At 45.3% G+C, this 72,089-nt stretch overlaps 1 protein-coding gene across 1 annotated transcript; it reads left to right on the top strand.

Moving 5' to 3' along the window:
* Positions 1-37,169: 37,169 nt before the first annotated feature.
* On the top strand, positions 37,170-68,049 carry BPIFB2 (BPI fold containing family B member 2). Its single transcript, XM_075347540.1, has 16 exons — positions 37,170-37,224; positions 39,672-39,803; positions 42,106-42,250; positions 45,461-45,565; positions 53,296-53,445; positions 55,393-55,453; positions 57,494-57,554; positions 57,748-57,839; positions 58,562-58,747; positions 60,005-60,058; positions 62,606-62,776; positions 63,338-63,405; positions 63,541-63,592; positions 66,951-67,014; positions 67,381-67,457; positions 67,895-68,049. The coding sequence occupies exons 2-16, from the start codon at positions 39,698-39,700 to the stop codon at positions 67,934-67,936; spliced, it is 1,434 nt and encodes a 477-aa protein (XP_075203655.1). The 5' UTR covers positions 37,170-37,224; positions 39,672-39,697; the 3' UTR covers positions 67,937-68,049.
* Positions 68,050-72,089: the final 4,040 nt, after the last annotated feature.

The following is a 72,089-nucleotide window of genomic DNA, read 5'->3' as shown; positions in this document are numbered from 1 at the left end:
AAAGGTTGCAGTTAAAGCATTAGAGCTGATGTGTTAGAGGACCACGGTAGGGTCAGAAGGTTAATAAAGTATTTAGGGTGGACTGTTGAGGAGAGCCATAAAATGAAATACTTAATTAACCTCTGGACATAGAACGTTGTGGGAAATATATCGATTTGCCTTACATAATTCAGGTTTCAGATCATATACATGACACAGATATAAAGATGGCCACCATTTCCTGTTATCCACACCTTGCTTAGAATGCAAGGAATGTCCAGATGAAAGAAGACCACCATATAAGGGAAGACCCTTGGTCAAGCTACAAGACATCACAGACCAAACCATCAGCATGGATGCACCAGATGACGTCCCTCCCATCGTCATGGTTTCATCCACTGGAGTCAGACCTGCCCATCAACAGCAACACGGATCTCCCCATTCGCTAGCCCATGAACTGTCTCACTAAATGGGCATATCTGAACTTGTGTACGCCCCTAGCCTATATCAGAGGACGCATGAGTCTCCTCAGTCTGTTTGGTGCCATTTTCTACTGTGACCAAGAAGAGACTTCATATCCGACTGTGTCTGGTGTGAATTCTTTTATGCATGCACTTGGCCCATATCAATTCGGCCAGGCAGTAGGCAACTAGTGATCTCTGGTTAAGAGTTCACCTTAACATATGTAGCAGCTCTCTGCAGTGATGAACATCCGGAATTTATTATTCAGGAATGTTTGTGTTGATACCTAAAACTGATGTCTTGGTGCACTATAGTTACTAATATTCTTTGTCATATCTTATTAATATGCTCAGCTACATGCATTCCTAGAATTCTATATTATATCTGTTCTATTCTGCCCTCACCTGTGCCAGCAAACAAGATGGCCGTCGCTGATTAACGCTGCAAAGGAGCACTGGTGCGCGCGCACTCTGGCCCGACCTCAGCACTCTGACTTCTGGGTATGATGTCATCGGGGGATCTTCCCGAACCCGGAAGTCATATCGAGTGCCTGGATCCAGAGTGAGCTATGCCCTCAGGTCATTCCAGTCACAGCATTACCCTATCAGCCTCTGCTCCACCTCGGCCGGCTCCTTATATATACCCTGCTCACACTGCAGCCGCTATGGTCTCCTGAAGCAGTAACAGAAACAAGTGTCGGGACTGGTCCCACACCTTGGATGGCAGACTTTCCCATCCAGCCCTTTTTTACTTATATACAGGTAGGCTTTGTTGATGTTAATTACCACCAATGTACTAGGGGTTGATATATTTCCCTATGTATTCATGTCTACATTGGTGGCTACTTCTAACACTTGGCCTCCTGTCTGATTTTTGACTATGGTAGGGGTCAGTCTCCCGTCCTCCTTGTGGGATTTTCCTCCTCCAATTGCCCCTTTTTCTGTTTTTTACATTTAACATTGATAAAAATTATTCACTGTTATATTCTCACTGTTTTGTAATGTTAGTGTTGCATTTTTGTACAATAAAAATGTATATACTTTTTTCAAACAGTGGTTTATTACTTATTATGTACTAGCATTGTATAGCCCTTTTAGCCTCTGTTGTTCAGTCCCTGTATACACTAGCATAGATAAAGAGATCTTTAGAAAAAGGGACTAGTCACAAGTAGAGATGAGCGGTGTTCACCAATCTCAAATTCGACCTGTTTTAGGCGATGTTCGAGTTGTTCGATTAGCTTCAAGTTTGACAGTTCGAGGTTATGTTCGATAATGGTTCGATCACCAAAAGCGTAACTGGCTTTTCACAGTAAGTGTAATGCGATCATTGTTTCTCTTGCACCCATTCAGGTCAATAGGGTGAGAAAAAAATCGCACTGCACTCGCGGTACACCAGTATACCGCAACAGCAGGGCGAAAATGTCAATAGCCAGCAACGGAGAAGAGAGAGAGAAATCCCTCCCCTCCTCAGCGCTGGCTCGCCCTTCCTCAGAGCCAGGCCCCTCCCGCAGCTGAGGTCCGCTCGCACAAACGGACCTCGGTCGTAGGGACACTCGCATGACACTCGGCTCTGCTGTACTGCCAGCGTGAGCCCAGTGTCATGCGAGGGGATCGCAGCCTAATATCCAACTTCAGTGTACAGTGTGCAGGGGCGGGGTTTAGAACAGTGCTGGTGAAATAATGCCGATCTCCTTTTTTTTTCCTAACCGCATGTACAGTGGGGTGGTGCAGGCTGTCAGCCAATCACACACACACTTGAGAGTGCATTTTTTGCACAAAAGCAAGGGCATGTGTCATTGACTGTGTACAGTTATGGCCAAAAGTTTTGAGAATGCTACAAATATTAATTTTTACAAAGTCTACTGCTTAAGTTTTTCTAATGGCAATTTGCATATACTCCAGAATGTCATCAAGAGTGATCAGCTTAACAGCAATTACTTGCAAAGTCAATATTGGCTAAGAAAATGAACTTTAACCCCCAAAACACATTTCAACAGCATTGCATTCCTGCCTTAAAAGGAGCAGCTAACATTGTTTTAGTGATTGTTCCATTACCACAGGTGTGGGTGTTGATGAGGACAGGGCTGGCGATCAATCAGTCATGATTAAGTAAGAATGACACCACTGGACACTTTAAAAGGAGGCTGGTGCTTGGTATCATTGTTTCTCTTCAGTTAACCATGGTTATCTCTAAAGAAACACGTGCAGCCATCATTGCTCTGCACAAAAAATGGCCTAACAGGGAAGAGTATCGCAGCTACAAAGATTGCACCTCAGTCAACAATCTATTGCATCATCAAGAACTTCAAGGAGAGAGCTTCCATTGTTGCCAAAAAGGCTCCAGGGCGCCCAAGAAGGACCAGCAAACACAAAGACCGTATCTTAAAAGTTTTTCAGCTGCGGGATCGGACTACCAGCAGTGCCGAGCTAGCTCAGCAATGGCAGCAGGCTGGTGTGAGTGCTTCTGCATGCACTGTGAGGCGGAGACTCTTTGAGCAAGGCCTGGTTTCAAGGACGGCAGCAAAGAAGCCACTTCTCTCCAGAAAAAACATCAGGGACCGACTGATATTCTGCAAAAGGTACAGGGAGTGGACTGCTGAGGACTGGGGTAAAGTCATTTTCTCAGATGGATCCCCTTTTCGATTGTTTGGGACATCTGGAAAACAGCTTATTAGGAGAAGAAGAGGTGAGCGCTACCACCAGTCTTGTCTCATGCCAACTGTTAAGCATCCTGAAACGATTCATGTGTGGGATTGCTTCTCAGCCAAGGGAATCGGTTCACTCACAGTCTTGCCTAAAAACACAGCCATGAATAAAGAATGGTACCAGAATGTCCTCCAAGAGCAACTTCTCCCAACTGTCCAAGAGCAGTTTGGCGCCCAACAATGCCTTTTCCAGCATGATGGAGCACCTTGCCATAAAGCAAAGGTGATCACTAAATGGCTCATGGAACAAAACATAGAGATTTTGGGTCCATGGCCTGGAAACTCCCCAGATCTTAATCCCATTGAGAACTTGTGGGCAATCATCAAGAGACGGGTGGACAAACAAAAACCAACAAATTCTGGCAAAATGCAAGCATTGCTTATGCAAGAATGGACAGCTATCAGTCAGGATTTGGTCCAGAAGTTTATTGAGAGCATGCCAGGGAGAATTGCAGAGGTCCTGAAGAAGAAGGGTCAACACTGCAAATATTGACTTGCTGCATTAACTCATTCTAACTGTCAATATAACCTTTTGGTACTCATAATATGATTGCAATTATATTTCTGTATGTGATGTAAACATCAGACAAACACAATTAAAAACCAGAGGGCAACAGATCATGTGAAAATATAATTTTGGTGTCATTCTCAAAACTTTTGGCCATGACTGTATGTCACATGTTCTTACCCTATAAGACCCGGACATTTTCCCCATCGCCGCCATTACCTCAGTGCTGCAGTTGTGTGTCAGTCACCGCTACTGCTGCTGTGGGCGCTATAAAGTTTAATAGAGTGATATGTTTAGGGAGTAGGGACTAGTTGTAATTTCAGCCCTTTGAGGGCTAGGTTAGAGCAGTTCCTAGCAATTTTTGCCAGGCAGGTCTGTGCCAGTGCTGTGCAAGTGTTTTTCACAGCATCTGGCCAAATCTAGCTCAGGCAATCCTTTTGGGGAGGTAGTGTAGCACTGCTGTGTAGAAAGTTACACCGCCTGTCTATCCAGTAGCCAATTATTTACTGCAGCTGTCCCAGGCAATCCCTTGGGCATAGATAGTAGCAGTGTCTGGTAGTCAGTGTTGTAGCCACGCTGTAAAGTAAGCTACACCATCTGTCTATCCAGTAGCCAATTTTTTACTGTATATCCAGTAGCCAATTTTTTATTGCATCTACCCATTAGCCAGTTTTTTACTGCAGCTACCCCAGGCAATCCCTTGGGCATAATAGCAGTGTCTGGTAGTAAGTGTTGTAACCACACTGTAAAATAAGCTACATCGTCTGTCTATCCAGTAGCCAATTTTTTACTGCAGCTACCCCCGCAATGCCTTCGGCATAGTAGCAGTGTCTGCTAGTCAGTGTTGTAGCCCAGTTGTAGCGTAAGCTACACCGCCTGTCTATCCAGTAGCCAATTTTTTACTGTCTATCCAGTAGCCAATTTTTACTGCAGCTACCCAGTAGCCAATTTTTTACTGCAGCTACCCCAGGCAATCCCTTGGTCATAGTAGCAGTGTCTGGTAGTCAGTGTTGTAGCCCCGCTGTAAAGTAAGCTACACTGTCTGTCTATCCAGTAGCCAATTTTTTACTGCAGCTACCCCATGCAATTGTGACACACTGGACTAGCCAGGTAGTCACAGGTAGGCCCTTACACAAACACCTCTCCCCTTTAATAAGGTGACAGCAGCCAAACTACAAAACCCTTGTCACCTTCCTCCGGGTTTGATGTTTACACCAGTAAGGGGCGGAGCCATGCGGTTGGCTCCACCCGCCGAGGAGTTCACAGGCCCAGAGGCGGGAAAAACTAGAGGTAGATGAGCTTTGACAGTGGAGTGGAGTGGAGTGAAGTTCAAGGGCAGCCCTGGGTCCAGGTCTGCCATACTCTAAAACAGGTGTCTGGGTTGGAGCCCAGTCACCTCTGGCAAGGAGGCAGACGGTGGTGGCCACCTGCAGGAGCTCGGATTACTGCCGGTGGAACCGTAAGGACCGGGGACGGGTGGTGGCCCGCTGGTACCAAACCGGGGAACCGATTGGAAACCGAAGCACCAGGAGGGGTACTCAGACCCAGTACGAGGCCCAGAAACAACTGGGTTGAGTCAAATCAACTGATTGAGGACTAGACTTTAGGCCCTTTCCCACCTAAGACCCGACTGAAGACTACAGTCCAACCATAAGGGTAGAAAGCCACCGCCCAGGCATAGAGACCAGACGGGCAAGCGTTTGCGGGCAAAAAGTGCTCTCCCGACACACACCAGGCTGGGGAGCGGACTACCATTGCTCAGGCATAGGAGTCATCATTTTCTACACAAGTGAGGTGCAGGAGAAAGGCGGACCACCAACCTGAAAAGGGGAAAAGCGTAGCCGGCTGTGGGCACCGTCCACCATCTTGTTTGGTTTACCAGAGACTCCATCGTGTTTGTAATAGTGAGTACAACAGTGCCTTTGGGCCGCGCACCGCACCGACACGCCAGCACCATCCATTCCTCCGCCTCAGCACCTCCCTTGGGCCCCCGGGACCATCATTCCCCCTACCCACGGAGGGGTCAACACCAAGCTGCGCAACACCGTCCCCGGGAGCCTAGTCAATGACAGCGGTGGTGTCCATCCATTCACCACAACCCATGGGTGGCGTCACGAACTCAAAGCCCCTAAAACCACCACGGCTCCGGCTGTGAACCTCCCCACCGAAGTCCCTACACGTAGCGCCAAACCCCTTTCAGAGCGACGTGACCCCCGGGGTCCGGAGGTGCTGGAGCCACCCACTAAACGAGCCCGGATCCGAGCGGCTCGCCAGGCAGCCGAGCGCGGGGAGGTACACAATCCCTTGGGCATAGTAGTAGTGTCTGCTAGTCAGTGTTGTAGCTCAGCTGTAAAGTAAGCTGCACCGCCTGTCTATCCAGTAGCCAATTTTTACTGTCTACCCAGTAGCCAATTTTTTACTGCAGCTACCCCAGCCATTCCCTTGGGCATAGTAGCAGTGTCTGCTAGTCAGTGTTGTAGCCCAGCTGTAAAGTAAGCTACACCGCCTGTCTATCCAGTAGCCAATTTTTTACTGTCTATCCAGTAGCCAACTTTTTACTGCAGCTACCCAGTAGGCAATTTTTTACTGCAGCTACCCCAGGCAATCCTTTGGGCATAGTAGCAGTGTCTGCTAGTCAGTGTTGTAGCCCCGCTGTACAGTGAGCTACACCGTCTGTCTATCCAGTAGCCAAGTTTTTACTGCAGCTACCCCAGGCAATCCCTTGGGCATAGTAGCAGTGTCTGCTAGTCAGTGTTGTAGCCCCGCTGTATAGTAAGCTACACCGTCTGTCTATCCAGTAGCCAATTTTTTACTGAAGCTACCCCAGGCAATCCCTTGGGCATAGTAGCAGTGTCTGCTAGTCAGCGTTGTAGCCCATCTGTAACGTAAGCTACACCGCCTGTCTATCCAGTAGCCAATTTTTTACTGTCCATCCAGTAGACAATTTTTTACTGCAGCTACACCAGGCAACCCCTTTGGCATAGTAGCAGTGTCTGCTAGTCAGTGTTGTAGCCCAGCTGTAAAGTAAGCTACACCGCCTATCTATCCAGTAGCTGATTTTTTACTGTCTATCCAGTAGCCATTTTTTTACTGCAGCTACCCCAGGCAATCCCTTGGGCATAGTAGCAGTGTCTGCTAGTCAGTGTTCTAGCCCAGCTGTAGAGTAAGCTACACCGCCTGTCTATCCAGAAGCCAATTTTTTACTGCAGCTACCCAGTAGCCACATTTTTACTGCAGCTACCCAGTAGCCACATTTTTACTAAAGCAACCCCAGGCACTCCCTTGGGCATAGTAGCAGTGTCTGGTAGTCAGTGTTGTAGCCTCACTGTAAAGTAAGCTACCCTGTCTGTCTATCCAGTAGCCAATCTTTTACTGAAGCTACCCCAGGCAATCCCTTGGGCATAGTAGCAGTGTCTGCTAGTCAGTGTTGTAGCCCAGCTGTAAAGTAAGCTGCACCGCCTGTCTATCCAGTAGCCAATTTTTTACTGTCTATCCCGTAGCCAATTTTTTACTGCAGCTACCCAGTAGCCAATTTATTACTGCAGCTACCCCAGGCAATCCCTTGGGCATAGTAGCAGTGTCTGGTAGTCAGTGTTGTAGCACTAATGTGAAGTAAGCTACACCGCCTGTCTATCCAGTAGCCAATTTTTTACTGCAGCTACCCCAGGCAATTCCTTGGGCATAGTAACAGTGTTTGGCCACTCAGCTCTGTTCGATTTCCATCCTAATTTTTTTTGACAACAACTGCAGAGTTGCCAATTTGTTCACATACAAAATGAGTGGCAAAAGGCCAGATGCTCGTGGAAAGGGGAACAGGTGTGTTGGAAAGGGAAAAAAAGTTTGTGTCCGTGGAGTAGCTGGTAAAGCAACAGTAACATCTACTGAAGAAAGACCATTGTACAGCCAAAGTAAGATGTCTACTTTTATCTGTGGACAATCTGATATGATCCCTTTCTTACGGACACGACCATCGCTACCAAATGTAGATGAGGCACAAAAAGAGCAGGTGCTTGAATGGATCGCAAGTGCTCCATCAAGTGGCCTCTCCTCCATCTCAACTTCCACATCCCAAATACTCCAGTCCTCTGAGGTGTCACCCCAATTGCACTTGCTTCCTACCAGCTCTCAAGGCTCCACCCGCCCTGCTGAGTATGGGGTAACAGAAATGGTTTAGTCTGCAGAGCTGTTCAGTCACACTATAGCCTGTGAATCAGAGGTCTGCTCCAAAGCTGCAATGAGTCCAGACAAGGAAATGATCTGCACTGATGCCCAGAAGCTTTGTGAGTCGGATTCAGGCCCAGATGAAGAAGGTTCTGAGCATAATGTAGACCCTCATTCCGAAACTGTAACTCCTCTTGGTGGAGACAATGAGGAACATGATGATGATGATGAGACTCAGTTACCTGATTGGAATGACAACTTGACTATTCGGTCAGGGCAGGAAGAGGTTGGTTCTGAGGACGAGGGGAGTGAGAACACACAGGGTGATGATGAGGTTGGAAATCCCACTTACTGTCAACCAACAGTCAGCCAGTCGATGAGGTCAGCAGAGGAGATGGAGGAGGATGCTACTGACGACAAGGTTAGGTTCCGCCTTCCTGGACAGAGACGGAGTACTGGAAGCACGTCAACAACTGCATCCTCAGCCACAACTCTGCCTCTGAGCACAAGTCGTGGTGGCTCTGCAGGTCGCATGGGCTCTAAGCCTTGCCTAGCCTGGGCCTTTTTTGACATCACAAAGGATCACCCAACTCATGTCATCTGTAGGATTTGTCGCCAATCTCTAAGTAGAGGCCAAAAACTCACTAGTTTGAGTACTTCGTCCATGAACCGCTACATGAATATGAAGCATAAGTCGCAGTGGGAAGCTCACTGTGCTACAATGCAGCCTAGCAGGGTGGGCCAACCACCGTCTGCCCCATCAAGTGCATCCGCGTGTTCATCATCCTCTGTGACAGTCACACATGCTTTTGGACGCAGGCCTTCCACCTCTTTACCCGCAACAGGCAGTGTGATTGGCAGGTCGTCAGTTGTTTTGGAAGTGGAAACAGCTGCTGGTGTTGCACTCTCTCAGTCATCGAGAGCACCACCTTTGGATGAAGGCAACATTATGTTTCGCATGTACCTTCCTCACAGACCAGTAGTTTGACAGGGACACCCTACTCATCGCTGTCTTAGCACAGCAGCCAGCCCTCGGTCCCTCAGATGTGGACAAGTAAAAGACCATTTCCTCCTAGCCATGACAAAGCTAAGAGGTTGAATTTCAGCATCTGCAAGCTGTTGGCTACAGAAATGCTGCCTTTCCGTCTGGTGGACACAGAAGATTTTCGAGAGCTTATGTCCATCGCAGTGCCCCAGTACCAGATGCCCAGTCGCCACTACTTCTCCAAGAAAGATGTGCCTGCGCTACACCAGCATGTCGCACACAACATCACCACTTTCTTGAGAAAGTCTGTGTGACAGGGTGCATTTCACCACAGATACTTGGACCAGTAAGCATGGACAGGGGCGTTACATGTCGCTAACTGGGCACTGGGTAACTATGGTGAGAGATGGAGAAGGGTCTGCTGTACAAGTCTTGCCACGTCCCCTCGAGTTGTACGTCAATCCTCTGTATGTAGAAGTTCCTCCACTGCTATTGCCTCCTCAACCTTGTCTCGGTCCTCCACTGTAACTGTGCACAAGGAATCCCGCACACCTCCTTACTATGCTGGCAGCAGAGCTCAACAGCATCAGGTGGTCTTTACTTTGAAATGTCTTGGAAATGTGAGTCACACAGCTGAGGAGTTGTGGTCAGCTCTGGAGACCGAGTTTCATCAATGGTTGTCTCTACTCAACCTGCAGCCATTGTGCGACAATGCTGCAAACCTGGATGCGGCCCTTTGCCGGGGCAATGTGACACACGTGCCTTGTATGGCTCACGTGTTGAATCTGGTTGTCCAGCAATTTTTAACCCACTATCCCGGCCTACATGGGCTTCTGCAGAGGGCACGGTCACTATGTGCTCACTTCCGCCGTTCACACCCCGCAGCTCAATGACTTGCATGTCTCCAGAAGTCTTTAGGCCTGCCGGTTCACTGGCTGAAATGCGATGTGCCGACACGCTGGAATTCGACTGGGCACATGTTGCAGTGACTGTGGCAGCACCGCCGAGCACTGGTGCAATACGTTATGACATATAGCCTGGGCCAACAAAATCTAGAGGTAGGGCAGATCACGCTGCTGGAGTGGTCTCAGATCAAGGACCTATGCACCCTTCTGCACAGTTTTGACATGGCGACGAAGATGTTTAGCGCTGCCATAGAAAGGGACGCACGTATGCAGGAGTATCAGCAGAAGCTGTTACACAATCTTAGATCTGCTTTTCCACTAAACACCAGTGATGCACAGAGTGAATCTCACAGGAGTATCTCCAAGTGAACATGTACCGCCCCAGGCTCAGCTGCAACCGAGCCGCTCGGATCCGGGCTCGCTGGTGGGTGGCTCGAGCGTCCCCGGACCCGGGGGCCCTGTAGTCACTCCGATCTGAAAGGGGCTGGCGTTTTGGGGGACGTAGGTTTACAGCCGGAGCCGTGGGTAAGTTCGTTATGCCACCCACGGGTTGTGGTAAAGGTGGACACCACCGCTGCGGTTACGGGGCACCCGGGGGAGATGTTGCGCAGCAAGATGGATGTTAACCCCTCCGTGGTTAGGGATGGTGGCCCCGGAACCCGTTGGGGGAGTAGTTGGGCGGTGCAGGGAGGTGCGCGGCCGGAGGGCACTGTTGTACTCACAGTTAGTAACGTACACAAGTCTCTGGTAAACCACGTTGATGGTGGTCGGTGCCCACAGCCGGCTGCGTCTGGTCCCACACCCGGTTGGTGGTCTCTGCCTTTCTCCTGCACCGTGTTATGTATTTGTGGGCTGCCTGCGCTTCAGCGTCGGAAATCCGCTTCCCGACTTTGTGGATGTCGGGAGATCCCTTTTGCCCGCAAACTCTGGCCCGTGGGATCTCTCTGCCTCTGCCGTGGCTTTCTATCCCCCTTGTTGGGGTGTTGTCTTCAGTCGGGACTTTGGGTGGGAAAGGACCTATAGTCCACACTGCAATCAGTTAATTAACTCAATCCAGTCGCTTCTGGACCTTGTTTCAGGGTCTGAGTACACCCCTTTTGTGCTCCGGTTTTCGAGTCGGTACCAAGGGTCGGTACCGGTGAGCCACTACCCTGTCCCAGTCCACCACGGTTCCACCGAGCCGTCTTCCCGGTTCATGCAGGCTGAGGCCACCGTATGCCTCCTAGCCAAAGGTGCCCAGGCTCCAACCCTGGCACCTGTCAGACTGCTGCAGACCTGGGCACAGACCTGCTTCCACTCTACTTCACTTCCACTAACAGACAGCTACTTTTCCCGCCTCAGGCTCTCTGGACTCCTCGGTGGGCGTGGCCAACCGCCTAGCTCCACCACCTTGTGTGCCCATCAAGCCCTGAGAGGGGTGACTAGGTTTTAATGGTTGGCTGATGACACCTTTTTAGGGGACAGGTGTTGTGCGGGGCTCTATCTGTGACTTCCTGGCTAGTCCAGGGCGTCACAAACATAGATGCCATGACTGTGCAACTGGAAGCTTGTTCATTTTGGGCTTCAATAATGACAAATGGCCTGAGCTCGCCACTTATGCCTTGGAGATCTTGTCGTGTCCCGCAGCCAGCATTTTCTTGGAACGTGTGTTCAGTGCTGCTGGTGGTATGCTGACAGATAAGCGCACGCGTATGGCCAGTGACAATGTGGACAGACTAACGTTCATCAAGATGAACAGGTCATGGATCCACAAGGACTTTTCTACCCCTGTGTCATCCTGTGGAGACTAAAGGCTTGTGGATTTTTAAATGTGCTTCATGACCATAACCATTTTAAGCTTGCAACTGTCGGACAATTGATGCCACTTAAGTGGTGTCTGTGCACAAATTTTTGGAAAAAATTGAGACTCTTGTTGCAGTCCTCTAGCTGTGTTTTACATGATTTTAGAAGGACATGACATGCCTATATCTGTGTCTCCTCCTCCTTTTACTCATCCAGCTCTTTTTTTTTCACCTGAGTATATGTACTTGTCACTTTTCCATGTGTTTGTTTTGTCTTCTGAGTAGTTTGTCACGTTTTGGACACCTTAAAAGGTGTTTTCTATGTGTTTTCTATGTGTTTGTATGTGTTTGTGTTTACCTGCCATTGTTTCCAATGGTGTTCGACGGTGTTCGAAAGTGTTCGACGAACGAACCCGAAGTTCGACGAACCGAACCAGAACACTAGAGTGGTGGCTCATCACTAGTCACAAGGGCGTTAGCTCTTGTGTTCATTACTTTCACTTAGCATGTTAGCACACCCACAGGGGATGGCCAGCAACAGGGCTGAAAACTCTACCAACAGTAAATAGTAGGAATCTAGAGAAAATAGAAGGCAATTAATATATAAACTTGAAATTATTAAACCTATAAAAATAACATCTGCACTGGCACCAACTATCTGAAAAGATGGTTAAAACTAGAGTTGAGCGTGGTTCGTGGTTCGTGGTTCTCCAGGTCGCGGTTCGAGTGATTTTGGGGGCTGTACTAGATCGAACTAGAACTCGAGCTTTTTGCTAAAGTTCGATAGTTCTAGTTACGTTCGAGAACGGTTCTAGCAGCAAAAAGCCAAGCTAATTACTAGCTGGCTTTCCGCTGTAATAGTGTAAGTCACTCTGTGACTCACACTATTCTGAAATTTCAGCGTGTAGTCTGCGGGAACAGCACGTTCAGATCACTGCTGCTGGGATAATGGCCATTTTTTTTTTTCTGCTCTTCCTTCCCTCCCTAAGCGCGCGTGTAGTGGGGCGGGCCAGCATGTCAGCCAATCCCAGACACACACACAGCTAAGTGGACTTTTAGCCAGAGAAGCAACGGCATGTGTGATAGGATGTCCATGTCACATGTCCCTGCATTATAAAAACGGACATTTTGTTCCAGCACGGCATTATCTGCCTTCTCCGTCTGGGTGCCAGTCACCGCAGGTGCAGCTCCTGTCGCCGATACTGCTGTGTACGCTCTACACACAGCGCTATACAGAATAGGGATAGAAGTTTCTTTCAGCCCTTGTAAGGGCTAATAACAGCAGGCTCAGAGCCATAGGTGACAGTCAGGTCCGTGGAAAGAGGTTTTAACAGCTACAGATAAGAGCGTCTGTGTAGCTAAGGTCAGGGAGTTCCTTGCTGCATTTCACCATTAGGCGGGATAGAAAGTGAGGCTTCCTTTCCTCTACACTGAACCCACAACCCGACCACTGTACCCTCCTGCCATTTGCACACTCAAGCTCATTGTTACTAAGCCATTATACTAGCAAACACTGAGTAAACTTAGTGGCATCCTAAAAGTGGCTGTTGGACTTCCATTAGTGTCCCACTAGTGCAAATCTATTTGCAGCACCTCTGCATTGCACACTCAAGCTCATTGTTACTAAGCCATTATACTAGCAAACACTGAGTAAACTTAGTGGCATCCTAAAAGTGGCTGTTGGACTTCCATTAGTGTCCCACTAGTGCAAATCTATTTGCAGCACCTCTGCATTGCACACTCAAGCTCATTGTTACTAAGCCATTATAATACCAAACACTGAGGAAACTTAGTGGCATCCTAAAAGTGGCTGTTGGACTTCCATTAGTGTCCCACTAGTGCAAATCTATTTGCAGCACCTCTGCATTGCACACTCAAGCTCATTGTTACTAAGCCATTATACTAGCAAACACTGAGTAAACTTAGTGGCATCCTAAAAGTGGCTGTTGGACTTCCATTAGTGTCCCACTAGTGCAAATCTATTTGCAGCACCTCTGCATTGCACACTCAAGCTCATTGTTACTAAGCCATTATAATACCAAACACTGAGGAAACTTAGTGGCATCCTAAAAGTGGCTGTTGTACTCCATTTGTGCCCCACTGGTGCCTAGCTATTTGCAGCAACTCTGCATTGCACACTCAAGCTCATTGTTACTAAGCCATTATACTAGCAAACACTGAGTAAACTTAGTGGCATCCTAAAAATGGCTGTTGTACTCCATTTGTGCCCCACTGGTGCCAAGCTATTTTCAGCACCTCTGCATTGCACACTCAAGCTCATTGTTACTAAGCCATTATACTAGCAAACACTGAGTAAACTTAGTGGCATCCTTAAAGTGGCTGTTGGACTTCCATTAGTGTCCCACAAGTGCAAATCTATTTGCAGCACCTCTGCATTGCACACTCAAGCTCATTGTTACTAAGCCATTATACTAGCAAACTGTGCTGCCATTTTAAGGGCCATAGTTTCATTGTACGGGATAGTTATTGTTGTTTATTCTGCTGTCAATAAAGGTAGACCACCGCTGCAATCTACACAACCTCTCAATTTTTACTACCACATTTTAGGTGGACATTCTTGTCGCAAGCAAAATGAGTGGCAAAATGACAAATGCTGGTGGAAAGGGGAACAGGCGTGTTGGAAAAGGAAAAAAAGGTTGTGTCCGTGGGGAAGGTGGCAAAGCTCCATTAACATCTGCTGAAGATAGGCCAACTTCCAGCAAAAGTAAGATGTCTACTACTTTCCGTGGACAATCGGATGTGCTCCCTTTTTTACGAACACGAACAACTGGAACAAAGGTAGATGTTGCCCAAAAAAAGAAAATGCTTGAATGGATCTTAAATGGTCCAACAAGTGCACTCTCCTCCACCTCAACTACCGCATCCAAAAAACACCAGTCCTCTGAGTTGTCATCCCAATCACACTTGCTTTCTCCCAGCTCTCAAGTCTCCATCCGCCCTGCACAGTATGGTGGAACAGAGATGGCTGAGTCTGCAGAGCTGTTCATTCACACTATAGCCTGGGAATCAGAGGTCTGCTCCCAAGCTACAGTGAGTACAGACCAGGAAATGGTCTGCAGTGATGCCCAGAACCTTTGTGACTCAGATTCAGGCCGTGATGACCAAGTTTCTGAGCATAATGTTGACCCTTATTCACAAACTCAAACACCTGTTGTAATAGACAATGAGGAACATACTGATGACGATGAGACGCAGATACCAGATTGGGATGACAACTTAAATATTCGGTCAGGGCAAGAAGAGGCTCGGTCTGAGGGTGAGGGGAGTGCAAACACAACAATTGATGAGGAAGTTCTAGATCCCACCTACTGTCAACCCACAGTCAGGCACTCGAGGAGGTCAACAGAGGCGGTGGAGGAGGAAGCAACTGATGACGAAGTTACCTTGCTCCTTCCTGGACAGAGGAGGAGTACTGATAGCACGTCTACAACTGCATCCTCAGCCACCACTCTGCCTCTGAGCACTAGTCGGGGTGGCTCAGCAGGTCGCATGCCCTCTAAGCCTTGCCTAGCCTGGTCCTTTTTTGACATAGTAAAAGATCGCCCAAATCATGCGATATGTAAAATTTGTCATGATTCTGTTAGTAGAGGGCAAAACCTCAGCAGTTTGACAACTTCTTCCATGAATCGTCACATGAATAAATATCATATGTCCCAGTGGGAAGCTCACCGTGCTGCAATGCGGCCTAGCTGAGCGGACCATCCACCGCCTGCCCCTTCCAGTGCATCCGCGCGCTCTTCATCTTCTAGGACTGTGGGGACAGCTGTCACACCTGGTTTTCCACGCACAACTTCCACCACTGTAACCGCAACAGGCAGTTTGCTTGGTAGGTCGTCAGTTGGTTTGGAAGGGGAAACAAGTGCGTGTGTACAGCTCTCTCAGACATCGATAGCACCAACGTTGGATGAAGGCAACATCATGTCTACGCCTGCACTTTCCTCACAAACCTGCATTTTTCCATGGACACCCTACTCACCACCGTCTACACACAGCAGCCAGATCTCTGTCCCTCACATGTGGACAAATAAAAGGCTATTTCCTGCAACCCATGACAAAGCTAAGAGGTTGACTTTATCCCTCTGTAAGCTCTTGGCTATCTAAATGCTGCCTTTCCACCTGGTGGACACACAGGATTTTAGAGACCTTATGTCTGTCGCTGTGCCCCAGTACCAGATGCCCAGTCGCCACTACTTCTCTAAGAAAGGTGTGCCTGCGCTACACCAGCATATCGCACACAACATCACTGCTTCCTTGAGAAACTCTGTGTGTGAACGGGTGCATTTCACCACAGATACTTGGACCAGTAAGCATGGACAGGGACATTACATGTCGCTGACTGGGCACTGGGTAACTATGGTGATAGATGGTGAAGGGTCTGCTGCACAAGTCTTGCCGTCCCCACGACTTGTGTGTCAATCCTCTGTCTGTCAAGTTCCTCCACTGCTTCTGGTTCCTCAACCTCGTCTGGGTCCTCCACCTCCGCCCCAAGCCTGCCTGGTCAGACCACCAGTGTTGTAACTGCGTAGAAGGAATCACGCACCCCTCATTACTATGCTAGCAGCAGAGCGCAACGGCATCAGGCGGTCTTTGTCTTGAAATGTCTTGGAACTAAGAGTCACACAGCGGCTGAGTTGTGGGCAGCTCTGGAGAGTTTGGTAAATGGTTGTCTCCACTCAACCTGCAGCCTGGTAAGGCCGTGTGCGACAATGCTGCAAACCTGGGTGCGGCCCTTCGCCTGGGCAAGGTCACACATGTGCCTTGTATGGCTCACGTGTTGAACCTTGTTGTCCAGCAATTTTTAACACACTATCCCAGCCTAGATGACCTTCTGAACAGGGCACGAAAACTGTCTGCTCACTTCCGCCGTTCAACCGCCGCAGCTGAGCGACTTGCATCGCTCCAGAAGTCTTTCGGCCTGCCGGTTCATCGCCTGAAATGCGATGTGCCGACACGCTGGAATTCGACTCTCCACATGTTACAGCGACTGTGGCAGCACCCCCGAGCCCTGGTGCAATACGTCATGATGTATAGCCTGGGCCAACGAGATGCAGAGGTGGGGCAGATCACCCTGATGGAGTGGTCTCAGATCAAGGACCTATGCACCCTTCTGCATAATTTCGACATGGCGACGAATATGTTTAGCGCTGACAATGCCATTATCAGCATGACAATTCCAGTCATTTACATGCTGGAGCACACGCTAAACACTGTTCGGACTCAGGGGGTGGGGCAACAGGAAGGGGAGGAACAGGAGGATTCATATGCGCAAGAGACAACAACATCACCAAGGTCCAGACTTTCATCATCACCAAGGCGGCAGGCATGGGACCATGGGGGACAGGGATCAACAAGGGCGCATGGTAGCAGGCGAAATGTCGAGGAAGGTGCAGGAGAACATGAAGAAATGGAGGACGAACTGTCCATGGACATGGAAGACTCAGCGGATGAGGGAGACCTTGGTTAAATTTCAGTTGAAAGAGGTTGGGGGGAGATGTCAGAGGAAGAAAGAACGGTTAGCACCTCTATGCCACAAACACAGTGTGGACTTGGTCCGCATGGCTGCGCCAGACACATGAGCGCGTTCTTGCTGCACTACCTTCAACATGACCCTCGTATTGTCAAAATTAGAAGTGATGATGAGTACTGGCTTGCCACACTATTAGATCCCCGGTACAAGTCCAAATTTTGTGACATAATTCCAGCCATAGAAAGGAACGCACGTATGCAGGAGTATCAGCAAAAGCTGTTACTCGATCTTAACTCGGCTTTTCCACCAAACACCCGTGGTGCACGGAGTGAATCTCCCAGTTGTAACTCGACAAACATGGGACGGTCTTGTCATCTTCAACAGTCTACCCGTACCAGTAGCACCGTATCTGGTGCTGGTAACAGCAATTTTATTGAATCTTTTCATAATTTTTTTAGACCATCCTTTGCAAGGCCACCAGAGACAACAAGTCTGACACATAGTCAACGGCTGGAGAGGATGATACAGGAGTATCTCCAAATGAACATTGATGCCATGACTTTGCAACTGGAGCCTTGCTCATTTTGGGCTTCAAATCTTGAAAAATGGCCAGAGCTATCCACTTACGCCTTGGAGATCTTGTCGTGTCCAGCTGCCAGCATTGTCTCTGAACGTGTCTTCAGTGCTGCTGGGTGTGTGCTGACAGATAAGCGCACGCGTCTGTCCAGTGACAATGTGGACAGACTAACGTTCATCAAAATGAACAAGTCATGGATCCACAAGGAATTTACTACCCCTGTGTCATCCTGGGGAGAGTAAATGCTTGTGGATTTTGAATGTGCTTGATGCAAATCTACCTGTGAAGTGTAGAACTAGGGCATAAGTGCTGCCACTGATGGGGTGTCTGAGTGGCCCAATTTTTGGAAAAAAGGGAGACTCCGCTTGGAGTAACCCTTGCTTGCAGTGTTTCTAAAAATGATCCAAGATGAACAGAGCTGAGATCAGCAAAGACTTTGCTACCTAACCCGGGGTCATCCTGGGAAGGGTTAAGGATGGCGTAATTTTGAATGTTGTTGATGCAAATCTACCTGTGAAGTGTACAACTAGGGCACAAGTGCTACCACTGATGGAGTGTCTGTGTGGCCCAATTTTTGGAAAAAAGGGAGACTCCACTTGGAGTAACCCTTGCTTGCAGTGTTTCTAAAAATGATCCAAGATGAACAGAGCTGGGATCATCAAAGACTTTGCTACCTACCCCGGGGTCATCCTGGGAAGGGTTAAGGATGGCGTATTTTTGAATGTGCTTGATGCAAATCTACCTGTGAAGTGTACAACTAGGCCACAAGTGCTGCCACAGATGGGGTGTGTGTGGCCCAATTTTTGGAAAAAAGGGAGACTCCGCTTGGAGTAACCCTTGCTTGCAGTGTTTCTAAAAATGATCCAAGATGAACAGAGCTGGGATCAGCAAAGACTTTGCTCCCTACCCCGGGGTCATCCTGGGAAGGGTTAAGGATGGCGTAATTTTGAATGTTGTTGATGCAAATCTACCTGTGAAGTGTACAACTAGGGCACAAGTGCTGCCACTGTTGGGATGTCTGTGTGGCCCAATTTTTGGAAAAAAGGGAGACTCCGCTTGGAGTAACCCTTGCTTGCAGTGTTTCTAAAAATGATCCAAGATGAACAGAGATGGGATCAGCAAAGACTTTGCTACCTACCCCGGGGTCATCCTGGGAAGGGTTAAGGATGGCGTATTTTTGAATGTGCTTGATGCAAATCTACCTGTGAAGTGTACAACTAGGGCACAAGTGCTGCCACTGATGGGGTGTCTATGTGGCCCAATTTTTGGAAAAAAAGGGAGACCCCGCTTGGAGTCACCTTGCGGTGTTTTAGACGATTTTAGAAGGGCATGCCATGCCTATATCTGTGTGTCGTCCTCTTTTTCCTTGTAACGCTGTTTTGTTTTCGCATGAGAATTTGTTCTTGTCACTTTCCCATGTGTTTGTGTTGTGTTGTGAGTTGTTTGTCACCTTTTGGACACCTTTGAGGGTGTTTTCTATGTGTTTTTATGTGTTTGTGATTGCCTCCGATTGTTTCCTATGCGGTTCGAGTGGTTCGCCGAACCGGTTCGCCGAACCGAACTCGAACGAGACCTCAGTTCGGCGAACCGAACTCGAGCCGAACCACACTCATCTCTATTTGAAGCCAACGCATTTCGGCAAAAAACTATGGCTTATTCACATATTAGTCATGACCGTGAATAAGGCTACATGAAGGAAGCACACAGACAACTGATGGACACCCGCTACTATAAAAACTTTAGTTCTGACCCTACACAGGACTACTACAAGGAACTTAACAAGTTGGCCTCTTGTCTGCCTGACATATCCATAAGAACTGATGAACTGATTCTGGTGAGTCCAAGAATAGGCACATTCTACATGCTTCCCAAAATTCACAAATCTGGATATCCAGGAAGACCCATCATTTCATGTGTGGGCACCCTCGATGGGTAGAGGGTATCCTTAAATTCTTGGTAAGGGATACAACCAGCTACATCCAAGACACTACTGACCTATTGAAAAAACTATCAGCAATAGGTCCCTTACCAGAGGGAACCATCCTTGCTACCATGGATGTGGAATCCTTGTACTCGAATATTCCACACCAGGATGGATTAAATGCTTGCAAAATGTTCCTGGAAAATACAGGAATTGATGCCGATTCTGTGGTGAAACTTACAAAATTCATTCTCACCCATAATTACTTTGCATTTGACAATAACAAATATCTACAGGAGACTGGGACTGCAATGGGAAGCAAAATGGCACCACAATATGCAAATCTTTTCATGGCCAAGCTTGAGAGTAACTTTTTATCCTCTTGTCCTATCAGGCCTCTAGCCTACTACCGTTACATTGTGATATTTTAATCATCTGGACAGAGACTAGGGAACAGCTGAAGACCTTCCATGAACACTTTAATCAGTTTCATCCCACCATCAACCTAACACTCAACTATTCCTGCACTGAAATCAACTTTTTGGACACCATCATTAAACTACGGAACAATGAAATAGAGACATCCCTGTACAAGAAGCCAATTGACCGTCCAACATACCTGAAATGGGACAGTTTTCATCCAAAACACATAAAAAACTCTATAGTATACAGTCAAGCTATCAGGTACAATTGGATATATCCCAACACTGCAGATAGAGACAATCACCTTGAGGGCCTCAGAAAGACCTTTTTGAATCAAGGCTACCACCCAAAAACAATTGAAAACCAGATTGCAAGAGCCACCAGAATATCAAGAAACCATCTCCTACATTATAAAACTAAAGAAGAAAACAACCGGGTACCTCTTGTAATCACCTACAATCCACATCTGGAGGTGTTAAGAGCAGCTGCACGGAAACTACAACCATTACTGCAAAAAGATGCCCGATTAAAATCTATTTTTCCAGACCCCCCACTTCTGTGTTTTAGGCAGCCCCCGAATCTAAGAAGCATCATTGTCAGAAGCTCCCTGTCCTCTCCCACACCAACAGGAACATTTCCCTGCAACCGGAAAAAATGTAAGACCTGTCCATTTATTTTGACAACGGACAAGATAAAGATTCCCAGATCACATCAGGACTACAAAATCCCAGGTATCTTTAGCTGCACCACAACTAATGTGGTATACTTGATTATAGGTACAAAATGACCAACAGGTGGTCTGTATGTAGGGGAGACAGGACAACAGCTCAGGACAAGGCTGAATTCTCACCGCCACACAATTAGAGAAAAAAATTATCTCTTTTTCCAGCCTTTTCTGACTAATTAAGACCCTCCCCAAACTTGTGAACAGCACTCATACTTGGTCAACATGGGAAAGACAAAGGAGCATTCCAAGGCCATCAGAGACAAGATCGTGGAGGGTCACAAGGCTGGCAAGGGGTGCAAAACCCTTTCCAAGGAGTTGGGCCTACCTGTCTCCATGTTGGGAGCATCATCCGGAAGTGGAAGGCTTATGGAACTACTGTTAGCCTTCCACGGCCTGGACAGCCTTTGAAAGTTTCCACCCGTGCCAAGGCCAGGCTTGTCCGAAGAGTCAAGGCTAACCCAAGGACAACAAGGAAGGAGCTCCGGGAAGATCTCATGGCAGTGGGGACATTGGTTTCAGTCAATACCATAAGTAACGTACTCCACCACAATGGTCTCCGTTCCAGACGAGCCCGTAAGGTACCTTTACTTTCAAAGCGTCATGTCAAGGCTCGTCTACAGTTTGCTCATGATCACTTGGAGGACTCTGAGACAGACGGGTTCAAGGTTCTCTGGTCTGATGAGACCAAGATCGAGATCTTTGGTGCCAACCACACACGTGACGTTTGGAGACTGGATGGCACTGCATACGACCCCAAGAATACCATCCCTACAGTCAAGCATGGTGGTGGCAGCATCATGCTGTGGGGCTGTTTCTCAGCCAAGGGGCCTGGCCATCTGGTCCGCATCCATGGGAAGATGGATAGCACGGCCTACCTGGAGATTTTGGCCAAGAACCTCCGCTCCTCCATCAAGGATCTTAAGATGGGTCGTCATTTCATCTTCCAACAAGACAACGACCCAAAGCACACAGCCAAGAAAACCAAGGCCTGGTTCAAGAGGGAAAAAATCAAGGTGTTGCAGTGGCCTAGTCAGTCTCCTGACCTTAACCCAATTGAAAACTTGTGGAAGGAGCTCAAGATTAAAGTCCACATGAGACACCCAAAGAACCTAGATAACTTGGAGAAGATCTGCATGGAGGAGTGGGCCAAGATAACTCCAGAGACCTGTGCCGGCCTGATCAGGTCTTATAAAAGACGATTATTAGCTGTAATTGCAAACAAGGGTTATTCCACAAAATATTAAACCTAGGGGTTGAATAATAATTGACCCACACTTTTATGTTTAAAATTTATAAAATTTAACTGAGCAACATAACTTGTTGGTTTGTAAGATTTATGCATCTGTTAATAAATCCTGCTCTTGTTTGAAGTTTGCAGGCTCTAACTTATTTGCATCTTATCAATACTGCTAAATCTGCAGGGGGTTGAATACTACTTGTAGGCACTGTATATATATATATATATATATATATGTGACGCCCTGGGCAAGCCAGGGGTCACAGGTCATCACACCACCACACCCTACATCCCAGTTAGGAACACCAAAGCTACTAAATTCCTTGTTGCCTTCCTCCAGGGGCTGATGTTCACACCAGGGGGTGGGCCAGGCGGTTGGCTCCGCCCACCGAGGAGTACACAGCCCTGGAGGCGGGAAGAACCAGGAGTTAAGCTAGGGGAGTGAAGTAGAAGGAAGTGGTAGAGGAGCTAAGTGAAAGTGAAGTAGTAGTGGAGAAAAGAAGAAAAGAGTGAAAGTGAGCGTAGAAAGCCCTGAAGTTGGTCCGGCTAAGTACAGGACAGTGTCAGCAAGGTTAGCAACAGCGGTGATTGTCTGGAGGGGGACTGCTCGGAGGTTGCTGGAAGGACCGCGGACGGGTAGTGGCCCGGTGGTCTGGAGCATTATACGAAGGACAGTCAGCACCAGGGCAGGGGCCTCTCGGACCCCGGCAAGGCTAGGAGTCGCCATAATTTGCCAAATCCGTCAGTGAAGGGGACGTCGATCCCCCAACAACCAAGTCCCGACTGAAGGCAAAGGTCCAACCATTAAGGAGGAACACCGCCACCGCCAGGGCACCAGTTCCTCGGGGCCAGCGTCTGCGGGCAAAGCAGGGCTCCTCCGGCCCATATCCAAGCCGGGGAGCGGGTTACCGGTGGGAACCCATCGCTACCAACACAGAAACACTAGGTGCAGGCCAACGGGACATCACCGTTACCTACTGGGAGAGCAAGTGCAGCCGTCCGTGGGAACCGTCTTTCCAGCCGTGTGGTTTACCTTAAAACTGTGTCAACGTCTCAGGCTGAGTGAGTACCACAGTGCCGCAAGGCACAGCGCTGCCCCTGCGTCCCTGCGCCCACCAAGGCCTGCATCTCCCATCCCATCACTGGGCCCCGGGATCACCAACCCCTACCCACGGAGGGGCAACACAACAACTGGCTGCTCCATACCACCCTTCCCGGGATCCCCATACAGAGCAGCGGTGGTGCCAATAAATCACCACTACCGTGGGTGGCGTCACGGACAATAAACCATCCCCACACCCAACAACCCCCTTTCACTCACGGGCGAGGAGCGCCGCTAGAGTCCCCGGGATCCGGCTCATCGCTCGAGCCACCGAGCAGCAGCAGGCCGCAGCAGCCGCGGCAGCCGGACCCGAGCAACAGTGGGAGAGCGCGGCGTCCCCTCCTCCGCCCGCGACATATATATATCACAACATCCATTGTGGCCTAGCCGAAACTGGATGCATTGGTGCCGAATGGAGAGGAGACCTAAGAAGCAAGTGGAGGACTGGTGGGGAGGTGGGACAGGTGAGAGGCTATGCACAGGTCCAAGGGTTTAAAAACATGTAAAGATATGAACAAATATAGTAAAAAAGATATGAACAAATATAGCACATTTTTTTCCAGTTAGTACCTTGGGTTGTTTGGTTTTCCTAGCCTAGCAATCATCCTTTGGGCTAATAATAATCTTTCATAGATGAGATGAAGGATGAAATGGTTCTGTGTTGAACAGATTCATGTTGATGAGATCCAAATTTTCATTCTTTAGAATGAAATAGAAATATAATACAGCTATCATGTTATCCAGTTGACATCAAACACATTTTGGGTAGCCCACTTAACTGAGAAGCCTTCTGCTTCAAACAACCCTAGAAATATGAAGAAGTCAAAGTACAACGAAGTATTATTTTGTGTTATGAGTAACATTACATAATAACAATATTTTATATACTGCAGATTGAAGACAGATACAACACAGATTAAATCCTGTAGAATTAACAGTACACACGTTCTGTTAGCACTTGAGATTACCAGAACCAATATTTATTTCGTGAATTACTTCCCACTGTAGACCTGCTTAATAAATAAACAGAGCTAATTTACTTATGGTGTAGAGAACTGGTACAGTATAATGTTCCCAAAGCCATGCTAATCCCTGAGCTAACAGGGTGGAGCAAAAAATGTTAGAATACAGGTCATACAGTGAATCTAGTCAGATTGATAGCTTAAAAATCCCAAATTATGATAGGGGACATCCCAATCGTTACACAGCATTTATAAATATTGGATGTTTCTAATGAGGCAAAGAAAGCTTATAAGGGCCCTCAATCTCCAATACCTGGCATGTATGTGACCTAAACCTTTGTAATATCACCAGTTATGCTCTGTTAAAGTAGATAATTTATTTAATAATTAGAATTCACCAGGTCCAGCAAATTAAAAAAATAATAGTTTTAAAGCAAATACAAAATGATGCAATTGCTGATGTTCCTAGTGCCCAAAAAGACATATATGACACTTTGAAGTCTTCTGGGGCTGTATCCAACCTATTTCAATCTCTTCAACACAAACAGAGGCATAGTAATGTCAAAGTGATCTTGTAGCGCCCCACGAGGCCAGTGGTCAACCTATTCATCGCTGGGCAGTTGCGGGTCGGGAAAGGCGCTGTCACGGGTGGCCTTGCCCGATTCCGTTGCCCCGAGGCATACAGGAAATGGTGGGGAAAGCGGGGTGTTGGGGAAAGTTTGTCGTGACGCCCCCTGTGGTATGCAGCCAGGGAGAAGCCGCCGCTGCAGAATTCCTCGCCGGGGCAGGTGTTATGGCAGCCAGGATGGTGTCGTTCCCCACAGGCGGAGCGGGCCCCAGGTGGATGATGAGGGGAGAGGATGGCGGCCGGCGCTGGTATGGACTAGCCGACACAGTCTCTGCGGGTTCAAGGTGTCTTTACTCACGACTTCAGCTGCCAGCCCGGTTGTACCGGTCACCGCCGTTATGGGCTCCGGTCAATCCCAAACAAGAAAAGGGCCACCACCGGTGTTTGAAGAGAGGAAGAGAGAGAATGTCCTGTTTCTAAGATGTCCCCACTATGCAGTTAGGTACCCTGGCTGAGCTCCCGCTCCAAGCCCCGGGCCTAGCAAAGTTTAAGAGTTCCAGTGATGTCTTGTCAGAACTATGGTCCCAATGGATCTGCTTATGTAAATGTGTTGCGCCTATATCTACCCCCAAGTGGAACCCTCCCCCCAGGTGGCTGGCTTAAGTGACCGGGGAAGTCCCATGATCATGATGGCCATCCCCCTGCCTACCCTGAGCCATCTCACCCTGTGTGAAGGCTCCTAAGCTGTATGTAGAGTGTGAATGTGGAACACTGGTGATTACCTCCCCCTCATCTGAGATGGATACCACACCCTAACTGAGGTGCAGTACCCTGTGGCTACCAGAGCCTCAGGGGCGCCACAATCTCACCATAGAAATGGATAGTAACCCAATAGTAATCAACGACCCTTATAGTAATATAGCACACTGAAAGACTTTTCATATTTGTTTGTTTTTATTTAAAAATAAAAAATATTCCTCTTAGTCATTTCTGATCAGCCACAGCATTTAGCTCAGATCAAACTGAGAGTGTCACTGTTAGAGGTAACATCGTCTTGCTGTGAACGAGACAAGAGATTTGTCAAATATTCCATTATGCCCTCTGCTTTTTCCCCACTTTACATTGAAGACTGTTCTTATCAAAATGTAATATTGTACGGGTGGTGAACTGTAAAGGGCACTTTACACGCTGCAATATCACTATCGATATCGCCAGGGAGGGTACCCGCCCCCGTCGGTTGTGCGTCATGGGCAAATCGCTGCCCGTGGCGCACAACAGTGCTAACACCCGTCACACATACTTACCTTCCCTGCGACGTCGCTGTGGCCGGCGAACCGCCTCCTTTCTAAGGGGGCGGTTTGTGCGGCGTCACATTGACATCACACGGCAGCCGTCCAATAGAAGTGGAGGGGCAGAGATGAGCGGGCGGAATATCCCGCCCACCTCCTTCCTTCCTCATTGCCGGTGGACGCAGGTAAGGAGATGTTCGTTGTTCCTGCGGTGTCACACATAGCGATGTGTGATGCCGCAGAAATGACGAACAACCCGCGGCATGCACCACCAACGATATTATGAAAAGGAGGGACGTGTCAACAATCAACGATTTTTGATGTTTTTGCGATCTTTGATCGTCGCTCGTAGCTGTCACACACTTCGATGTCGCTAACGACGCCGGATGTGCGTCATAAACACCGTGACCCTGACGATATATTGTTAGCGATGTCGCAGCGTGTAAAGCACTCTTAAGACCACTATTTTTGTTTATAGCCGATTGACCATCTATTTATTGTTGCCTGTCCTTGCAAGGACTGCCTGGTGGGGGCCTGCATAGATGTTATTGACTATGTAATGTACATATGTTCTGTTTTACTGTATAAATGTTTAAATGGAACCTTTCACCAGCTTTTTGCCCTATAAGCTGCGACCACCACCACTGGGCTATTATATATAGCATTCTAACAGGCTGTGTATAAGAGCCCAGGCCGCTGGGTATAACATAAAAAACACTTTAGAATAATCACCTAGAAGGTCGCTCCGATGCACAACGGTCGGAGGGGTGGCACCGCGGCTTCAGAATAAGGAAGAACAAGATGGCCGAATGGGGAGGTGCCGGTCCCAGAGAACAGCGCTGTCTCGGGCAGGGGGGTGACTGACCACGTCAGCGAAGGCTACCCGAGGCGCTCGGATCCGGGATCCTAGCTGGGGCTCGAGTGGCAGCTGGATCCGGGGCTCGTGCAGTGGCCCATCGCCCACAACAATAAAAGGAGGATGGTGCGGGGTAGCAGGGAGCAGTCTGTAGGAATGGACCGGATGGTACCGGTGTACTCACTGTGGTAAGAAATCACACAAAGTCCATGTGGTAAACCAAGGCCGGACGCCGGGAGCCTCTGGAGGGGTGTGCTTGGTCCCGCAAACGGGCTGACAGGGCAGGGGCCCTTCCTCCTGCACTTGTAGTTTCTTGTGTGTTGACTTAACCCGCATAAAATGGGAGAAATCTGCTCCCTGTGTTTTGTGCACTGTGGGACCCGTTGCCCGCAAAATTTGACCCGTGGGATCTCTGTGGGCTCTGGCGGACACCCTATCCCCCTCGTTGGGCTTACGTTTGGCTTTCTGGGCTACTCGTGGGACAAGATCTGGAACCTCCTCCCCTGCTGGCTAATCGGTAAGGTACTTGAAGCGATCCTTGCCCTGGGGTCCAGGTACCCCGACTGTGCATGGCCTCTGGACAGGATTCCCGCTGTCGGCACTGGCGGGCTACAACCCTACCCCAGTCCACTTTAGGTCTCCTGCGACCGGATGTCTGTTGCCTATGGCCCTGCTCTGCCGTCTACCACCTAGTTAGGTGGTCTGGTAGTCTAGGGGCTCCAACCCCTGACCACCACTTCACTCCTCTCACTTCCTCTGTCTAGACTGATCTGTTGTGTTCCCTCCCCTGACACCTCAGGACCCCTAGGTGGGCGTTCCCATCCACCTGTTCCCGCCCACTGGTGTGCCCCTATTGTCCCGGGGGGGTGACTAGGTTTTTGTGGCTGGTGTTACCTGTGTGTGGTATTGTGTTGGTATGCCAAGGAGGATGGAGTCCTGCACCAGAAGGATTTGTGCAGCCTCTGTGACAACCTGGTTTTGCCAGGGCATCACAACACCACCCCTCCGACCATTGTGCACTGGAGCCATCTTCTAGGTGAGTATTCTAAAGTGTTTTTCATGTTATACCCTGCAGCCTGGGCTCTTATATACAGCATGTTAGAATGCTGTATATAAGAGCCCAGTGGTGGTGGCTGCAGCTTATAGGGCAAAAAACTGGTGAGGTGACAGATTCCCTTTAACATTTTTAGGACCTCTGGATGCCTGGAAGACAGGTTATGGTCAGAAAGCGCTAGCTTCATGACAAAAAGTGGTGTCAATAATATATTGTTAGGGGGCGTGGCCTGCTTGCTAATGGCACCGGTCACCTAGCTGCTGAGCTCCAGCCACCTCGACTCCTAACCGGCTCACTGCGGCTCACCAGTGGCACCAATCTCTCTGCACACGGGGGGAAAGTGCTGCGGAGGTACCCAGGAACGTGGCATGCCAAGGGGAAAGTCCCAGAAGAAGCCGTCCCCGGCGAAAGTTACAGACTTCTTCTCCAGCACGGGAAGAGGGAAAATGGCAGCAGCATCCTCCTCCACAGCTTCCTCACGCTCATCCAGGAGGGGATCCACAGCAGGCCCAGACTTGGACACAGACGCTGCAGATATACCGCTTACCAAAGGTACCATGCAGAAACTGCTCAGTGCCCTCCGCTCATCACTGCAGCAGGATTGGAAAGATATGGTGGCTGAGCTGAGGGGAGATATCACTGCCATAGGCAGTCGCACAGCACACATTGAAACTAAAATGCAGGAGCTGACAAAGTCACACAATAGCCTCATTGATGCTAATGCAGCACTGGAGGAACAAGTGCAAAAGCTCCATACCAAGGTCTTGGATTTAGAGGACAGGTCCCGCAGAAACAACATAAGAATCAGAGGAATTCCAGAGGCCATACCAGACAGACAAGGGGCTGCAGAGCTTTCTAGGCTCCTTGCTGCAGGAGCTGCTCCCAGACCTGTCTGCAACTGATTTCCTGGTGGACAGAATACACAGAGTCCCTAAGCCTAAATCCCTCAGTGCTGATGCCCCCCGCGACACTTTGGCTCGCCTGCACTTTTACAAGACCAAAGAAGCCCTGCTGCAAGCCCTGAGAAGGAGGCCGCCTCTGTCTGAGCAATTCCAGCACCTGTCCATTTTTCCGGATCTGTCTGCAGGAACCCTGGCAAAAAGGAGGGAATTTGCCCCTTATACCAAAATTCTCAGGGATGAAGCTATATCCTATAGATGGGGTTTCCCTGTAAAGATCCTGCTTTTCCGTGCAGGAAACACCCACGTCTGCCATTCCCCACAACAGTTGGCAAAGCTCTTATCCTCATGAAACATGGCAAATCTCCCGGCCAGATCTCCAAGAGCCACAGGATCATCCCAAAGGGATAAAGTGAATGAAGATTGGTCCGTCGCGTGAGTTATGTGATATGTCTGAGTCGCGGCTGAGACTTAGTTGCTACTTTTAAGGTCCGCTGGTTCTGTTCAACCAGGACCCTGAGCCCCCATGGCGGTACATTTCCACCATACCGCAGGCCCCCTTTTTGGGCTTTTTTCTATGTGGACTGATGCTCCCTACATCAGTAATGTTAGTGATGTTAATGTTGTCAGTGTTACCTCTTTCCTGCCTAACCTTCCTTTCTCCCCCCGCAGCTCTAGGCAAGGGATTTTTTTTCATGTACAATGGTACTGAACTGTATGTCTATAAATGTTAGGGGCCTGAACTCGCTGGCCAAGAGATCCATGTTTTGGCGGGAAGTGGTTAAATCCAAATGTGACGTGATTTGTGGTCAAGAGTCTCATCTCCTCCAGGGGGACTCGCACAGGTTAAATAATGCTAAATTTCCTTTCATACTGCTGGCTTGTGGGAAAAAAAAAAGGCTGGAGTATTCATTTGTGTAAAAAATACTGTTGCGTTCACACTACATTCCCAACATTTAGACCCTGAAGGTAGATACGCCATTATTAATTGCTCCATAAATGGATCTAAGTATACTATTGCAACCCTTTACGCCCCCAACTCTGGTCAGATCAGCTTTCTGCGGAGGTTTCTTTCCAAGCTTTCATCTGTTACAGAGGGTAAGCAAATAATCTGCGGGGATTTTAACATGTTAATGTCCAGCACTCTGGATTGCTCCAATACTGCTGTAAAGAGGAAGGAAATGAGCACAATAATTTCAGAAAGGCATCTCCATGATATATGGAGATACCAACATGCAAATGAGAGGGACTACACATTCTTCTCACCTCGGTTCACCTCATACAGCAGATTGGACTACTTTCTGGTTGAAAGCTCACTTATTATGGATTGCTCAGATTCAAAAATTGGACTTATAGCTTGGTCGGACCATGCCCCCATATACCTGACAGTCCAGGAGCAAAGCCGCACGCCCGTTTTTACCCGGTGGCGCATGAATGACTCCCTCCTGGCCTGTAGACAAATCTCTGAGGAGTTGCAGGCCGACCTCGCAGAGTTTTTTAAATTTAATGACAACAAGGAGGTGACAGAGGAAACGCTATGGTCTGCACACAAGGCCTTTATTAGGGGGTCATTCATCAAAATTGCCACTAGGGAGAAAAGGAGGCGTCAGGCAACTTCCAAAGCTCTACTGTCCCACATAGCGCTTTTAGAAGCCCACAATAAATCTGCCCCAAACATGTCAACATCTGACGAACTCAGGAAACTAAGAACACAGCTCCGCCAATTGCTGATGGTAGACTATGAGAAAAATTTAAGATCCCTCAAACAGCGGTACTATATGATGGGTGACAGGGCGGGTGCCTTACTAGCCAGGAGGGTTAAAAAACGAGAAATGCAAAACAAAATTGAATACCTCGTGACGGGTTCTAATGCCACAATACGCAACCCAACGGAAATAGCCAATGCATTCGCTGATTTTTATCAGTCTCTCTACAACCTTAAAAATGACCCCAATGCCCCAAAGCCTACCCAATCGGCAATTAATTCCTTCTTAAACAATATTAATCTTCCTCGGTTATCTACAGTACATCTAGAGCAACTAAATTCCCCTTTCTCCCTGGAAGAGGTTCGCCAGGCGGTGATCACAGCCAAAAGAAATTCAGCTCCAGGCCCAGACGGCCTCACTAACTCCTATTATAGGCAATTCACTGAAACCCTGTCTCCTTTCCTCCTGAGACTTTTCTCCTCTTGGCGAGCCACAGCAGATATTTCACCAAATAATCTAGAGGCCATTATAACTACCCTGCCAAAGCCAGGAAAACCCCCTACATCACCAGGAAACTTCAGGCCAATATCCCTCCTAAACTGCGACTTAAAATTGTACGCCAAAATAATCTCAGCTAGAATACATAAAGTCCTTCCATCACTGATTTCCCCGGATGGATCAAGTGGGGTTTGTGGCGGGGAGGCAGGCGAAAGATGGGACGAGACGTATGCTGGACCTGATTGCGGTGGCTGAGGGGAGGAAAATCCCCAGTGTATTCCTGTCCTTGGATGCAGAGAAGGCGTTTGACAGGGTGCACTGGGGATATCTGAAATCTGTACTGGCCAAGTTTGGATTTGAAGGCCCCATACTTACCGCCATAATGGCACTATACTCTAACCCTAACGCCAAAGTTCTGGCATCCGGATTTATATCTCGGAGTTTTGAATTATCCAATGGGACACGCCAGGGGTGTCCGCTCTCCCCTATCATCTATGCCCTTGCTATAGAGCCTCTGGCGCAGACTATCCGTGAATGCCCTCGGATCTCGGGGATTCGAGTGGGGAGTACAAACCATGTGATTAGTCTATATGCGGATGATGTGATTTTATCCTGCACTAATGTAGAGGTGTCCCTAAAACACGTAATGGAGATCCTGTCCTCCTTCGCTCAAGTCTCGTATTACAAGCTTAATATTACCAAGTCCTTAATTTTTCCGCTCTTCCTGCCCGCCTCAACTAGAGCCACTCTTTCTCATCTTTACCCTTTCAAATGGGAAGACGAGGGTATCCCCTACCTGGGTATTATTCTGGCCCCGCTACACTCCGTGATCCGGAAAAATCTGCTGACCCTGCACACCTCACTGGATAGAGAACTTACTCGCCTTTCTCTTCTCCCGCTCTCTTGGGTGGCGAGAATGCAGACCTTTAAAATGATCTGCCTCCCAAAAATTATCTACTTACTTCGGTGCCTGCCCCTAACAATTCCGCAACGGTATCTCACCAAAATTCATTCGCTAATGAGTAAATTTATATGGGCTGGGAAAAAACCTAGAATAGCCCTGAGATGCATGCATGCCCCGTTAAGTGGTGGAGGAATGGGTATTCCTAATATTCTAACATACCACAGAGCCGCTATCCTGGAACCGGCTCGAGATTGGTGGAGGAATGATTCAGACTTAAGATGGTTACAGATTGAGTACACCTGGGCACAGGTCCACTCCCCTAAACAATTCATAGACTCCCTGCTCCTAACCCCTTCGCCCCCCGGCGATCTTCTACCCACCACAGCAGCTCTAAAGAAAGCTTGGTCCTTGTGGAGCAAGCCAGTGTCACATGCTTTAGGTCCCAGCATTCCCCTTAGATCGCTAGAAGCCTTCATTCCAAACTTGAATCTTGCCGCCTGGACACGTGGAGGTCCAATCACCCTAGCAGATCTCTATAGAGAAGGCGTCCTACTCCCGTACTCAGAAATGTGTGATAAATTTAACCTTCCCCGACACAGTCTATTCCAGTTTTTTCAAATACGTCACTTTCTTCAGTCCGCTCCTCATCTCCCGGCTCCCACGACAGCTGACCACGCCTCAATTAAAAAATTCTTTCAAAATAGCAAAATCAAAGGCCTTTCATATATCCATAATATGCTAAACTCCCCACAACCGGACAAACAATTGCCGTATATGCTCAAATGGGAAAAAGATCTAGCTTCTCCGCTTCCGCCGCAAGAATGGTTCGCGGCCTCAAAATGGATCCACAAGTTCTCTTCTTGTCTCAATCATATAGAGCAATTAAAAAAGGTTCATCTGAGGTGGTACAACTCCCCTACTAAACTGGCTTCTTTTTCCCCACATGTGTCACCACTGTGCTGGAGGGGCTGCAACCACAGGGGCACCTTATGTCATATGTGGTGGTTTTGCCCTAAGTTATCTAACTTCTGGCAGGAGGTGTTCAATCTAATCCATGAGGTTACTAGTCTCCGCCTTTCTCCAAACCCAACCTTAGCGGTGCTACACATTGGCTTAGATGGGATCCCGGATCTTTTAAAAAACATCATTTCTCACATTCTCATAGCTGGCAGGTACTGTGTGGCATACAAGTGGAGGTCGGTGAGCCCCCCTACAAAAAGAGATCTAATTGAGAGGATCAACCTACACTGGCTATACGAAACCAACTTGGCCCCCAACCTAGAGAAGAGAACGGTGAGACTTAAACAATGGCACCCGTGGGCCACTTCCCTTTATGCAACGGCCCTCCCCCAGATACCGACACCTACACCATAAATAAATTGATTATGCCTAAGAATGTCTTGTAGAGCTGCTTCCCCCACCCCCTCTCTTTCCCCCCTCCCTCCCTGCTCCTATGTTCAGGTTGTTGTTGTAAGGGGTATTTAATGTCCCAGATTGATATTCTGATAATGGCTCGAGGCTATTCCACCTCTTGCTACTCAATGCTCCTGTTCTTGATGTTGTTGTATGAGAAGTTTGTATTTTTCTGAAAACTCAATAAAAACCTTTATGATAAAAAAAAAAAAAATAATATATTGTTAGGCGGGTATAGAAGGAAGCTTTCATAAGAAGAAGGTTTACCACCATTTGGCTTGTGTTTGGCCTTCCCCCAAGAGGTGCTAAAGCTTACAACTGAAAGTCTCAAGAGTGGGTAGGCTGGAGTTTTGTCACCTAGAAAAGCAAGCTTGTGTTTCTGTTGTGACGCAGGGAAAAATAAAAGGCTTAACTGTGGAGTTGGTGGACCACAGGTTGGGGAACATGATGAGTAGGCTTTGGTGAAACTAAGGAGACAGATACCTGCCAAAGAGTGAAATCGGATTCACAATGTGTTGGGCAGCAAGGCTGCTTTGTCAAATGGGGCCTGGAAGTTAGGCCATAGAGCATATATAATGAGGTATTATTGTGACCACTAGTGGTATGGTGCTTATAATTTGAAATATCTAGGGATTGAGCCTACCAGTGTTCCTTTTTGCCTGCTATCTAAAACGGGCTTTACACACTACGATATATCTAACGAGATGTCGGCGGGGTCACATCGCAAGTGATGTACATCCGGCATCGTTAGTGATATCGTAGCATGTGACAGCTATGAATGAGCAAAAATACTCACCTTCTCGTTCATCGTTGACAAGTCGCTCATTTTCTAAAAATTGAACGTCCAAATGTATGTGTCAACAATACACTTGATGAGAGGGTCTGATTCCAAGGATCTGTATCCTTGAAAAGCAAATTCCTAAGGAAAAGTGAAAGAGATCTACTTAGAAGGGTCTTTATGATTGATTGTTGAAATATCTGTACTAGTTCCTGTCCTCTCTGCTTCTACTGCTAGGCGGTGCCACACCTTTGTTGCAAGTGACGTGACAACGTTGGTCCTGATCTATTTTTGGTACTTTTAGTACCACTGGATCAAAGTTGTTTTCCTGAGTTCCCCCATTTTCTGACCTTGGCTTGAATTTTGATCATCCACTTGTTTTCTGATTTCTCTTTAACATGACCTCATAGCATTCCCTGCACGGTGACCCTTCTTGCCCCTGGTACACTCCTTAGCCCTCTCGGTGAGATTGGTGTTAGATTGAATGGCTGTATATGTATACCCACAGATACATATACAGTCATGGCCAAAAGTGTTGGCAACCTTGAAATTCTTCCAGAAAATAAAATATTTCCCTCAGGAAATTAATAATACACTCCCTACACTGCCCCTCTGTACAATATCCCCCCACACACTGCCCCTCAGTATAATATCTCCCACACACTGCCCCTCTGTATAATATCTCCCACACACTGCCCCTCTGTATAATATTCCCCACACATTGCCCCTCTGTATAACTCCCCCCACACACTACCCTTTGTATACTATACTCTAATTCACTGCCCGCTGTATATTATCGCCCCACACAATGCCCCGCTTTATAATAAACCCCCACACACAGATCCTCAGTATAATATCCCCCTCACACACTGTCTCTCTGTATAATATCCCCCACACACTGCCTCTCTGTAAAATATCCCACCTACACACTGCCCCATGTATAATATTACCTCCTGCACACTGTTCCTCTATATACTATTTCCCCACACACACAATGCCCCTCTGTATAATATCCCCCCACACACTGCCCCTTTGTATAATATTCCACCACACTGCCCCTCTATATAATATCTCTCACACACTGCCCCTCTGTATAATATCCCCCACACACTGCCCCACTTTATAATATACCCCCACCCACTGCCCCTCTGTATAATATCTCCAAACATATTGGCCCGCTGTATAATATCCCCCACACACTGCCCTGCTGTATAACATCCCCCACACACTATGCTTTTGTATAATATCCCCAACACACTTTGCTTCTGTATAATATCCCCACCACAGTGCACCTCTGTATAATATTTCCCCACACACCGCCCCTCTGTATAATAGCCCCCACATACACTGCCCCTTTGTATAATAGCTCCACATACTGCACCTCTCTACATTATCCCCCCATACACTGTCTCTTTGCATAATATTCCCCCACACATTGCACCTCTGTATAATATACCCCCCACACACTGCCACTCTATATAATAGCACACACACACACACTGCCCCTTTGTATAATATACCCCCACACACTGCACATCTGTATAATAACCCACACACACTATCCCTCTGTATAATTTACCCTGACACAGTGCTCCTCATAATACTGTGCCCCAATCAAAATTTCCACTATTGCCCTATAATATACCCATATAAAACACTTTGCCCCATGCCCCCTTCCTTTCCTCTCCAGTAAATGTTAGGACATATGATCTTCAGCTCCTCCATAGAACACTTACTATTCCCTCCACATCCTCGCCACCTTCGCGACTTTGCATTGTTCACAGCAGTGTGATGACTGATGAGGTTGCAGCATGATGATCTTTTTGTGCATTAAGTTCAAAGTGGCCGACCCCCTCTGCTGTGGCCATACTTTCTGCAGGCTGCGGCTATGATGGGGCATGGTGCTTAATAAAGCTAAGTAACTGCCCAGAGGCTCGTGCCCCCCCTTCACCACGTCCCATACAGCTGTAAAGTCAGTAATGCCTTGATGGCAGACCTGACCTCATAGTCTAACCATACTATTTGTTCTTGGTGCCAAGTCACGGATGACACACAGATGACACACATATACACATGGAAGAAGCACACATATACACATGAATGACACACAGATGACACACATGCACACAGATGACACACAGATCACACACACGTACACACAGATGGCACACACATACAAACGGATGGCACACAGATCACATACAGATGGATGACACACATGTACACATGGATGACACATGGATGACACACGAATGACATGCAGATGACACACACAAACACACAGATGACACACGAACACACAGATGACACACAGATCACATACACATACATATGGAGGACACACATATACACATGCATGACACATAGATGACACACACGTACACACGGAAAACATCAAAGAATCTAGCGCCAGCAATAATAAAATAGAAACTATTTTATTTATAGAAATTAAAAGCCCACTGCATAAACATATTGGGGCATAGTAAGAACATAGAAGCTAATAAAATTCATGAATAAGAGCTTTTCTCTGCTTGAAACGCGTTGACATTTCTTTGTTCTTACATATGCCGCAATATATTTATGCAGTGGGCTTTTAATTTTCATAAATAAAATATTTTCCATTTTATTATTGCTGGCGCTGCATTCTTTGACTTCTATCTACATTCACCTGGGAGCTGGACCAGGCTATCCGAGCACTGCACCCTCTATTTTCTCTCCAGTGAACTGTATTCTTCTCTCTTTTTGTTCTACACACAGATGACACATGTACACACGGTCGACACACATATATACGGATGATAAATGGATGACACATACTCACACATGGATGGCCACATGAACGGTAAAAAAGACAATGCAACACCGCGTCATTTAACTGAATGTGTGAAGGAAGCCCTAAAAACATAGCACAGAGAGTTAGTTTCAACTGCAGTCTGTAGTCAAATGCAAAATTATGGGATGTGATATCTGTACACCACTTTTTTTTAAAAAAAAGAAAGTTCTAGAAAAAAGTACTTTCTATTTTGTATACTATATACTATATAAAATAGAAGGATAATTCCAGTTGTTCCACGGAATCGGCAAATTGCAGCATTACAACGTCCTCGTCATGAGAAACATGAAGTTGGCATCAATTTTATTTGCATGCACTAAATACATGATAAATGTTTACAAAGTTACACCCAGACATAGATCTTAGTTTGTAGGAAGCTTTTTTAGTTATTTGCTTCTTATGTCAACACTTGTGAAACCGCTTATAAATCGCCACTCTGTTACAATCAATCTCAGCTACAATCAGTAGCGAGAAGAAAGTTCTGCTCCTGCACAACCATTACAGGTAAAACAATCCATATCCTTAAGATTTGACATTATAGTTTTCTGTAGAATTTTTTTTAAGGAAAAATATAAAATTACCGTAAGTTGATTAAAAAAAAAATAAAAAAAATCTTATATAAAGAAGAACGGAAACCAAAAAATTGTCTTGAAATATCTTTAAATTTATTATTGAGAATTTTTTTATTTTTTAATTAAATATGCAAAAGGTGAAAATAACAAAAATACTGACAACATGTAGATCAGGTACAAAGACGGTGACAGCCAAGTTGCATAATAACCTGCATGGATTGGACAGGAAAGGAGGAATAGAGCCCCCCTCCCAGGCAGCGTGACCACTGAAAAAATTATGAAAATATAATACTATGTATTTTAAGTATAATGATATTAGATATCAGATATCAAGGTGTCCTTATGCATGGTGTGCATATTACTCCTATTGTGGATAAGGGGGCACGCCAGATACCAAATTATCAAGCATATGGGATCACAAAATTAGCTATCTCAATCAACATAGGTTATAACGCTAGCCCAAAAACAGATTAGGCATATAAATAAGGTAGATATGCAGCGATTAAAAGTGGTTAATTGCATGCCCGCGTGATATAGCTGGATATCATGTGTACTGTGCAATCATGAAAAGGGCCGATGACTTATGGTATATATAAACTAACGCTATATTGGATAGATGATAGAGAGGATCGATCGATGCCTGAATAGCCCATCTATGGGAGGATTATTGGTTTGTATTGTGTTTAATTTATTGAAATAGTTGATTTCACTCTTGAGGACTGAAAGTACTGGAAATATGTAGTTAACTGCATTTTTTTAATGTCTCAAGTTGAATTAAAATTAAAGATTTGCAACTTTGCAATAGGTCTTAGAGGGAATATTAACCTCCAGATAAGTGCTTAATCTGCACATTAATAGCATTTGGAAGCTGCCCAGTGCCTGCACTTTGAACCCCGCTGCAGGGAGGGAATTGATTTTATTCCTCCTGGCAGCATTCTGGTTTCAGTCACGGGGGCGGCGCCGGTGCAGGTTCAGTTCCTGCTCTGTGTACGGAGAGCGGCGGCTGTAACCGCGCCCCCCCATACTGACTGATCGTCTTTTCTAATGTTGAGTGGCTCTCAGTTAGTCCGGGGGCACGTTTACAGCCACTGCTCTGCATACACAGGGTGGTAACTGAACCCGTGACTTAAACCCAAATGTCATTTGGAGGATTAAAGTTAATTTCCTCCCCACACAGGGGTTCAATGTGCAAGCAATTAGTAGGTTTCAAAAGCGTCAAAACTGCAGATTAACCCCTTATCTGCAGCTGAACAGCATTTTAACACTTGATAGGTTCCCTTCAATATAAAAAAAATCCTTTTATTTTCTGTATCTCCTCCGAAGAATATGCATCAGTGTTTCTGCAGTCTCACTGTCTCATGCTTTCTTCTTGATTGCGAACTGTGTGTTACTAACAATAGAAAACAATAGAAAATATTTAGATAAAGGTATAATCTGTCACCAGGTTTTTGCTATGCAATCTGAAAGCACCATGATGAGAAGGAAAAGAGCCTGATTACAACTATGTGGCACTTACTATGGTGTCTTATGTTGTTTCAATACAATCAGTGTTTTATCAGCAGGAGGTTATCACCACTGCACCCAGTAAACTAAATTACACATTTTTGCAATCCAGGTGTTTGTCCTTACCTATTTCTGCTGTCAAATTGCATAGCAAAAAAACCTGTTGATAGATTCCCTTTAAAATGAATCTGTCACCAGATTTTTGCTACCCCATCTGATCTGAGAGCAGCATGATGTAGGGACAGAGACTCTGATTCCAGCAGTGTGTCACTTACTCAGATGTTTGCTGTCATTTTCATAAAATTACTTTCATCTACTGCAGATATCTACTAGTTAGCTGTATGCTAATCTCATTATATTCCCAAACACACCATTGATTTACAGCTTTCTTTGAGTACTGTGCATAGACAGAAAGCTGTCAACCAAACGTGGGTGTGGGGTTATACAGAGCACATGAATGTGGAGAATTACATGACAGCAGGTTTACTAGTCCTCTAGTGGTAATCTCCTTTTAATAATTTGGCATTTTAACAAAACTACAGCAAGCAGCTCAGTAAGTGACACATCACAGGAATCAGGGTCTCTGCCTCTACATTATGCTGCTCTCCCACTCAGAGTGAAAAACCTGGTGACAGATTCCTTATTACATAGTTCCTTTTTAATCGCACTCTATTTACATTGAGTAAATATGAAAAAAAGTGTATGTACACGTGATGGCAGTTGTTTGGTGTATGGAAAAGTGGTTGTCCCATCTGAACGATAATAATGATAAAGAAATGAACTATGTAAACTCACTGCAAGTTGCTTCCTAAGTTTATTTTTTTGGAATTCTGCTGCTCAATAATGATCATTTTAATTCTTGCTTTTTTTCTGAAGGCAAAAGAAATCTCACGGCAGAAAATATGAAGCTACTTTTCATAACCGCACTGCTGATAGTATGGATCCCCCCAATGAGAAGTACACCGTGTAAAACAGTGGTCCGCGTCAAGCAGGAAGCTATGCAGTATGGTGGGTAGCACTTATCCATAAGGAAGACTCTTAGCACATTTAAAGTGTAACTGGCAAGTTAATGTGCATCTCTTAAATCAATAGTACACACAATAAGAAGTAACTTTGTAATATATCTTATCGGAGAAATGTGCTCCTTTCTCTGCCAAAATTCTTAATTCCAAGGTAAAATCTGTATTCAGTGAAAACTTTCCCATTACTGCCCCACTCTCTTAGGCTATGTGCCCACGCTGCGGAAAATGCGCGGATTTTGCCACGGATTTCTCGTGGATTTACCGCGGATTTCCCGAAAATCTGAAGCAGCGGCACTTACCAGCCATTTCTATGGCTTTTTGGAAATGCTGTGCCCATGCTGCGGATTTTTCCGCGGCGGATTTGCCGCGGATTTTGATCCGGAAAAATCTGCAACATGTCAATTATTGTTGCGGATTTTGATCCGGATTTTGGCTTCAGAATTGGGAAAAAAAAAAATCCGCACCAAAATCCGCGGTAAATCCGCGGCAAATCCGCACCTTTGAAAAGGTGCGGATTTGCCGGGAAAGTCGCGGATTTTTATGCTGAAAAATCCGCAGCAACATTCTACCGTGGACACATAGCCTTAGTCCTCTTTCACATGTCCGTGAAAATCACGCACGTTTTTCACAGACGTATTAAAGGTGCGTATTGCCCTCCGTGAGCCGTGTTTATGGCACACGTGTGTTCTCCATGTGCTATCCGTAATAACACATGGAGAACAGGAACTTTCTGCTCACCTGTACTTGGCGTTGCTGTACGTGGTGCTGATCTTCAGTCTCCGGTCCTGCCGACTCCCAGCTGCTGCTGCTTCCGGCCTGAAGTGGAGTGAATATGCAATGAGCATAATGAGCAGGGGTCGGAAGCAAGTGACAGCAGTGGCAGAGACTGCAGGGCTGGAGAAGGTGAGTATAGAAATTCTTTTTATTTCACAGGTGTGTTTTCTCCGGTGCGTGTCAAACGGATCACATCCGTGTGATCAGTGTGCGGTCCATGTGACACCCGTGATGACGTAGAAAAATGGACATGTCTACGCGTGGAGCACACGGGCACACGTATGCTCCACATGGTCCATGGCAAAGCACGGACGTGAGCGCAGACCCATTGATTTTAATGGGTCTACGTGTGCCTTTGTCTCCGGCACGTGAGGAAACGGACCAAACACGTACTGGATCTGTGAAGGGTGCCTTAGACTGACTGGTTTCTCCCTATATATGTCTAACTATGAGGAGCAGGGAGAAGCCAGTGAAGCAGTGAAGACGTGCCTTTGTGACCAGTCATCCTAGTCACCTCATCCCCAGTCACAGTTATAGGCCCGGTACGTGTCTCCGGTACGTGTGACGTCCGTTTTCATACGTACCGGAGACATGGGCACACATAGATTCATTAAAATCAATGGGTCTGCACACACCTGCGTGTTTTCACACCAACCGTGTGTCTGTGTGCTCCTGACGAAGACATGTCCATTTTTCTCCGGCAGCACGGGTGTCACATGGATTACACGGACCACACATTGATGTGCTCCGTGTGACATCAGTGTGACATGCACAAGACAAATCTCATGTCTGTGAAATAAAATGCTTTTCTGTACTCACCTGTCTCCAGCACTGCTGTCGCTTCCTTCCGGCCCCCGCTCATTATGCTCATGCATATTCACTGCACCTCGGACTAGAAGCAGGAGCAGCGCTAGACACAGAAGCACCATGAACAGGTCAGTATAGAAGTTTATGCTGTCCGTATGCTATGCGGATGTCACACGGATAGCACACTGAACACACACATGGACAGGCGCACACACATACACACCTACACCACGAACCATGCAAAACGTATGTGCTTTACATGGATGTGTAAAAAGAGGCCTTATAAAGTATGTCACACCATTTCTGAGTAACACGTATACCTCTCCAATAATGGACCTGGTGTCTGGGTCATGGTGCCTGATATCGGGCAGCATGGATCAGCTGTCAGGTTCCATTTAAGGGTACAAAAGGACCATTGAATTCCTAAACTACAAACTCTGAGGTGATTCCCAAAGATGTCTGGAATGATTCCCAATGAATTCTGTCTGAAATGTTTCTTTGTATTCGGACAGAAAGTTCAGTGTCCTCTGGCTGCAGCGCACACTTGGCGCTCCCCAGCTGATGTTGATGCCAGAAGACCATGAGTTGACAAAGTAGGGAGCCTTATCATCTCCTGTTGGAAGGGGACAAACAGTTGGGAAAATCAACTTTAACACTAATCTATTCTTTTGAGGGTAGAATAAACCTTTAATTTCTCTTGTTTACAGCTTGCCAGACCCAAAGAAGATCTTTCCAGAATGCATTTGGACTCATATCAATTCCTTCTTTAGAGAAGAAACAGACAACAGGGCTGCTTGGAGGTATACTTGGCATTGGACAATCAATTGCGGGCACTGCCCTTAACCTTGTGGGGTAGGTATTCTATGTATTTAAGATAATTACATAACAACACAAACTGAATAATATAAGCAAAAACATTAGTGCATGCCCTCATCATCTCCCGCCTCGACTACTGCAACCACCTGCTCACTGGCCTCCCTTCCAACACTCTTGCACCCCTCCAATCTATCCTAAACTCTGTGGCCCGCTTAATCCACCTCTCCCCTCGCTACTCCCCAGCCTCGCCACTCTGCCAATCCCTTCACTGGCTTCCCATCACCCAACGACTCTAGTTCAAAACACTAACCATGACTTACAAAGCTATGCACAACCTGTCTCCCTCCTACATCTGTGACCTAGTCTCCCGGTACCTACCTGCACGCAACCTCAGATCCTCACAAGATCTCGTTCTCTGCTCCTCTCTTATCTCCTCTTCCCACAATCACATACAAGATTTCTCCCGTGCATCCCCCATACTCTGGAATGCTCTACCTCAGCACATCAGACTCTCCCCTACCGTGGAAAGCTTCAAGAGGAACCTCAAGACCCACCTCTTCCAACAAGCCTACAACCTACAATAGCCCTCAGTCCAGTACACCACTGCGCAACCAGCTCTGTCCTCACCTATTGTTCCATCACCCATTCCCTGTAGACTGTGAGCCCTCGCGGGCAGGGTCCTCTCTCCTCCTATACCAGTCTGTTTTGTACTGTTAATGATTGTTGTATGTATACCCCTCTTTCACTGTAAAGCGCCATGGAATAAATGGCGCTATAATAATAAATAATAATAATAATAAATATATATATACTGAAATAGTCATGCTCACAATTACAAAACTAGATATTACTAAAACCCCATCCGATCACTCTATATGACTTACTAAGACCAATAACACCAGTACACCCATGTAATACATATAACACTACTATTTAATGGCAAGTTTGATCTGCAAATAGCGGCACCAACCTCAATGTCATGTTGCTAAATGGAGCACCATACCTTGTCTGGCTTTTCCGCATCAAAAGATCTGCAACATTTTGATCTGGCAGTTACAAAAAATTTAACATAAGAGAAAGCACTACGTTTTGTCAACGCTGGTGCGGTGCTTCAAATGTAAGTTCCCTACCACCTGACATATCCAGAGGCTTCATCGTTTTTCGGCATCGCTCCATCCCACATCACCATCTTGTGTCATTAACTTCTGACTGGTCAGAAGTCAAAAATCACATTACAAGCTCCAAATGCAAATCTATGAGAGCCATAAGAAGGCCAGAACGAGGCTAACATAGAGTTGTATTGAGTTGTGACTTCCGGCGCATTCCATGAAACACAGGAGCTGCCGGCCAATCACAAATCACAGGAGATCGACCAAAGTATCAGCAATAGAAGATGAAGTTGCCAGAATTTGCTTATAAGACAGGGGGCAGGGTACCTAGATTTAAAGTAGCCCTCCAGTGCTGATTGCTGAAATAAAAAAATAAAAATACTGGAGTGGTGATTTAAAGAAAAATTAGTGGGCTTTCGCATACACATTCTTCCTTCTGGGAAAACATCTTGCACCAATGTCTTGGTCCATCTATGAGAGATACAGTAGAGCCTTGGTTTACGAGAACAATCCGTTCTGGGAGTGTGCTTGTAAACCAAGCTTCCCGTCTAGCAAAGCAAAATTTCCCATAGGAAATAATGCAAGCTCAGACAATTCTTTCCACAACTTGTTCAATGTCCCATCCTGGTCTCCTATTGTGCCATTCCAAACATGCACAAACACACACAAGCACACACAAACACACACACACACACACACACACACATTATGCTCACCTTACCTTCCGTTCCATCGCCGGCCTCCCGGTTCTTGTAGTTCACCGGTACAGGATGTGTATCGGGTAACCATCGCGACCGATGCAGGAGATTCCACTGCCAAAGCGCTGACGTCAAAGGCAGGAGCCGCTTGCCTCTGATTGGTCAGCACGCTGCCTTTGAGAAGCGGCTGACAGCGGAAGTTCCTCCATCGTCGCGATGGTAACCCGATACACATCCTGTACCGGCGAACTACAAAAACAAGAAGGCTGGCAATGAAATGGAAGGTAAGATGAGCATAATATGTGTGTTTGCGTGTGTGTTTGTGTGTGTTCGTGTGTCTTTGTGCGGACTGCAAGAGCGGGTCAGAGCGCAGTGAAAATACGGAACCGGAAGTGTGTACGGTGAGTATTTGCTCGTACGGCAAAGATTGCTCGTAAACTGAGTTACAAATTTACAACAAGCTTTGCTCTTATAGCGAAATATTCGCACACCAAGTTACTCGGAAACTGAGATTCCACTGTATTGTTATGGTCAATAATATGACTTCAATAGTGAAGTCCAATTGACACTTTTGTGTAGTCCCTGGCTTAAACTGGATCTTAAAGTGAGCCTGTCATATTCTCAGTCTCTAATAGTCTGCAGATATAAAGTTAATCTGCAGGATAATAGAGATACAAAGATGTCTGACTGCCTTACAGAAAGAGCAGATACTGTGAAAAAATGACCTTTGGCTTTCAGTCACAGAAGTTCTGCCAGAGGGACTATAGTCATTGCTCAGGACACAGTGAGCTGAGGCTATAAGCACGCCTCAGCATTTTGATTGACAGCTCTCTCTGCACAGATGCGCTGCATTGTTAGCTGTCAAAGCACTGAGGCGTGCTCACAGTCACCACTTATTACGTTGTGAATGATGACTGTTGCCACTACATACGCTCCTCTTCCCTGGTATCTGTACTTTCAGTAGGGTGACCAGGCATCTTGTAACACTATTATCCTGCAGATTAACCCTATATGTGCAGGTTAGCTACATTGCTGGACATGACAGGTTTCCTTCAATGATACATCCTACCAGGGGCGGACACTGAGAGCAAAGGGCCACTGTGCAAGAATTGTGTATGGATTTGTGTAGATTTGATAAATATACACACCCCACCACCTTTTTTGTCTTTCCTGTCCTTCCTGAATGTAGTATAACCCTCTACGTTTGTCACCCAGTCATGGCTTTCATCCAGCCAGGTTTCCGTAATGCCCAACACATCATAATCCATGGTTGACGTAAGAGTCTCCAACTCATTCATTTTGTTTAGAAGACTTCTTGCATTTTCCAGCAGACATTTAATACTATTAACACATTTCTTACTCCTCATTTCCATACTTTCCTTGCCTTGCACGATTATTTATTTTATTTACTACTTGTTGCATTTCTCACACAAATACAGGATCAGAATTTTGAATGTCCAGCTTCCTGAAATCAATGTGAAGTTAATGCCACGTGTTGGAATTCAAGCCTCTATAGACACTAATCTACAAATCAGTGGAAAACTGTAAGTAGCTGAGATCCACTAACGATAAAAATAATGTTAATGTTCTATACAAAGCTATACCCAGAAAGCAGGAGGACACTGCTGTCTTTCTCAGAACGACCAATCTGTAAGGTTGTCATGCTACATTGTGTGAAATGCGCAGTGTCTATTAATACCAGGTTTCAATGTAAAAATTATATGGAAATGGCGCCCTCTTGTGTTAAATATTACTAATTACATTTACTCTAAATCATGGCTGCATAACCTTTTCTGATCTTTGGCCATATTGTCTTATTGAATCATTTAATATATACAACAATACAGTCTCTCCTGTAATGATGTAATGAGCCGGTCACTTAAGCTACTTGCATGTTTCAAATTGAGCCTAAATAGGAGATATATTTTTACATATATCTTCCTACAGAGGAAATAAATGTATAAATATATATATATCTCAAATGGAAGGTTATGATATATGCCACTGTACAGGGATAGGTAACCTATGGACTACTTCTTTAAAAAAAAGTATACTTTTTTATGATGCCTTTATGGAAAGCAAAGTGTAGAATATCATGCTTTCCAATAAAGGGAAAAAGATGTAAGCCAATGTATATTGACTTTGTAAATGGAAAAAGGATGCTCTTTTGGAATACCCTGGTTACATGGGGCCTTATAAATACAGTAACAAATAATGTATGTGTTGAAAAACTGCCCATATATTCCTTCAACAAATAAATTGCATACTTGTGGTCCGTGCACACTGCTGTGAGGATAAAGTGACTTCAGACGTTTATACTAATGCGGGCTTTACACGAGTCGACCGATCATGCAATTTCACGAGCGATCATACCTGCCCACGTCGTTTGTGCGTCACGGGCAAATCGCTGCCCGTATCGCACAAAGTCGTTAAACCCCCGTCACACATACTTACCTGCTGAGCGACCTCGATGTGGGCGGCGAACATCCACTTCCTGAAGAGGGAGGGACGTTCGGCGTCACAACGATATCACACAGCCACCGGCCAATAGAAGCGGAGGGGCGGAGATGAGCGGGACGTAAACATCCCGCCCACCTCCTTCCTTCCGCATAGCCGGCGGGTGCCGTGGGACGCAGGTAAGTTGGGTTCATCGTTCCCGTTGTGTCACACGGAGCGATATGTGCTGCCCCGGGAACGATGAACAACCGGCGCCATGTAAAATAAACAATATTTTAAAACTGAGCGACGAGTACACGACTCACGATTTGTGAGCGATACTGTGTCGCTCAGAGGTGTTACATAAGATGATGTCATGTCGATGTCGTGTGACATCGCTAGCAATTGCTAGCGATGTCGTAGCGTGTAAAGCGGCCTTAAGGCTGGACAATTCCTTGAAAGAAGACAAAATAGTTTTTAAAACTGTCCCTGAGACTGTAAAACATATCCCCATATATACTTATGTGTGTAATATACTATATATATATATATATATATATATATATATATATATATATATATATATATAGGTAGCATATTACATATATATGAATATATATATATATATATATGCATACAGTATATATATACACTGTGAGGTAGCAGCATTGCTTGGGCAAAAACGTGAGGCAGTGAGGCAGCAGCGTGTTCACACCAACAGTCTATTTATTGTTGCAGCATAAATAGATCCAATTTCCCACTGTCAAAGTCTCTTCCGGATCACAGCCGGTGCATATAGACAAATTCTTTGCATCAAAAAGTCTTGTTACCTTAGGACCCCGTTAACCGCAGGGATCTGTGTAAGGTTCTCCTAGGCTCACACTCTTGGCCTGTGTTCACTCCACACAGAGCCAGCCCAGCTCACACGGCATGTGTTAGCTTCACCAAGCCTGGCTCTCAACTGAGACACACCCTGCTGTGCTCTGCATGATTTAAACGAAAATGCCGGACATGAGGATTGCTACAAAACCTGGACTGGGAGGAGGGATCTGTCTCCCTGTTACCCTTTGTGCTATACTCCCAGTAATAGTTATAGCAAACTCAGAGGGTTTCCAGACACATTCCGGGGGACACATAGCGGTCTTCAAATATTACCCCTGTCACTGCCTCACATATCCCCCCCCCTCAGTTCAAACGGGCGGGTTTGAACTTTTGCCAACATACAGGGACCTCTGGACAGGGCATCCGCATTGCCCTGTAACCTACCAGCCCGGTGTTCCACAGAAAAGTGAAAGTTCTGCAAGGAGAGAAACCACCTGGTGACTCTAGCATTTCTCTCCTTAGCATTCCTCATCCAGACCAAAGGGGAGTGGTCTGTCACCAGGCGAAAGTGTCGCCCCAGCAGGTAGTAGCGTAGGGATTCCAGAGCCCATTTTATGGCCAGGCACTCCTTCTCCACTATGCTATAGTTCTTCTCTGCCGGGGTGAGTTTTCTACTCAAATAGGTGATCGGGTGCTCCTCTCCATCTACCTCCTGGGACAGAACTGCACCCAGACCCACCTCAGAGGCATCTGCCTGTACTATAAACTCCTTTTGAAAGTCAGGGTTGACAAGGACAGGCTGACCACATAGGACTACCTTTAGCACCTGAAAGGCTTCCTCTGCTTGTGTATTCCAGTGGACCATGACCGACTTCTTCCCTTTTAAAAGATCGGACAAAGGCGCCGACCTTCCAGCAAAATTGGGTATGAATCGTCGGTAATACCCCATTATACCCAGAAAGGCTCTTACCTGTTTTGTGGTAAGGGGACGAGGCCAGTTTTGAATGGCTTCGATTTTGTTTACTTGTGGCTTGATAACCCCTTGGCCTATCACATACCCCAAGTAACGGGCTTCTTTGAGACCCATAGCACATTTGCTTGGATTCGCCGTCAGACCAGCCGCTCTGAGCGAATCCACTACCGCTTGTACCTGAGATAAGTGGGTGCTCCAGTCACTGCTATAGATGATGATGTCATCCAAATATGCGGAGGCATATGGTTGATGGGGTTCTAACACTATGTCCATTAATCTCTGAAACGTGGCCGGAGCCCCATGTAAACCAAATGGCAAGACGACATAGTGATAGAGCCCCCCTGGCGTGACAAAAGCGGTCTTTTCTTTTGCCGCCTCTGTCAGCGGCACCTGCCAGTAACCTTTAGTGAGATCGAGAGTCGTGAAGTACTGGGCCCGTCCCAGTCTCTCTATCAGCTCGTCGACCCTGGGCATGGGATACATATCAAATTTCGAAACCTCATTTAACTTTCGGAAGTCATTACAGAATCTTAAAGAACCGTCTGGTTTCGGGATCAGTACAATGGGACTGGCCCATTCGCTCGTGGATTTTTCAATAACCCCTAGTTGGAGCATCTTTTTTACCTCCTCCGTAATGGCTTGCCTACGAGCCTCTGGTACCCGATATGGCCTCAGGCGTACCCTTACTTGAGGCTCGGTGACAATATCATGGTGGATTACGGTTGTTCGGCCGGGTAGGCTTGAGAACACATCCGTATTCCGCTGCACTAACCTCCGAGACTCCCGTCTCTGCTGTTTTGAGAGAGAATCCCCTATCTTCACTCCCAATTCATCATCAGGGGACTCCTCCTTTGATGTTGTCAAGGCACCTGAGAAGGTTAGGTCCAACGTTACGTCAGCCACCATACATTCCCTGTCTTTCCATGCCTTCAGCAGGTTTACATGGTAGATTTGCTCTGGTTTTCTTCTACCTGGCTGATACACCTTATAGTTTACTTCCCCTACTTTCTCCCGGATCTCATAGGGACCTTGCCATTTGGCTAAGAACTTACTTTCTGCAGTAGGTATCAGGACTAAGACACGATCTCCCGGTTTGAAAGACCTGATGGAGGCCTTTCTATTATACTGAGTACTTTGGGCTGCCTGAGCATCCAGCAAATGCTCTTTAACAATGGGCATTATTGCCGTGATACGATCCTGCATACCCATAACGTATTCCACTGTGCTTTTGTGAGGGGTGGGCTCCTGTTCCCAAGTTTCCTTAACTATATCCAGCAGTCCCCGCGGATGTCTGCCATACAGTAACTCAAATGGCGAGAACCCGGTGGAAGATTGTGGGACCTCGCAAATAGCGAACATTAAATAGGGCAATAACATGTCCCAATCTTTCCCCTCTTTGGAGACCACCTTTTTCAATATAGCCTTCAGAGTTTTATTAAAACGTTCCACTAGACCATCAGTCTGGGGATGGTACACTGACGTGCGTAGCTGCTTGATCTGGAGGAGTTTGCACAGTTCCTTTGTAATTTTAGACATAAAGGGAGTGCCCTGATCGGTCAGGATTTCTTTGGGTAACCCCACGCGACAGAACATAGCAAACAACTCCCGAGCAATAAGCCTCGCCGAGGTGTGACGTAGTGGAATGGCCTCCGGATAACGTGTCGCGTAATCCATCACTACCAGGATGTGCTGGTGACCACGGGCTGATTTTACAATGGGTCCGATCAGATCCATAGCAATCCGCTCAAAAGGCACCTCTATAATGGGTAAAGGTATCAGAGGACTACGGAAACGGTGCGTTGGTGCGGTCAACTGACAAACTGGGCAGGACTCACAGAACCTCTTAATTTCTGTGCCGACCCCTGGCCAGTAAAACCGCTGAAACATGCGTTTTCTCTTCACCTAGGTGCCCACTCATTAGGTGGTTATGAGCCAATTCCAAGGTCTGACGGCGGTACGGCTGAGGGACCACCAACTATTCCACTATTTCCCCCCGGATTGTATCAACCCGATAGAGCAACTCTCGCTTTAGAGCCATGTAGGGAGTTTCCAGTCTGGCACCAGGCCGCTGGGGTACCCCATCAATTACCTGTACATTTCCACGTCCAGGAGCCAATGTGGGGTCCCGGAGCTGCGCTGTTCCGAAATTATCTGGAGACACGTTCAACTCCGGGATTGCCTCGGGTGGCTCAACCTCTCCTGCCATTACCTCTAGGGGAAACCTGGCAGGGTTACACTCTGTCCCTATACTGGTGACCCCTATGGCAGGTATCCCTGAGTCGGGATCGTCCGGCTCAGGGCCTGGTTCAATCATACACCTCGGAGGGCTAGGTCGCCTCCCACATAATGTCCAGAACAGGGGCAAGTCTCTTCCCAAAATAACAGCATATGGAAGTCTTTTCATCACCCCCACTTCATGTTGAACCTCTCCACACGAGGTAGCAATGGTGACCCTTTCCATAGGGTATTCACGTAGGTCTCCATGAATACAAAGTACCCCTACTTTATGTCCCGTAGGGTTTTCCCCGGAGACCAAGGAGGCATGTACAAGAGTCACTACACTTCCTGAGTCCAACAAAGCCTCTGCTGTATAGCCATTAACACGTACTTTGCAGAGATGGGGCTCCTCCCCCATAGTAACAGTGCTTACGGTACAAACAGTATGGGCATACATTGATACCCGGCGAGCGTACCGGCAGTCCATGGGTTCTGATGTGAGTGGGCACTGTGCCATCACATGCCCGAGCTGATGGCACCGCCAGCACATAACAGCAGAGGTGTCCCTGTTTCGGGTGTCTGACTTTGGGGAACCGGGACTCCGGCTGACCTTAGTCTGGGGTTTACTCTCTGCCAGGGCTGAAGACGGGGCAGCACCCGAGGAGGGACGGGAGTCTTTTACCAACTGTGAAGGGGGCGTATCCCTACGGAGTGTCCGCCGTGAAGCAGAGTCCCGGACCAACTCCTGGGTAGCTGTGTAGCGTTCCACCAAATTCACTAGCTGGTCTAGGGTACCGGGGTCCCCCTGTCCCACCCACCATTGAATGGGGGCTGGCAAAGTCCGCACAAACCGTTCAATCACCACCCGCTCAATCATCTGTCCGGGGTTCAAGGTCTCCGGCTGCAGCCATTTTTTTTACAAGGTCCAGTAAGACATGGGCCTGTGAGCGTGCAGGTTTTCCCTCCTCAAAGGACCACTGATTCACTCGCTGGGCCCGGAGATAAGTGTTAATCCCCATTCGTGCAAGGATCTCACCTTTCAGTGTGCCATAGTCCTTGGCATCCTCCGTGCTGAGATCCAGATAGGCTTTTTGGGGTTCACCTACCAAGAACGAGGCCACGACATCAGTCCAACGGTCGATAGACAATTTCTCTCGCTCAGCGGTCCTCTCAAATACGGAGAGAAAGGCTTCTGGGTCATCCTCTGCACTCATCTTCGTAAGTGCCGCCCTTACTCTGTCCTGGGCCGCAGGAAGGAGTGGATGACCTGGAGTTACCGCTGGGAGCGCTTCTTGCAGAGCAGAAAGCTGCTTAATCAACAAGCTGTTTGTCTCCTGTTGCTGAACTAACGCCCGCTGGTGCTGAGCATTAGCCTGTTGCTGTTGTGCACTGGTTTGTGCAAAAACCTGCTGTAGTTGAGCAGTAGACTGGGCCAGCTGCTTTACAAGATCCTCCATAGTGGCTGCTGAGGTAAACTGTAACTTTGCAGGCTTGATCATAAACATGTGAAAACTGGGGTGTTGGCTGCAACGCCTGTAAGCTTCGTGGACCCGCCGATCCACCGCAAACAGTCAGTAAAATTTTTTTTTTTTTTTCCCTGGTAAGTACCTCTTAGGCCATTGCCCTTAGCAACCAGGCTGCCATGCCCGCATTCTCCACCATAATGTGAGGTAGCAGCGTTGCTTGGGCAAAAACGTGAGGCAGTGAGGCAGCAGCGTGTTCACACCAACAGTCTATTTATTGTTGCAGCATAAATAGATCCAATTTCCCACTGTCAAAGTCTCTTCCGGATCACAGCCGGTGCATATAGACAAATTCTTTGCATCAAAAAGTCTTGTTACCTTAGGACCCTGTTAACCGCAGGGATCTGTGTAAGGTTCTCCTAGGCTCACACTCTTGGCCTGTGTTCACTCCACACAGAGCCAGCCCAGCTCACACAGCATGTGTTAGCTTCACCAAGCCTGGCTCTCAACTGAGACACACCCTGCTGTGCTCTGCATGATTTAAACGAAAATGCCGGACATGAGGATTGCTACAAAACCTGGACTGGGAGGGATCTGTCTCCCTGTTACCCTTTGTGCTATACTCCCAGTAATAGCTATAGCAAACTCAGAGGGTTTCCAGACACATTCTGGGGGACACATAGCGGTCTTCAAATATTACCCCTGTCACTGCCTCACAACACACACACACACATATACATATATATATATATATATATGTATATATACACACAGTACATGCTGTATATACATATATATATATATATATGCAAAAGTTCAAGTTTTAGACAGGTGTATTAAAAGTACTAGAGGTGTTAATAGTTAATTTTTAGCTAAATCAATAAAATATGTGATGTGACCAGCCCATCAGTTCTCCCAGCTACACTTGTACACAGTTCTTGCAGGAACTTGGCAGGGGGATTGTACCAAACATCTTGGAAAGCTTACCACTGATCTTCAAAGGTCAACACAAACCCTTCTATTTCTTTATTAAATCCTAGAAGAGTATTTGGGTGGGGAGCAGCTGGTGGACACATCAGAGCACAGCTCTTACATCTCTTAGTAATATATACATGGTAAATGCAGCTTGGAAGACTTTACTTGACTTCATATGTGGTAATACGTTGCATGGGCATAATACTTCTGTAGGGTAAAAAACCTTATCTGCTGTAGGCATTTTGCAAATTGAATAAACTGGCAGCCATCTAAACCTAAAAGTTTATAAGAAAAAGTACTTCCTCCCTAAGTATATGTTTTACATTATGTGCATCCACTTCTAATATAGTACCCCATTTATTTATGTGCTTATTGTTTCATTTTTCAGACTCCTTGTTGGAGAAATTAATATCAAAGCAGAAGCCGGCGTAATGGCAGAACTGAAGGTCATGAGGACAGCCAAAGGATTCCCTATTCTTGAAATTTCTGCTTGCAAGTCTTTATTGGGCGGCATACAGATCACTGCAGGAGGAGTGGGGTACAAGACAGACTCAACAGTCTTAATACAAATCGTGCATAATACTTGAAGCTGTGTGAGACAGGGGCAGTATATAGTCAGTAAACAGGATCAGACTCAGGATTTTTTCCTCTATGTAGATTATTTAAAGAGGTCTTTCCACTGGATTTTTTTCTTTATTTTAGCTCAGTAGCTTTTTCAATTTGTCCTACTGCACTTTCTGGAAGTTTCTATTCTGCGCTCCTCCCCATCACAGTTATGTCCTTGATAATTAAGAAGGATTTCCTTTCATCCAACTGGGCATATATCACAGTGCAATATGCGGGCACACTCTGTACACCCAACGGGGTTTGACATAGCAAAAATTATGATATTCACTTTATAGGTTGACCGCTTCCCTGGTACTTGAGTCTCCAAGAAAATCTCTAAGCTCCTCATCTCCTCTAAGGACGTCATTATATGTTAGCAGGTTCAAAAAGTCCTTTTAGTACCCTTCATCCCACCCCCTGGGGATTTAGCTTTTGCCAGTGAAGGGGCTATTACAACAATACTCCTCTGCTCTCACGTTATGCTCCCATCCACTCTTTAGGGTCACACTAACTGTCTGTCTCTTGAGGGGGTTCTTTGGGAATGCTTCCAGGAAAACGAATGCCACTCAGACCGTCTGGACTTAACCCACTCCTAGGAATGCAGTTACAATCAGTCCTTCCACGCACAGGACCCTGCATGTCTGGTGTCCAAGTCTGACCCTGAAGGTCTGGCCAAATAATTTCAATGGGCTTCAAGCCAGCTGCGTCTACTCTTTCTCCTCACTGGGGACTCTCCCGGCCAATTCCTAATTACTGACCCTATTTATAAACTACACTCCTCCCTACAATTAACCCCTTCCTTACCCAGAAAGTACCAGGGAAGCGATCTTTACAACATTGCCACGTAGTGGCCATACCAAACATAGCACCATGCTTTATTAAAACATACACAGTACTTTTACCTCTGAGGGGGTGACAGAGCCTTAAGGGGCACTTTGCACACTATGACATCGCAGCTGCGATGTCGGTGGGGTCAAATCGAAAGTGATGCACATCCGGCATCGCAGTCGATATCGTAGTGTGCAAAGTGCCCCTTAGAGCCCATTACAACTTTACAAAAAAAGGTCTTGCAGGTAGCTGTAGAGCTTCAGGATGTGCATGAGTTCTGGGGGATAACATTGATGGCCGCTCCATAAGCAGTAAAGGTCTAACCCAAGAGGCCCACACCCACCACTAGAAAATGCAGTTACCCCTTCATTTCAGTACCCTATACGCCATCTTCGTCCATGTGGATGCAGTGCTGGTACTTATAATATTGGCCATGTATTCACTCTCTTTGGCTGTTTTTCTTACTCACTTGGTATAGAGTGGCAGCGTCAAAGCTTGACCTCACTCTTTATATAAATGCAAGGGGTAAGAGGTACCAGCATTAACTCATTACCTGTGAATGAACATTTATCATTTGTCATTTGGAGAAGTAATAAAGTGTTGTGGAAAAATTAATTATAGCAGTGGTACCCTATACAGAGATGTAAACTACAGTGGTCCAAAGCCGGTTCTCCACTTTTCCTGCTTTCATAATTCAGAAATATAATTCACATACAGTATATTGATGTCATGCAAACATTGATTTGGAATAATTGATTATTACTATATTGTACAGGGGACATTGATTACATGTGGAACACATGTGATTCCAGTGATTCTTTACAGTTAGAGCAGTCAGACTGTGGAATGCCCTAATCCAAGAGGTAGTAATGGCAGATACTATAACAGCATTTAACCAAGTGTTACATGCTTGCTCATAACAAATGGTATTGTGGGTTATAAATAATCTAGTGACATAACTTATAACTGAGTAAAGCTGAGCTTGATGGACCTACTGTATGTCTTTTTTAGAACCTATGTAACTAATTAATTTACATTTATTTTTCCCTAGATTAATTCCGGGAATAGTTGACACAATAAAAGGACACATACAAGCCATTCTAACTGACAGGGTAAGTGCAGAATATAGACAGTTTTCATTTTTTGTCTTGAAAAATCAACATGTCTTCGAAGGAAATGTAGTACCTATTTTTTTTTACTAATTTAAACTAGATGCTACTACATATAGTTAGGGCAGATTTATTAAGACTGGCTTAGTGCATCATCACGCAACACATTTTGCTGGAGTACAAATTAATTAAGAGGCAAATGCCATTTATTGAATTCTATGCTTCTTTTGAATGGCATGCACCTCCATGTGCTTTGTGTACAAAATGACAGCACTTTTAATGAATTGGACGGGTAGGAGTAGACTTGTTCCTTCCTGACTGCACCCTAGCTCCAACTATTTTGGCAGAGGGGATTCAAACTGGTGTGAAACCACCCAAAAGTAACTCTTTGTTGTGCAAAAAAATGTGATTTTTCAAATCTTTTTTAGTCTCTTTTATGGCATAAAAACTTTTATGACGATCCTGTTCTCTTTAATAAACTGCAAAATAGATTATGTAAAGCTGTAAAATAGTGATGAACAAACACTAAAATGCTCGAATGCTTGTTACTCGAATCGAGCAGGTTGAACGCTTGAACAGCTCAACTCGAGTAAAGAGTATATTGGAAGTCAAAGGGAAACTCAATAATTTTTCCATAAGACCCTAACATGAGAGTTAGGGTGCAGGAAAATTGCTGAAATGGATGGAAACAGTGCTGAAATGGAATGAGAACAGCATGGGGAAGATGCCTGGACAATGGACACAGCTTTGACTCCCAGGTCACTACTGGGAACTAAATAAAGAAATAATTTAAAAAAAATTACCTGGGGTCCCCCGTATTTTTGATAAACAGCCAAGGTAAAGCAGATACCTGGGGCTGGTATTATCAGAATGGGAAGATGCATAGTTATTTTTTCCTTGCCAGCCTAAAAATACCAGCCTGCAGCTGCCCCAGGATTGACACAGCACATTAGATGTTCAAATTCTGGTGCTTTGCCTGGCTGTTCCTAATAGCCCTAGTGTGGTGGCAATCAGGGTAATATTTTTGGGGGCTGATTTCAGCTGTGTAATGTTGGCTAACATCAAGCCCAGGGGTTACTAATGGAGAGGTGTGTAACAGACACCCCCATTACTAACTCAGTAATCCCCCCCCAAAAAAAACACACACACAGGAAAAAAATGGTAATTTGATTAAAGTCTCCCCCATACCATCCCTTCATCACCAATTTCTTATCAAAAAAGGTTCTCATGATGCTCCCCTGTCGTAGTTCATGTTTCTCAAAAGCAGCTCTGGCAACTGCAAACAGCAGTAAAGTATAAAGTTATTGACAGGGGCCAAATAGCGAAGACAACTCTCATCAGAGCCCAGTTCTGGGGCAGCTGCAGGCTGGTATTTTTAGTCTGGGAAGGGGACAATAAAATGGACGTTCTCAACCTGATAATATCAGCCCCCAGTTGTCTGCTTTACCTTGCTTGGTTATCAAAAACAGTGGGGACGCCAGGTGGTTATTTTCAAATTATTTATCTATTACGTTAAACAGGGCTAAAAATGCCCTTTAGCGCCACGTGAAAGGCCATAAAGGGTGCAAGTGTACAATGTACAATGTACTGCAATAGCAATTAAACACTGTCTATATACCTACTCTAAGCTAAGCCCTCCCTCCTAGACCAACTATCCCTGAACTGCTTCCAGAGGACAGTGTGCAGACCACTGAGCTGCCAAATGTCTTATAAGACCTGATGATGCGATGCGGTTGGCTATTCACAGTAATGTCAGTAGCCAACATGTCTACGGCATCACCATGTATGATGGGCATACTCTGCATATATATTGGCTGTCTAATAGCCGCAAAACGTTTGGGCATGGACTTGAGCATGGCGCTTGATCACCATCAATCAAGTAACGAATGTACCCGAGCACCCCGATGCTCAATCGAGTATTAATAAGTGGCGAACATGCTTGCTCACCCCTACTGTAAAATTGTTTTCTGAATTTACTCTTGTAACTAATCAAACCATTTTACCTTCCACTTGATGAACATATTTCCTGTTACTTCTATACAGCTTTGTATATCTGTCTCAAATGTGTTCCTGGGCTTGAATGCTGATCTTGGTCTGCTTGTAGGTGAGTTACACAGTTTGGAAGGGAACAGTACAAACAGATATATATATATATATATATATATATATATATATATATATATATATATATATATATATATATATATATATGAATATATATATATATATATATGTGTATTTCAGTAATAAAAACTGCATGCCCAACTTGGCTGACACGTTTTATTCTATCTTTTAAGGTGCAAAGACTATTGGCAATGACCTTGGCATGCAATACATAATGCCGACCCCACCTGTAGTGAACAATGACTACATGGACATGAATATGAATGTAAGTTGACTTGTTACTTTATAAGAAATAATGTGATTTCAATTTTTTGCCAATTTTTTTTTATTTAAAGAAAAGGTTTCCAACTTGCCCCATTTGGCTAAAAGCAACATGTAATTTACTCCCTATTAAAATACAATGACATTTATGCCACCACTTCCCACCCGGTCTTGTTTCCGTCAGTAGCACAATGAAGTGTTGTAAAAAAGCATGTGACCACAGTATCTGGTTATTATCCACAGTCTTGGCACCCTCATACATTGCAAATTACCTACAATGTTGGGGTCATGTATTACATGTTTATATGTATACACAAGCAATGGATGACACTGATGTCTCCGTGTTATTAATGTCATCATGCAATTCTAATGCCATACAATATTTCCTAAATTGCAATTCCATATTAAGTCGCCGCAACAAAACTATATAGTATTGCAATTGGGTGATATATGGATACACTAACAATGGAGGATGTTATAATTTGTGGGAGCAGATCTCCAGAGCAAGCACCAATAGCGTTATCTTCTGCTGATCCTTGGGGCCCAATACTGTGTCAGTCTCAAATGATGATCCTCTGGTTCTTTGTTAGGCCAGTAAAGCCATGGTCAATATGTTCAGTAATATATATTATCAACTAATATTAGGAATAAAAATTAAGATATAGAAAAAAAATGTAAAAATGATGCCCTTTTTTTCACTTGTACATTAATTTGTGGTTTGATTAGGTGGAATACACCGTGCATGAGAAAGTTGTTGATGTCCCAACCGGAGCGAATGAATTCACACTACCACCTGGAGCTGGAGACCAGAACTCAATGGTCAACATGGGCTTTTCACATGACTTCTTCATGTCTCTGTTTACAGCGTTTCAGACCTCAGAAGGATTTAATCTTGAAATCCCATCAAACTCTGTAAGTGCAGAAGAAAAATCATTCTATCAGTTACCTAAAGCTGGGGTCACACTAAACGACAGCGACAATGACGTCGCTGTTACGTCACCATTTTCTGTGACGTAGCAGCGACCTTGTAAGTCGCTGTTATGATCGCTGCTTAGCTGTCAAACACAGCAGCCGAAGCAGCGATCATAATGACACGCGTCGCTGTGCTGCAACATGTGCAGAGAGCAGGGAGCCGCGCACACTGAGCGCTGGCTCCCTGCTCTCCTAGCTACAGTACACGTTGGGTTAATTACACGATGTGTACTGCAGCTACATGTGCAGAGAGCAGGAGCCGGCGCTGGCAGCGTGAGAGCGGCGGAGGCTGGTAACGAAGGTAAATATCGGGTAACCACCTTGGTTACCCGATGTTTACCTTGGTTACAACTTACCGCAGCTGCCAGATGCCGGCTCCTGCTCCCTGCTCGCTTCATTTTGTCGCTCTCTCGCTGTCACACACAGCGATCTGTGCGTCACAACGGGAGAGCGACGACCAAAAAATGAAGCTGGACATTCAGCAACAAGCGGCAACCTCACAGCAGAGGCCAGCTCGTTGCTGGATGTCACACACAGCGACAGCGACGGGACGTCGCTGCAACGTCACAGAAAATGGTAACGTAGCAGCGACGTCGTTGTCGGTGTCGCTGTGTGTGACACCACCTTAAGTCTGTTTTATTTATGGGAAATCCAGCTTGAAAATATTTTAACTTTATCTCTACTTAATGACTCAACCCCAACATAAATGGTTGGGGTAAGGAGGGGATGATGATACCTGCGAAAATGGTTCTTTCGACTTTTCCTATTATTGACTTCCTCTATAGCTGTTCCTAAAATTTGATGCAAACATTTAGAAGATTGCTAGAATATTTTCAGAAGAATTATCTTACTTATAAGTATGAAGAAAACTAACTAGTCATGATCGAATAATGAACCTACCAGAGGGGTAAAAGGAAAGATGAGCTGAGCTGTCCTCTTTGCCTTTGGTCAATGGTGGATCTAGGGTTAGAAATTACTTTAGCTTTGTAACAGGAATGTTACCTTTAATTGTTATTGTCCTATGATGATGACAGCTGTGCTGAAATCGCTGACCAGATATCATAATTAGAAACAACATAAGAAAAAAAAATGTAAAAACTTGATTTTATGTACAAAATATGTCCGGCATGCATATTGATTGATGATAAGTTACCTGTACTTTGACTCAATAATCATTTTCGGTTAATTTTTCTGTAGGCGTCTGTTGGTAGTTACCTGAAAACATCTGTGCTGGGATCTTATATATCCGAGGTATATATTTTTATTATGCAAATATACATATATTATATAATATTTATTATGCACATTTATTTTTTTATTCTTCTTGAATTCACAACTATGTGGCAGCATACTAATACCATAATGCTTGCTTGAAGACAATCTGCTATTTCTACAAGGTGAATTAAAATGTGAACGATATACACCAATAAGAAGTGATCCAGGTCAAAGTTATATATTTAAAAATGTCACAACTTTTTTTCAATTTATCCCTTATCTGGTACCATGAAATAAGTTACTGGTTGTATCTGTTTGCATGGGATCAACGTTGACCCCATGATACCAGATAATGGTTAAAACAGATCTACTTGGTTTTTGTTTAGGCTTACTTGAAGAGATTATGTCATATATATACTGTATATATACAGTATATATCTATCTATAAAATTGTCTAATTCTGTCTGTCTGTAACGGAAATCTCGCGTCGCTGATTGGTCACGCTAGCTATCCGCGACTAATCAGCGATAGGTGCAGTACGGCCGCAAATTGGCGCGGGATTTGAACCACGCTTTGCTGATTCGTCGCACACAGACACCGCCGCACACAGACACCGCCGCACACAGAAGCCTCTATATACACCCCAGCAGCCTCTATATACACCCCAGCAGCCCTTATATACACCCCATAAGCCAAAGCCTTTATATAAGGCCTTTATACACACCCCAGCAGCAGCCTCCAACACACAGTAAAAAAAAACAAAAACGATTATACTCACCTTGCACTTTCTTCTTTTTTCATACTCTGTAGTACTTTCTCCCTCCCTTCACTGGCCCTGCAGGCTGGGAGATGCAGCTGATTCCTATTTCCTCCTCGGCATGTCCCACCCACCTCTCTGCTCAGCTGCCTCAGACTGCGGCCTTAGCAACGTGACACAGATTTAAATCTTCATAAATAAACTACACACATATTCTAGAATACCCGATGCACTAGAATTGGGCCACCATCTAGTATATATATATATATATATATATATATTATGTCATATCATATAATGTATATGCTTTACTAAGCCCAATAAGCCCAATTACAAATCTTCTATGTGAGTCTGTTTGTTGAGAATCATCATTTACTAGTAGATAGATAGAGAAATAGATAACATGAATATTTGGAATCATCAAGTTTATAAAAGTCTAATCTGTCAAAAAAAAAAAATATTTAATCTGTACGGTAAATGCTGGATAGAAACATATGTTGTTGTATTTTTTTGGCCATTGTGCCTCCCTAAAAATGGATTAGAAAGCGATGAAAACTTCATATGTATCAAAAAGTTGTATCAATAAAAAAATTCAATTTTCCACACAAAAATAAGTCATCAGAGATCCACACTGTCCATTGACAGAAATATAAAGAGTTGTAAGTCTCAGAAAATGGCGACACACAATTCATTTATTTTTTATTTTAATTTTTTCAACATTTAAATATAAAAAAAATAACGAATGTTTGGAAGCATTGTAAATCCACTAACCTTTCAAATAATAAAACTGTAAAAACAAAACTCCAAAAAACAATGTTGTTTTACATCATTTTACCAAACTTGGAATTCCCCCCCATTTTTAGTTCTTTGTATGGGAAAATAAATGGTGTCATTCAAAACTAGAAACAAAATACAATCCTTCATATGGCTATTGCCGCAAAAAAAAAAGTTATAGCTCTTAGAATAAAGGGAAGAATAAATGGAAGTGCAAAGAGGAAAAACAATGACTGGGCATGAAGGAGGTTAATTCCTTCTGTGATGCTATGTCGAATCTTACACTTGCTTCTGGATTTCTACAGTGATAGAATTTACTTGCTAGAACCAACAGTATCCTCTTAGGATCTGTGTAACAAATAGCAACTGTCCAAGTAGACAACCACACTGACTTAAGGCCCCGTTACACGTAACGACGTATCTATTGATATATCGCCGGGGTCACGGATTCCGTGATGCACATCCGGCATCATTAGCGACGTCATTGCGTGTGACACCAACGAACATCCGATAACAATCAAAAATACTCACCTTATCGTTGATCATTGACACGTCTTTCATTTTCAAAAAATCGCTGATTGTTGAGGACGCAGGTTGTTCGTCGTTTCCGAGGCAGCACACATCGCTACATGTGACACCTCGGGAATGACGAACTACAGCTTACCTGCGGCCGCCGGCAATGAGGAAGGAAGAATGTGAGCGGGATGTTACTTTACGGCCGCTCATCTCCGCCCCTCCGCTTCTATTGAGCGGCCACTTAGTGACGCTGCTATGATGCCGCTTGAACTGCCCCCTTAGAAAGGAGGCGGTTCGCCGGCCACAGTGACGTCACTAGGCAGGTAAGTCCGTGTGATGGCTCCTAATGATTTTGTGCGCCACGTGCAGCGATTTGCCCGTGACGCACAAACGATGGGGGCGGGTGCTTTCACCAGCGATATCGCTAGCAATATCGCTGCATGTAAAGCCCCCTTTAGTACTACTTATTTTTGGATATATGAATTGGGAAGTTGTATATGTACTACATATTATATATACTTTTTTATTTACTTTAGATCAATTTGAAATACCCACAATCTCTTTCGGTGAAGATAAATATTGTGCTTAGCGAAACACCTATTGTCACTTTCAAGTCCAACCAGTTATCAGTCCAGATTTCTCCACGGGTAGAGATGTTTGTCATCCTTCCCAACTCACGTATTGAGAATCTGATGGCTGTCAATGTGGTGAGTATGAATTTTGAGATGAAAGGTCTATTTTCTGAATGATTTTCACTATAAAATCCAATTACTAAGAGGGAATAAGTTAAGGAGGCTCAACAGAAAAAAAATAGATTGTTAAATTCTCAAGAAAGGATTTTTTTATGTCCCCTATCACTGGAAATATCTTTTGGCCTTAATAGCTACCAAGGGACATTAAATTACTATGGATGGAGCATCTTTAAGTGATGGACCACTGCTCCTTCCTTGCTTATCCATAAAGTTACCCCCACAAACTCTTCCTCTAAAGGTAACCTTTTGATTTCGATAGGTGAATAGTACTTGTGGCAAGGGAAAGTAATACGCGATCTAGTACATTCCAAAAATAAAAACTTACTATCATTTTGTAGAGTGACTATTCCTTTGGAGGAGGGTTGTCCAAGCTAGGTTTCATCCTAACGAGCCTATTTGCCCATCTATTTGCACACAGTGATTGAACCACCTACTGTATGTATGACCAAAATGTAAAGTTTTATTAAAGCCATGACCTTAATAAATATAATGCTTTCAATTTCTTTAACACTTTAGGGAGCTAGTTTGGTTGCCAAGCTGAATGTTAAAGGAGGATACCTCACGACATCAGTGTCACTGCAAGGGTATGATATGGTGCTACCTGTTTTCATGTGTAGATGACTTTTGATATGTATGTGTTTGTTTATTTCACCAATGCAATAATTTGTGTATTTATTCATCAGATCATTTTTTATGTGTATTTCTGTATTTTATTGCAGAGATCTTAATCTGGTAATGGAGTCGACGTCTTTTGGAAAATGCAATTGCAATGTAAGTCAGTGTGCTCTACTTGGTTAACAAAAGATTAAGCTTATGTTTAGTTAGTCATATGACAAAAGGTTAGTCATACCTTAGTCAATAGGCTTGTTGACATATACCCCTGTGTATTTTTATGACTTATACAATTATAGTGGTGTGAACCTAGCCTGAGGCAACAAAGTGTACATGTGAACAAAAGGGTGTGTATGCAGAGGAGCGCATGAATCAGATGTGCGCTGTCCAATTTTTGATCGTACAGCATACTGACCCATATTATTCAATAAAGCTGTTTAGATGACTGATTTTCCTCTCGGTCTGACTGTCCGCGAGAGAAAAATTGCAGCATTCACTACTTTCTTTTGAGTTTCAAATGAGACGCGTCCATTTAAGCCTACAGATTCATAAAAATATCGGATCTCACACATAACGTCCATGTGGAATCTGGTTTTTATGGATAAATTTCCCTTATTAACCTAGGAAACTGTATTTGGTTATGTACATTTTTGAATGTAGAGGAATGAAAATGAAGAGTACACAAGCATCACATAGATGAAAATCTTCCAGGTTTCTTGGATCAGATTAGTACCATTTTTCATACGATCGGCTATCCCTGGCCTTAAAGAGAGTAAAGGCGCATATACACCTGTTGACCTCGGCCATTAAATAACCACTGAATGGTTATATACAAGGCAATAAATTGTATTTACACAGAACGATTCATATTTCATTTGTTTTACGCTCTAAAATATCAATGGTATAATCAGCAAATCTTCTGTTTACACAGGATAATCTGTTGCCAATAATAATTTTAATGTCAGCATGAATGATTCCATCAAGTAATGAATATACAAATATACAAAAGATGATTATTGTCAAAAGATCATTCTAAAACATACGCTGACAATTATTGGCTCATCTAAATGGGCCTTAATAGATTTAAGGTGTTATCTTAGCTTCTTAAGTGGGTAAGAGCTTGTAAAAACAGCCAATTTTGTATTTTATGTCTTATTATCTCCTTCATAACATCCGCCATACATGTACGATGCTGCAGGGGAAATGAGTACCTGCAGATTGCTGTACATATACTGAGCTGCAATCTCGCCGGCTCACAAGGAAAGCCAGAGAAATCATCAGCCAGTGTCAACTATGTATCATAGCTGACACCCTGCTGCAACACCCACAATTGGTGCTAGCGGCCATTTAAACCCTCTGATGCCACTGCTCATGTAAATGTCTGAAATATGTGATTCAGATGGAACTCCCAATGGAAGATTCCCTATAATGATGCAGAGGGAGTCACCTTGGACTCAGTCTGTCTTATGATCCGGCGGCGTCTGTCTTTTCAGTAGTGCATAAAAGCATGGTCTGCCACAGTTTTGGGCACTTCTTAAATGTACACTGCTGAAGAGAGGCCAGATGGAGTCCAGAGTAACTATTCTGCCTCATAATGAATGGATCCCCTTGGGAGTGCCATCTGAATCACATCATTCAAAGATTTAGATTGAAGCTCCGATGTACGTGCTCGGCATAGAGCATTGGATAAACTTTATATAAAATGTGCCCAATAAAAGCTTCAAATCAATCCACAAAAAAAAATCCCCCTCTTAGGTCTGTCATCTGTAAACAGAAATATAGGAGGATTTCACTATACTGGTAGCACAAAGGCTCTGTAAAAGCACTATGGCTCCCCATGACAGAAAAAAGAAATCTAACAAAATTCGTGCTCCCAAATCTAACAGCCGACTCTTTGCTAAACCCCCACGGTGTGCCTAAACCACATTTAATGTCAACATGTTTGGCATTTCTGTAGTGAGGAAGGCTTCTTAATCACTGGGATCCATTGAAGCATTCCAAAGTTATTACCTTATAAAATGACACTCAGCAGAATTGAAAAAAGAAATGGCTGGGTCAGGAAGGTGAAAACAGGCTTTGGAGCAAAGGGGTTAATTGTATAGTTTTCTGCAGTATAACTGTGGCTGATGGTCTCCTAGGTAAGGAGTGCAGTGCTTACAAGCTCTTTGTTCGAAAGTTTCCAACTGCTGCTCTTAAGCTGGTCGGCTCACTGAATCTGGCCAGCTTCAGTGCACCTGCAGTCCTGCAATTCTGCAGAGGCAAAGTAACCCCTGCTAAGAACATCAAAGAGCTCAGCATCAAAGAGCATGGATCAACCATGTCACTGGTCTGAAGTGTTAATCATCAGGAGCACTCTTTTCCCTGGCAAGCAGTAAGCCAAGGCAAAGGAACAGTGCACTCTTGAAGAATTGACCCCTTTAGCATAGGAAATTTAGGATAGACAAAGTTTATGAACACAATTTTTTTTTCATTTTATGGTCATTTTCTCTAGATAGTTGGTAAATATGATTAAAAAGTAAAAATCTAAAGGAATAGATAATATCATAGAGTAATTGCACTTTTGAAATAAACAATTGACTTGTTAGAAGTTTTGATCTATGGTGGTGCAGGTGCTTAGAGTCTCATCCATCGCTGGCAGCTCGGACAAGCACTGCTTTCCAAGTTCTTAGGCGGGCTTTGCACGTTGCGACATTGCAAGCCGATGCTGCGATGTCGCATGCAATAGTCCCCGCCCCCGTCGCAGGTACGATATCGTTTGATAGCTGGCGTAGCGAAAATTATCGCTACGCCAGCTTCACATGCACTCACCTGCCCTGCAACCGTCGCTCTGGCCGGCGACCCGCCTCCTTCCTAAGGGGGCAGGTCGTGCGGCGTCATAGCGACGTCACATGGCAGGCGGCCAATAGCGGCGGAGGGGCGGAGATGAGCAGGATGTAAACATCCCGCCCACCTCCGTCCTTCCGCATAGCCACCGGCGGCAGGTAAGGAGATGTTCCTCGCTCCTGCGGCTTCACACACAGCGATGTGTGCTACCGCAGGAACGAGGACCAACATCGTACCTGTCGCGGCACCGGCATTATGGAAATGTCGGTGAATGCAACGATGATACGATAACGACGCTTTTGCGCTCGTTAATCGTATCATCTAGCATTTACACAGTACGATGTCGAAAGTGATGCCGGATGTGCGTCACTTTCAATTTGACCCCACCGACATCGCACGTGCGATGTCGCAATGTGCAAAGCCGCCCTTAGTCTTTGAGACCGTCAGTTAATCACACAGAGCAGTGACAGTTCTCAACACCCAAATTCGCTACAATCATGACTTTTGACATGTCATCAAAAGTTTTATGAAACTGCAATTACACTTTCAGTGAGTTTATCCATTTTTGGTTGGTTATTGACTTATTGTATGTGTAGACCAAAAAAAGTTCTTTATGAAAAAGTGAGCAAGATATAAGAAACCTTGAATATGCTATGTATCTAATTTCTAATCTCTTTTTGTGCCCCTACCATAGCCTTCACTGCTGGCTGGATACATGCATACAGTGTTTGAGAAGGCTTACCTTCTTCAGATTAACAGTAAGTGATGAGGTTTCAGCCTCAACTGAGACTGTCCATGTTGGTGTCAGTTACAAGAGATGAGTAGAAATGGGAATATTGACTACCCAAGGTTAAAGAAAAATTACTTTTTCACAGTATTCTCAATATTCTATTTGATTAAGTCAATGTAAGGTACTTTATGGCTGAAAAAATGTTTTTAAGAAATTAAAATATACAGTAATGAAATAATGGCAGTAATTATAATTTAAAAAAACTTGTAAATCATTGCTTATTGCTACATTCACATCTACAGCCCACATCAGTAAGCTGTGTTATGTATTCTAATCATTTGTTCATTTGGAATTAAATATTAAAAATGAAAAATAAATATTCTTAATTTTGCAGAGGACCTGAGTGTTGGAGTGGCTCTGCCATCAATGCCTAATGTCGAACTTATCCATGAAGTTGTGGAGGTCAAGGAAGTAAGTGTTATAGTTTTATTCAGAAGCATCTACGCTTTATAGCCATGTTATTAGATGTGTGATAGTGGGTTGTTTTTGTCTAGCTTGGCTAGAGCTAATATTCTGGCCACTTGTGATAAATTACAGGGTATGCTATACTACTACCGGATAAGAACACTTGTCCTGTTCTAGTCGTACCTGTGGAAGGGTCATGGTCACTGAACTGTACAAAATGCCAGATTGGGCTGGCACACAATCTTATTTTATGCATGTTATCATTAACCACAAAGCCGGATTGTCTGACTACATACACTATAATGCATGTAGTAAGGCAAGGAAAACACCTAGAGATTATAGCCATGGCAAAATAACTTGAATAGGTTTGTTTGTACCAGAACAATGATGTTTTTATTATATTCTTCACTACTAACCATTTTCATTATTTTCCTTTCTCACAGGATTATGCGGTTATGTCATGTGATCTTCAATATGTTAAGTAATCCATATAAATATCCGACTCTGAAGATGAAGACATTCAACATATATATCAATGAAAATGACAGTAGATATCCTGTATAGAATGACCCACCCTATTAAAAGTTGTGCTGTATAACTTTTGCTGTATCTTTTATTTATTTATGAATCACTGATAATTTAAAGAGAACCTGTCAGCATGATTTTGTAATATAAAGTGAAGACATGACTATGATGGTGCTGTGATATTGATTAAATTGGTATATTTGGTGAAGATATATACTTTGTTGTTCTTTTTTTAATCACCATTTGAAGTTTTATGCTAATTAGAGTTTGGTGCACAGGGGCTGAACTGTCTTCTCCCTGTCTGTGATTTTTTTGCCCTTCTGCCTGCTTCCTTTGAGAGGAAAAATGTCAAACAGAGGAGGCAAGTCACTAAAAAAGCAGTACCTTGTTATAGACTGGAGACAGACAGATTGGCTCGAGAATCACAGACAGGGAGAAGACCCAGTGAACAGTGTAAGCCCTGTGCACCGAATTCTAATTAGCAGAAAACTTCAAATAGTAATTAAAGAACAACAAAGTGGATTTGTTCACTAAAAGAATTGATTTAATCAGTGTTACAGCACCCTTATTACAGTCATGTCTTTACTTTACATTACACATTTGTTCTGACAGGTTCTTTTTAAAATAGCATTGGTGAACCAGTAGCCTTTGGCTTCTCACCGTGCAGCCCTTTGCTTCCTTCTTTCATATCTGTGACAGAGAAAAAAGAAAGAGATGCGCTGTGTGATACCTGGTGGTGGGGATGAAATTAAGTGTTGGCCGGAGGCTGCTCACCTAATGGGGTTGTGCACCCTTGCACAACCCTGGTTAAATCAGGGAGGGATCCACAGGAAACCGCTGTTGACAGGAGCTGCCTGATGATCATGGGGAACAGCGTGGAAGGACTTCTTCCGGGTGGATCTCGTGATCGCGAGTGACCGGAAGTGCGTCACCGCAGGTCCTATGTCAGCCAGAGCAAGCCCGGTAACCCAGCAACCATAGATCCTAGTAAATAATAAGTGTCTCTCCGCTCCCAGAGCTGCTCCTGCCGTTGAGCCCTCAGATGGGATAGTACAAGTGGAAATAGCAAGGTGGCGGTCAGATAGGAGCGCTAGGAAGCAGGAGGACTAGGTAGGTTAGAATTTTAAAACAAACCTTTTATTAAACCGTCTAACGGCCACTACGCGTTTCAACAGCTGATTGCTGTCTTCATCAGGTGGATCACCTGAGGAAGAGAGCAATCAGCTGTTGAAATGCGTAGTGGCCGTTAGAGGATTTAATATAAGTTCCATTCATCAATAGAGAAGAAGAATAATAGGACCGCACCAATGCTGATATCTTTTTCCGGATAATCTTTATTCCATAAACTTGATTAAAAGGTGTTGTAAAATCAGCGGGTGGAGGAGACCTGGATGCGGCTCCTCACTATGGACGACGGCCGTTTCACCTGTAATTAGGTCCACCAGTGGACCCGTGGAAGCCTAATTACAGGTGAAACGGCCGTCGTCCATAGTGAGGAGCCGCATCCAGGTCTCCTCCACCCGCTGATTTTACAACACCTTTTAATCAAGTTTATGGAATAAAGATTATCCGGAAAAAGATATCAGCATTGGTGCGGTCCTATTATTCTTCTTCTCTATTGATGAATGGAACTGACTGTTGCTGTTTGGACCTGCACGCTGATCCGGCTTCCAACAAGGACGTCTGGTGCTATATTCCTTACCCTCCAGTGATCCCAGGTGTGGTAGGCATATACGGGTGGTGCAGGACTGCGCTCTTTTGGATCCGGATTTAATATAAGGTTTGTTTTTAAATTCTAGCCTACCTAGTCCTCCTGCTTCCTAGAGCTCCTATCTGACCGCCACCTTGCTATTTCCACTTCTTTCATATCTGTATCATACAATGTGTCCGTCTTTAGTGTGTGACCCTTGACCGATACTCCCCTTACAAGGATAGCATAAATGAGGGCTTAGCACATCAGATTCTAACGTAAAGCAATTTAATCAGCTTGTGTCAAAATAGCTTAGCAGTTGCAGTGTCTCAATGAAAGTACAAGGTTTTCAGCTGTACATTGAATAATGGCATGAGACCAGCCATTTTATAACAATCGTCGTGATCCAAGTCCTAACGACTACACACGAGGATGGAAGCACAATTCTTAGTAGTTATACATCGAAACTAGAACGCAGTGCTTAGGAAGTTACACATCTAAACTAAGGCAAAAGGCTTGTCAGTTACCATTAACATCAACAGTCATTAGAACTATTTACAGAACATGGTTATCATTAGCTTAACTCTATTTTCAGGGCAATTCACTAGATATACCCCTCAGTATTGCACACATTTTTGATACAGCCCACAGATATTCTCTTACTAGGTACAGTTTGTCATTTTACTTAAAGGCGCATGCTACATAGAACTCAATGGACCAGGTGACCATAGAATTCAAGGATTAATCCATAAATTGATTTTGAGAATGCATAATCAGTTAAGGAGAAAAATGAAGCAGATATTACAAAGTTGTTTTTTTTCACATGGACTAATGATTTATAGAAAAAAAAATAAGAGATGGTTATTTTTTAAAAATAATTTGTCAGCAGGTTTTTGCTTCCTCATCAGAGAGCAGCATAATGTAGGCAAAGAGATCCTGAATCCAAAGATGTATCACTTAGGCTGTGTCCGCACTTTGCTTTTTACCTGCTTTTTTGCTGCTTTTTCAACTGCAGCGTTTTAATGCCAAAATGGATGTGTTCTGCTTTTCAAGCATAGTCTATGGGAATTTGGGTTTCTTGTCCGCACTATGCAGTTCAAAATGCTGCTTTTTTGTGGCAGAAATTTGGACAAAAACTCTGCTTTTTAAAGAAGCAACATTTCAATTGTTTTTGCCATTTGCGTTTTGAACTGCAAAGCAGAGTTTTTGCCCAAATTTCTGCCACAAAAAGGCAGCATTTTGAACAGCATAGTGCGCACAAGAAACCCAAATGACCATAGACTATGCTTGAAAAGCAGAACACATCAATTTTGGCATTAAAACGCTGCAGTTGAAAAAGCAGCAAAAAAGCAGGTAAAAAGCAAAGTGCGGACACAGCCTAAAGCGGGCTTTACACACTGCGATATCGGTCCCGATATCGCTAGCGTGGGTACCCGCCCCCATCTGTTGAGCGACACGGGCAAATCGCTGCCCGTGCCGCACAACATCGTCCAGACCCGCCACACATACTTACCTGCCCGGCGACGTCGCTGTGACCGGCGAACCACCTCCTTTCTAAGGGGGCGGTCCGTGCGGCGTCACAGCAACGTCACTGAGCGGCCACCCAATAGCAGCGGAGGGGCGGAGCTGAGTGGGACGTAACATCCCGCCCACCTCCTTCCTTCTGCATAGCGGCCGGGAGGCAGGTAAGGAGAGCTTCCTCGTTCCTGTGGTGTCACACGGAGCGATGTGTGCTGCCGCAGGAACGAGGAACAACCTCGTTACTGCTGCAGTAACGATTTTTGAGAATGGACACCCATATCACCGATGAGCGATTTTGCACGTTTTTGCAACGATGCAAAATCGCTCATCGGTGTCACACGCAATGGCATCGCTAATGCGGCCGGATGTGCGTCACCAATTCCGTGACCCCAATGAGTTCGCATTAGCGATGTCGTAGCGTGTAAAGCCCCCTTTAGATTGCTGGGTGCAGCCATTCTGACACAATCAGAATTTTTAGATTTAACTGAGCTGAGAGAGTTGGCCCTCCCACACCAGGCTCTCTATCGACAGTGTACATTGACAGTGAGGTGTCAATCAGAGGGGAGGGCTTGCCGGACTGCCATGTGCGTGACATTGTAGTCTGAACAATGCAAGGTCCTGTTGTTGAATAAATATATCAAATAAACAACAGATCGGACTGTGACAAGACGGGCGTCTCTGAATTCTTTATTACCCCTTGCAGCATGTTGTATTCAGCTTGTGGAGACATGGACCTCAGTGGGTGCTCTCGTCCGCTGAACCGACCGCCTTTAGAAAGACAGCATGGCCCAGGGCTCATCCCAACTGAATGCACAACCTCCTTAACCGTGGGCGGAACACTACTCAGACAACACAGGGTGAGGGAATCACAATATTAAGACTTTATTGGATCCCCAAAATAT

Source organism: Anomaloglossus baeobatrachus, chromosome 5 (genome assembly GCF_048569485.1).
Source record: "Anomaloglossus baeobatrachus isolate aAnoBae1 chromosome 5, aAnoBae1.hap1, whole genome shotgun sequence".
Lineage (NCBI taxonomy): Eukaryota > Metazoa > Chordata > Amphibia > Anura > Aromobatidae > Anomaloglossus > Anomaloglossus baeobatrachus.
Note: the sequence above shows the minus strand (reverse complement) of the source record. Positions and strands in the feature narration are given on the sequence as shown.

Coding starts and splice junctions, on each gene's coding strand:
- BPIFB2 (XM_075347540.1), top strand. CDS start 39,698: ATGAAGCTACTTTTCATAACCGCACTGCTGATAGTATGGATCCCCCCA. Junction 39,804..42,105: donor GCAGGAAGCTATGCAGTATG/GTGGGTAGCACT, acceptor TCTTGTTTACAG/CTTGCCAGACCCAAAGAAGA. Junction 45,566..53,295: donor CTACAAATCAGTGGAAAACT/GTAAGTAGCTGA, acceptor TTCATTTTTCAG/ACTCCTTGTTGGAGAAATTA.